The following is a 60,948-nucleotide window of genomic DNA, read 5'->3' on the forward strand; positions in this document are numbered from 1 at the left end:
CAAGAGACCACTCATGCAATTGGCAGAAGGGGATTTATTGAACCAGGATGCTGGGGCTCCGTGCCCACTCAAGAAGGGAGAGCAGTCCAGAGCCCAGAGCAGAGGTCAAGCAGAGCTTAAATACACTTTTTGGGGAGGGTGGGGGCTTTGCATACATCAGAACAAATCATCATGAGGCACGGGAAAATTGAACAACAACTCTGAGACCTGATTAGTATATTCATTGGCGGGAACAGATTGGGCAGGGGTGATTGGTCACCCCTAAGCGGGGTACACATTCAAACTGATTGGTTTGGGTCCTGCAATGCCTACGTGCCAGGCTTCACAGAACCCCAGGTTATTAGACAACCAGGGAGTCAGTGAGAATATTTACTGGGCAGTTCGGGTATTGTCTTAACAGCTACAGGGATTACAGATTTTGGGGGTAGCAGAGGAATTTAACAATACCTGGTCTTTTACTTTTTAACTCAAGCCCTGCAGCTTAGAAACTTTACAATGCCTGGTCTTTTACACTTTAACTCAGGCCTTGCAGTTTAGAAGCAGCTTAGAAATTGTACCCTTACACTCCTCTCTTTGAAATTCCAACTTTTCCATACAATATGTTCTTGCCTTGTATCATCTCGGCGAAGGCGTAGAACTAAAATTGCTTTTATGCTTATTTAGTTATATCAATTTTAAATAAAATTTGAAAAATTTATTTTACTATCTTCATCTACAGGATTTATTTTGCTGGCAGCAAATTTTCTCATGCTCTGTTTATCTGGGAGTATCTCTTTTTTTTTCTTCATTATGGAAAGGACAGATTTTCTGGTTACGGGATCTTAGGTGGTCCTCCTCGGCTTCCTTTGATCACGCCATCCCACTCCCTCCTTCCACTATTTCCGATGGGGAATCAACTGATAACCTCACTGTGGTCCCCTTGTGTGTGAGTTTTTCTCTGATGCTTCCAAGAGAGATTTAGAGAGAGAGCTTTGCCTTTTCACAGTTTGACTGTGCTGTGCTTATGAATGAATCTATTTGTTTTCACTTTACAAAGGCGAAGTATTGAATCTAGAGGTTTTATGTATATGTATAATTAAAATTTGGTAAGTTCCAAGCCCCCATTTTACAAGTGTTTCTTCCCCCTTCTCCCTCCTTTCTCTCTGGTCTCTCCTTCCACATGTGTCAGTAGCCGTGGTGATGGGGACGTCCAGGGCATGCAGCACCACTGCTGGAAGGATCTCTGCTCCATGCTGCTGTGTTGCCTCTGCTCCTTTAATACATCAATTGGCTGCACCGATGCGGGTCTGTTTCTGGTCTCTCCAATCTGTTCACCCACCTATTTGTCTATTCTTTCTCCAGTATCCCACTGTCCTGATAACCATTGCTCCACAGTAGGTCTTGAAGTCAGGTACTGTCCACCCTCCAGATTTGTTTATCCCCAGTATTGTTTTAACTCTTCCAAGATTTTTGTCTCTCCTTATAAACTTTAAAATTGGTTTTTTTAGTCTCCACAAATGAACTTGTTGGAAGTTTGTTTGGATCACATTGAATATAGAGAGCAAGTTGGCAAGAAGTGACATCTTAATAATGTTCAGTTTTTCTATCCACGTTATCAAATACCTCCCCATTCATTTGGATCTTCTTTATTCCATCACAGCTTCAAAGTTTTCCTCATATCGGTCATATAATTTTTTTTTTAGTTTCTTTCTGAATAATTAATATGGGGGCTAATAAAAATTATAATTTAAAAAATTTTATATTCTAGTTCATTGCTGGTATATGATGAAGAGACAAATTTTTCTACATTAATCTTCTCTCTTGCAATTTTGGTATAATTACTTATTCATCCAACGTGTTTTCTTGTTGATTGTGTTTGATTTTCTATGTAGACAATGCGGGCACCTGCAAAGATACTTTTATTTCTCCCTTTCAAATTTGTATAAAATAAAATCTTTAGTTTTTTTAATATGAGATCACATTGATTAATTAATTTATGAGGGTTGACACAGAGATAAATCCAAGTTGGTTTTACTATGTAATTCTTTATATTTATTGTTGAAGAATGTTTGTTTATATCTTAATCCTTTTGCATCTCTTTTTGAAAGATATTGGTCTGTAGTATTTTTATACTATTTCTGTCTCATTTTGTTATTTGAATAATAACAATAAAATGAACCCAATAGAATGAGTTAAAATATTGTTCCTCTGCTTCTACCTTCTGAAAGAGATTATATAGAACTTATACCTTAAAAATTTTTGTTAGGATTAACCAGGAAACTATCTGGGCCTGAAGATTTCTGTTTTAGAAGGTTATTTACTTTGGTCCTTGGAATTGAACTCAGGGGCACTCAACCACTGACCCACATCCCCAGCCCTATTTAATTTAGAGACAGGGTCTCACTGAATTCCTCAGTGCCTCACTTTTGCTGAGATTGGTTTTGAACCAATGATCCTCCTGCTTCAGCCTCCCAAGCTGCTGGGATTACAGGTGTGTACCACTGTGCCCAGCTTTGTAAGGTTTTTATGTATTGATTCAATTTCTTCAATAGTCATAATTCTGCTTAAATTGACTATTCTTTTGTGTGAATTTTGGCAGATTTGTCTTTAAAGAAACTAGTCTACTTCATGTTGTTTATTGAATTTGTGGGCAAAGAGTTGTTCAGAGTGTTCCTTTATTATCTGTTTGGTATCCCTAAGATTCAGTATTAATGATGATTCCTTGATTTTTGTTATTCCTGAGTTGTACTTTTTTTTGGTTTGTTAGCCTGTCTAGAGATCTATTTATTATATTGTTTTTGTTTTTCTTTTCTTTTTTATATTAAATGTTAAAATTATTGACATTCTAGGTAAGGTATAGAAATTGTGAAAATCTTAGGCTATAGCTATTAAAACCTTACATACAAGAGCTACTTCTAATTTATTACAAGACTTACTTCCCAAACAACTAGTCACAGCTGGATTGATAGAGTACTTGGGAAATGTGGCAATATGGTTTATGTAAGTATCCCACATTATAAATCTACTGGAGATGCAAAGTTATTGGACTTTGTGGGATTCAAAACAAAAAAACAAGCAGAAAAAATTATTGAGGTACATCCAGATACCAAGGGGAAAATAAATCAAAAGGTGTAACAAGAGTCACAAGTAGGAGAATTTTTTTTTTGCAATCATTTCAGTTTCTCAACAATCTACCCAAAGCAGCATCAAGAAAACTTGCCAAAACAGTGAAAAACAAGCCTATTTCAACCAGAGTGGCTGATATTTGCTTAATATTGAAATAGGTGTAACTAAACTAAAATTAATGATTTCTTGTTCAGAAGAAAACAAAAAGAAGAAAGTTTGAATGAAGAAGAAAGACAAGGGCTGGGGTTGTGGCTCAGTGGTAGAGCACTTGCCTAGCATGTGTGAGGCACTGGGTTCAATTCTCAGCACCACATATAAATAAATGAATAAAATAAAGATCCATCAACATCAAAAAAAAAAAAAAAAAGAAGAAGAAGGAAGACAATGTCCAGATCAAAGAGTTAAATATAGACACAGGCAATAAAACTGTGTGTAAAATGAAAATCAAGGATTCATGTCCCAGGACTCTGAAGCAGAAACTCCTGAACTCCAAATACAACCTGCAACAAAGAGGGAAAAAACAGGAAAAGGAAGTGTCAGCTTACCTGGAGTCAGAACAGGAACGAAGAAGAGAAGTAGTTCTGAATATGGGCATTTCCTAGCTCCTGAATCAAAAGTAAAGCAAATGGCTCACAAAGCCCACATTAAAGAAGAAGCTACTGAAGTTTCCAAAGTAAGCAGAGGTAGAACATTAAGGTTATGGTTTGATATGCTGTTGGTGTTTCAACCCCCTTAAAAAATGCCTTCAACTGTATTTTGATTTCTCTAGATTTAGAATTCTCTGCAGAAGAAGAAAAGGATACTGACAATGTGAATGACAGCTCACTACTAAAAATAAAAGGAGGCACAACATGATACCCCCTCATCCTCCTGGGGGTATCTGGCACATATAAGGGGATTGTGGTGGGCTATACAATGATGACATCCCAATGAATCACACTCTCCACAACCACCTTTAGGTGGTTTCCTGACAATGATTTCCAATTTGGCCCCATGATTTGATTTGGTCAATGGTCCATCATAGAGTGTAATGTAAGAGAGGCTATGAAAGAGTTTACACATTGGGCTTGCTCTCTCACAATACACCTATCACCCACTGAAGCTCAGTCTAGCCTAGTGGAGGATGAGTGAGCACAGGAAGCACAGGCATCCACCTTGCAGTCCCCTTTTGAGAACCCTGATATATGGGGGAAACCATTTTAAACATTCTTGGTTAAGTCGATTCATCAGCTAAATGTAGCTCCCTGAATGGCAATACTGGCTGAATAGACCAACATCAAACCAGAGAATCTCAAGCATTAAAATAGTAGTGTTTGAAGTCACTATGTTTTGAGATGGCTTCTTGTGAAGCAAGAGTTAGCTGAACCACGATGGTGGTTTCTGTGGAGGTCTGCCTCCAGCACTGATGATTTGAATAGGACTGAAAATGAAGGCGATTTTGATATTTAAATCTTTCATGATAGCTTATATTATCTCATGTTAGATTTTACTCTACTTAAATGCCCCAGCTAAGATAAAATCTATTGGGTTATTTTTATTGTCTTTTATTCCTAAATATTGGGTGTAGTTGTAAATTTGGAAGACCATTACTTTATCTTAAATCAACATTTCTGTGTTAGTGAGTTGTTCTTTTTTAAAAACCTTCCAGCTCTTTTACCCTGCTCTGGGATTGCCAGGCCTCTCAGCATTGAGACTGAGGGAGGGATGCGGAGCCCTTCGCCTTCCCTGAGGCATCACGAGAAGCCTGTTAGAGGAGGAAAAGCCACACACCCTCATTGTTGATAGTGATGCCATGAATCTGGCTGCTCTTGTACCAAGAGCCGCTTCCATGTCTCACTTAGTGAGGTAAATGGTGATATAAAAATAGAAACTCCTATATAAGAAATACTATGCACTACATGACTGTCTACTGTATATAACTACAGGATGGGACTATGTGAGCCTACCTTAGTCCATATTTGATGGTCCTCTCACGACATTTATAGAGTGACTTTAGAAAATCACTTCTAAGGACTCTGAAAAGCAATCTCTCCTTCTTTATGTTCCATGAACTCCTGAAAAATCCTTTAAGTCACTCATGATCATTGGCTTGCTTGAGTTTTCTCTGTATGTGCCTGAGTTTTCTCCTAGGTAATGTGTTGGGAGTTATACAGCATTTTAAAAAATTAATGTTGTTTGTAAATTCAACTAATCTGTTACACACCATAGCAATTTTTCACATCTGGCAGCTGCCCAGTGTATGCTTGTTAAGTGAACACAAGAAGGATTGGGTCAATTCTGCTGCAATTTATTTTCACTGAGACTAAAGTCAAAGCAAATTAAATGAATGCAAAGTCCAAGAAAGTGAATCTGCTTTGCGGAAACACAGTGCTCACTGTGAGGAAACAAACACTTTATATTTACTTTGAGTGAAACATCTTACAGCAAATATATATATATATATATATATATATATATATATATATATAGAGAGAGAGAGAGAGAGAGAGAGAGAGAGGAGAGAGAGGAGAGAGAATATATATATATATATATATATAGAGAGAGAGAGAGAGAGGAGAGAGAATATATATATATATATATATATATATATATATATATATATAGAGAGAGAGAGAGAGAGAGAGAGAGAGAGAGGAGAGAGAGGAGAGAGAATATATATATATATATATATATATATATATATATATATATATGAGAAAAGGGGCTGGAGGGAGAGAGAGAGACCCACAAATTAGAAGCACATAACTTGCCAAAACCTGCTTAGCATCAGGGTCTTTTTCTAAGTGGGCTTCTGTAATGAGGAATATGACCTATAACATAATTATTTCTGATAGTAATATTTTTTTTAAAAAATTTTTAGTTATTGATGAACCTTTATTTATATGCTGCACTGAAAATCGAACCCAGTGCCTCATACATGCTCGGCCAGCACTGTACCACTGAGCTACAACTCCATCCCCAGCTAATGGTAATATTGTGATTTGGATATGAGGTGTCACCTGAAAAACTCATGTGTTAATTCAGGAAGGTCCAAAGTGAAATCATTATGAGAGCAGAAACCTAATCAATGAGTTGATCCATTTGATGGAACAATAATTTGAATGAATTACTGGGGTAACTATAGGCAGGTCAGATGTGGCCAAAGGGAGTAGGCCACTGGTCTCTGAGGGCACCCTTAGGGTTACATCCTGTCCTTGGCTGCTTGTTCTCTATTTTCTGTCCCCCAACCTTTCTCTCTCTCTCTCTCTCCTTCCTGGCTCCATGAGCTGAGAAGTTTTTATCTGTTATTCCCCTTGGGTCCAGAACAATAGAGTCAGTTGACCAAGAATTGAACCCCTTTAACTATGATCCCTCCAAAACTCTTCCTCCTGAAGTTGTTCTTGGCAGGTATTTGGATAACAGTGATGAAAATTTGACTAACCCAATCAATCTGTGTCATTGCAATGAAAAAGTGACAGCACATCTACTCACTGGGACATTCTAAAGCCATTAAATAGCATCAAGATGCCCTCAGTTCCTGTGGGCCACGGCACATCTCGGCAGTGAGGCCCAAGTGCCTTGATACTAGGGGACCTTCCCAGGTCATACGATCAGTGAGTTGCACAAGAAGGTTTGGCACCCAGAGTTTTAACTTGTGATGATCCATAAGTCATTATCTCCTCTGACTTGGCCAAAAATAGATATTTGGAATCTAAAATAGGCCTAATATAGCTTATTAACATGTGGGCTTTGCCTTTAAAGAATCGGTAAGGGTAAGGGGACTATGAAAAGGAGGATCATGAGTAACCATGACATGATCTATGACTGAACAGACACAGTGGTACCCTTAAAATAAAGTCTGTCCAACTTTAGGAACTTCTCTTTCTGCTCTTACAGACTTCAAAGTCTATGTACCTCACAGGTTGTAGACAGGCATCGGGCCTGAGAATAGTACCTGTGTCGGTCCTGACTTCACACATAGCCTCTTCTTTAATGTGCTCTGGGTGTGTACCACATGTCAGGGCTCCTTCAGTCAAGCTCTGACATGTTTTTTGATGAAAAACCAACTTGTCCAATTATTTCACATCCTTGACTAGATTAGAGAACTTTTAGATGTACCCAAGACATGAATTTTCTTGATGTGAAAGGGAGTGGGAGGTGATCATGGCCCTTCATGTCCAGCCCTGGGACTCCTTCACACACCTCGCCCTCTGGCCCATGCAGCTGCTCTGCCTTGTGTCGCCCTCTTCACTGTGGGTCTTGGGGGCAAGCATGCAGGGGCCCAGGCTTCTGCAGAGAACTGTGGGATGACCACTAAGTGCACACTGAGGTCGAAATAGTCTGTGACCCTCAAAACCGGTGCCCTTTCAACCTATTCGTGGTCAGCACTTAACTAGAATTTCAGAGGGTCTGCTTTGAAATGTCTTCTTTCAGATTTTCCTTTATGAAATACCATTAGGTCTTGGGGCAGCTTGTGCTTACTTAGAATAGGAAAATTCATCACTAAAAAGACTGGGGGTGAGGAAGAAATGAAAAGTCAAAGAAAAATGTCAATCACCATGTTTATAAAGGAAAGGAGTTAAAAAATACTTAATGATCTTAAATGATATGGAATTGATAGTGTTTTGATACTAAAAACATGTCATAGTGGGAGTTTTGTTGAAAAATACACATAAGTAAAATGCTATTTTAATGATTTTAAGTGTACAATTCTGTCACATTAATTGCTTTCTCAGTGCTGTACAATACTTGGTATTAACCATTCCCATTTTTTTTTTCATTTTTTTCAAAGATTCTATACCATTAAAAAAAAACATCCACAGCCCTCCTGTCCTGGAACTTCTGTCAATTTCTGTTGTAGTTTATGTATTTATGAAATTTCCTATTCTATATATCTCCTTTAAGTAGAATTGTTTAATACTTGTCTTTCTATGCATGGTTAGCACTTAACATTATGTTTTCAAGTTCATTCATGTTCTGCGTACATCCGAACTTCATTCCTTTTCACAGCTGAATCATACATTACGTGTATATAAAACATATTGTTTATCCATCCACCTATCTAGGGACATTTGGGTTATTTTCACCTTCTAGCTAACATGGATAATGCCATTATGAACACTGGTGTGTGAGAGCCACTGAGCTCAGTGTTCTTGGGTATATGCCTAGAAGTGGATTTGCTGGATTACATGATAATTTTATGCTTAATATTTGAAAAGCTACCATACTGTTTTGCAGGGTGGTTACACAATTTGCATCTTTACCAGAAAACAACAGGATTCCATTTTTCCACATTCCCATGATTATTAATTTTCCACATAGTTTACAATAGCCATGTACCCTGTGGTTTTGATTTGATTTTCCCTAATGACTCGTAATGTTTTCTTGTGTTTATTGGCAGTTGTACATCTTGTCTGGAAAAATTTTTATTCAAGTTCTTTTACAGACTAAGTTGCTTCTTTGATGTTTAGTTGTAGCCATCCTTTATCAAATATAAATCGCAAATATTTTCTCCCATTCTGTATATTATCTTCATTATTTATTTAATTCTATTTTAACAGGTTTACTAAAGTACAATTATAATAAACTGTGCCTACTGTATGTATTTAAAATAAATAATTTTATTTATTTGTGTGGCCCAATAGGGCAGTGTACTGAGCCTTTTCATTGTGGATGGAATGTAGGCAAGTAGAACACAGTTGTGTACTAGTAAAGCCTCTCCGGGGAGCCATGATTAGGCAACAACATATTTGGAAAGAGCTACATGAAAGGTATGCAGTTGACTGTATATCATGAACCTACTCATATTAAGATATTTATCCCTATAAATATGGAGACAGATGCTTTGACTAAGGTGTGCATCCTGGCCCCAGTACAGGCCTTGGGCCTGGTCCTGTGGTACATGGATAGTGTACATCAAAGTGCTAAAGTAGGGAGGAACGCAGCTGGAGAGGTGGCTGCGACCCACTGGCAGGTATACTCCCACCTCCAGACCATCTTTCACCCAAGTACAGACAGGAACAGAGACGGTGAGCTTTGCAACCAGTGTGGGGCTGGTATATTGATTATACTGACACTTTGACAAACAGTCAATGACATAAATACGCCTTAGGAGCTGCTGAATTTTTCCAAGATCTCTCTGGTAAGAGAGTTAATCAAACACCACTAGCAAAGGTCTTGAGAAGTCGATGTAATGTATGGATATCCACACTGGCCTGACAGTGACTAGGATACCCACTTTGTAGGCCCTCCTTTTCATGAGCGTCCCTAAGTATCAGGTAGAAGTTAGTAATGATCACCGGAATACAAACCAGTAATGGAGCAGGGTCACAGGGTTTATTTGAGTTGCCTTTAATGAATAATCAAGTAATTTATACAAAAACAACCTGAGATTAAACGGCGGAAATAAAGGGAGCCAGTTAAGAAAGATATCAGGAAGGAACGATCAACGGAACTGACTCCTGACAGGGTCTACAGGGACCCTTGAAAGGCTGGGGTCACTGGTCATGGATTTCTTCATGTATTTCAGAAGGGAAATTTCATTAGAAGAGCAGGTGCACTAAGATAAATGTTGCCAGGTTCTTGACCCCAGCACCCACATTAACATGGGGTTGACTTGTAGATGAAGCTCCACCCCACCCCCCATGGGATGATTGCCCATGACAGTTCTGGAAAGCACCAACTAGGGTCAAAAATCTCCCGACCTAAAGTGAAGGAGAAGTTGATATCTAATTGGTAAAGAGGGCAGAAAGTGGATCCCTGTCCTCAGACATAAATTTGGAAGTATCATTAAGTTCCTTCCCTGTGTCATTCTCAGCTCAGGGGTGACCTACTGGTGCCCTGTTTAACCCTTACTTTCATTTATAATCAAATTCTCTTGTTTGGCTTTTCATGACTGACTCTAAATTGTCTTTTGCCAGCACACAAAATTGAGGGTTTAGAGTTTTGGCCCCTCATTCAACTGTGACACTAAGCACATGATGTAACATGACACTTTCATTTTTCATGTAACCTCCTTATTAAAATAATTGATATGGACCATACTAGGCAAACCCATCTTGGCCATCTGAATTGGAGTCTTTGGAGATGTGTAAATAAATTTAAGTACTCATAAGGCTGGTATGTCATCCCCTTATGAGCACCTGGAGCCCTGGCCCCGGCCCAAGCTCTGCATGTCTAATCTGTGCATCCCAATGCTATGCTGCCAGAGTGGATCACCAGGCAAAGCTGCTGTTTTATCCACTGTATTTATTAAATCCAGGATAGGGGACAATTCAACTGGGGCTCAAGGGACTTGTTTACCTGGGGATGGGTTAGCAATTTCTTGCAAGAATATAAAAAGCCACCAGCCTTCCTAACTTGATCCCTGTTGGTTCTGTTGGATTCTGGACCTGTGGTCACAGTTTATTCCCTGAGTAGACTAAAAAAAATTTAAAACATCTTGGCCCACTACAGTTGATCTCCTGGTCTGGCATACCGTTCAATTTCAGATTTAGTGATCACTCGCAGACCCTGTCTGTTGGCCAACATTAGCCCCAGTTGCTGCTGCCATGGTGTGTTACAGAGACGATACCACCAGAGCCATCTTTTTAATTTATTCATTTATTTTTGGTACCGGGAATTAAACTCAGGGGCACTCAACCACTGAGCCACATCCCCAGCTCTATTGTGTATTTTATTTAGAGACAGGGTCTCACTGAGTTGCTCAGCACCTTGCCCGTAGCTGAGGCTGGCTTCCAACCCATTGTCCTCCTGCCTCAGTCTCCCAAGGGGCTAGGATTGCAGGTGTGCACCATTGTGCCCAGCCCACCAGTGCCATCTTGCTGGATGGCAGATTTACCTTTGCAAGTCCTTATTCAACATTTACTTTTTCATCCATACTTGTAGTCTTTTGCTGTTCTTGCTTTTTTCTCTGGAACCTGTGCTGTTATCAAGACAAAGGGAGTTTGCTCCCATGATATCATGCACCTCACATCACACATGAACAACTAAATTAAGGCCTTGTCTGTTTCTGTTCCCTCTTTAAGAGAGATGATAAGTCATTTATTTGGTTCCTGGAGCTCCTAGGGGACAAAAAAAACAGGTTGTTACTATCATTTCAATAATTCTTGTTTCATTTTGTGCTTGTGCTTCTACTGCTGTATCAACTCTGCTTAGCAGCTGGCCGGATGGCCTTATAGCATGCTGTTTACACCATGCCGAAACCTCACAAAAGCTCGGGTGGCGTCACAAAAGGGAGGCACATGAGATTGTAAGAGCTGGTCATGAAAGGTGGAACTTGTACCCTTAGCTTGACATGACTGCAGTCATCTTGAGTCCTAACCACCATGATTCCCCAGGATAGCCCCAGTTATTCCTGCATAGGTTCCCAACATAGTGTAAGTGGACAGAACCATTAGAGTGATATCAATAGAGCTTTACAACCAGACCCTTGCTCCAGGAATGTGCCTGACTCTGACAAACCTCCATTTCAGCTAAGGCATTCACTTTTGTCCCAAACCCTATATACACCTCTCCTTCTCACCCAAATTGTAGGAATGCAAGTGATCTTGCTGCCGTCCAGGACCACATTTTTGTCAGAAACTCCCAATAAAATGCACTCTGTGATCCTGGATCAATCTGTGTCTCTTTCTGATTTCGTGCCACCCTGGTGCTCCTTCTCATATACGGGGACAGGGTTGATCTGAAATGATAGTTCAGAAGACAGCAGGAAGCCTCACAATGGGGGTCAGACGTGCTCTATCTTGGACTAAAATTAACAAACTGTTTCCATATAAATTCACACATTTTTTCATCAATGGAGCACATTTTTTTAAAAAATTCATACATAAAGAAATATCTTAAATTTTACAATCTTAAAATATTTGTGTAATTTATGCAAAATTCATCCTCAGATTTGTTTGATTTAATTTTCTTCTGTGTCGTGGCATAGTTTATATTTTAAATGTGATAAATCTACTCTTGTAATGCAAATTTGTTCAGACTCCTGTCACAGGATAAATAAACCCCATGAGTAGTCATCCTCCTTTCATAGCTAAAGCAAAATTTGCTCCCTGATTCTCCTTGTCTATATCTCCCATTTGCATGCCATTTACATGCCTGAGTTTTTTTTCTATTGCTCTCTTAACTTATTGAAGAAGAATACAGAAGATTTCTGATGGTTTGACTTACCATTTTTCAACGTTGAATTGGCCCCAAAGCGTACCCATACAACCATTCTGGGTTGTTGGGTTTTGTTTTTTGCTTGTTTGTTTTTTACATTCAGTATAATATAAATATTCATCCTGCCAAAGTTCAATGGGCGTGAGTTCAGTGGCAGAGGCCTCAGGTGAACCATGCTGCAGTTAAAAGAAAAAGGAAGAGTCTTAGAGTCCAAGCTCTGCAGCTGCCATCATTGACTCACCCTATGGAGACCCCATCGATCCAGAAGGTGTCCCGAGTCAGTTACCAAAGCAGTTTCCAGTTTTCCTCCACAGCAGATGTTTGAGCTAATGAGGCAGATGAAGCTCTGTGCCCAGAAGAGTCACCAAGAAGCTCCCAAACAGTTTACTTCAAAATCCACAACTGGCTTATGCACTGCAAGCAAAAGTAGTGATGCAAATCATGGATCCTGCAATTGCTTTGAAAATTCTGCATCGCAAGGTACATGTCACACCACTGATTCCAGGCAAATCTCAGTCTGAGTCCAGCCCCGGCCCTGGTCCTGACCCTGGGCTGTATCCAGGACCTAGTGTTCTACTCAACCTACAGTATCCTCCAGCTCCTTAGCCTCAATACCTGGTTGGAAGACCCATTAAGGACATTCCTCCTCTGATGCAGACTCCTATCCAGGTGGAATTCCAGCTCCAGGGCCAGTACCAACAGGAGTTCCTGGACCTGGTCCTGGTTCCTTAACTCCTGGAGGAGCAATGCAGGCACAAATTGGAATATCAGGAGTTGGCCCAGTGCCCTTAGAACAGGGACAAGTAGAGATGTCAGATCCTAGAGCTCCTGTGCCTCAGGGACCCGTGACTGGTGGAGGCCTACCTCCTCAAGGACTGTCAGGAGGTGCTCCAAATGGCCCACCTGGAGGGACTCTGCATTTAGTTTCTGGAGAAGTAGAACCTAGGGGTCATCTGAGTCCATCCCATCAGGGTCCCCACATGCACCATGCCTCTGGTCATGACACCTGTGGTCCTTCCTCTCATGATTTGAGAGCAGGGGTTATTATCAGATCCCAGATTACTAATTGGAGAGCCTACAGGACCCATGATAGATGGAAGGGCGCTACCTATGGATGGAGAGGAGGTAGAGGTTCTCAAGGGATGAGGCTTGAACCATGGAAACAGAGGTCTTGGTTACAAGAGTAATGGAGACGAGAGCAGTGGAAAGCTATGCCATGGAAGCCAGAGGGCTGGAGGCAAGAGGATTAGAGCTGAGACGCCCTGGGCCTGATTCAAGAGGCCCCAGGGCTGGTGGAAACCAGGGTCCTGGTCCCATTAATATAGGGATAAGTGGTCCTGAGGGACCTAGACAGGTCCCAAGAATTTCAGGAGTAGGAAATCCTGGAGGTGGCATGCATGGGGGCAGGCGTACAAGTGGGAGGAATGCAGGGGGCAAGCGAGCAAGGTGGAGGCCAGCCAAGAAGTTCTAGTTCTGAGCAGAGCCAGGTAACTCCAGAGGATCAGTACAAAGCATCTTTGATCATGCCGCTTCTTCAGCTGACCGCAGATCACATTGCCATGCTGCCTCCTGAGCAAAGGCAGAGCATCCTGATTCTAAAGGAGCAAATCCAGAAATCCACTGGAGCAAATTGAAAGATGTAAAAAAAATACTTGGCTGTAGTTTCCTAGAGCTCATTCTGTAGCAGAGAAAAGGGGTGCAAGAAGCTGCATCCCTACACTTGAACGATTAGGGTTTCCTCCTAGAACTGAATCACATTTCTTGTTCACTGTTGTTGTTCTTTTTAGTTATACATAATAGTAGAGTATAATTTGACATATTTAATTGAGGGTAGGGGGTAAAGGTAGTGGGTCTCTCCACTTTGTCACTGAAAATATGCAAAAATAACTCTGAAAATGATTATATCAAATAAGATTACAAAAAAGTTGCAGCAATATTATAGTCTCTACAATATGTTAACTACATTTTTACAATATTGAGTAAAACAATGTGAAAACTGCACATAAAGACTAAAAGGAGGGCTGGGGTTGTGGCTCAGTGGTAGAGCACTTGCCTAGCATTTGTGAGGCCCTGGGTTCGATCCTCAGCACCACATAAAAATAAATAAATAAAATAAAGGTATTGTGTTCATCTACAACTAAAAAAATTTTTTTTTAATTAAAAAAAAAGACTAAAAGGTGACCTGTAAATTTTAATGTACTAAGATAGTTTTAAGATTTGGGGTTATATAACACATTTACCTCAAAATTGTAAGAAATATATTTTTGGTAAACCATTCAAAATACAAAATCCTACTTTGGAGGTAATAAAGTTTTGTTCTAAACATTGTTTTAGCTTAGGAATTATTTTGAAATGTTAGAGCTAACAGGATGAGTTTAAATATGTGGTTTTAGAGGGTTTTTTTGTTTTGTTTTGTTTTAAGCTATGTTACTGAAAAATCAAGGAATCCACCTGGTTTAATGTTGCCTCATTTATACTTCTGGTTCCGAGACCGGCAGTACTCTGCTCTGGCCCTGTGGGATGATCTAAAGGGATGATTCTGTGATAAACCCGGTTACTTAAGTCTTCTCTGATGAGACCCCAGTAATTTCTAAGTATCTTCCTATTTATCGTCTTTAAGCCCTAAATCTGAATCTGAGTAATTCTCACATCCTTCCCAAAAATCAGTATCAAAGGACCATTTGGTCTGAATGAGTACGTGCAGCATTGGACTTTATTTCATAAAGACTGGAAGGTTTCTTTCAGTAAAGCTCCCGGTTCCCCGGTAACTAGCTTCCATATATTGATAGTATTCATTTGGTCAATAAGAATCAGGAGTTAAAAAATCTGAGTCTCAACATCAGCATGCCTTTTTTTCTTGTTTCATAATCTGTTTTTTCTATTTCCATTGTATCAGATAATTGAAGAAAACATAGGTAGAGATGTTATAGACTGAATATTTTTGCTCAGTTGACTTCTGACTCACTTTACTTTTGACAATGGTCTTTTAATCCTAACATACTTACCCTTAAAATATACTTAGAATCAATAGTAAGGTGGAACTCAACACGTTTCCTTAATTTACCACAGTTGAAGTAGTAATTAACAGAAGAATAAAAACCCAGATAACCAGGTGATTTTCCTCTGGACAAGGAAAACCAACATCTAGTTACAAAAGGAAAAACATATCTTTTAATACAAGGACAACGTTGAGACTTAGAACTGAAGTTATTTTCCCTTTGCTTTTACATTTTAAATGGGTGATTCATTCTCATTTTACAAAGTTTTCATTCCTATGCTACTGTCTGCTGTTTGCTTTGCTCTTTGCTGTGGTGGTTTATACCGCCAAGTTTCTGGTGTTCTCTGTTTCTCCTGTTTTAGAGGAAATAACTCACCTGTGTATTTGTGAAAGTTCTAGTTAATATTCATTTAGAGTTGATTTGGTTACTTTGAAATTGTAGTTGCTTTATCCTAAAGTTTTCACTGAAGGGCTCAAATTGTAAAAACCATTAAGTGTTATAGTCTTTGTTCTAGTAAAATCTCTGCATTTTTTAATGAAAAATAAATAAAAATATTGTACCATTAAGGCTGGAAAAAAATAAATATATACCTGGATTTATAGAAATTTAGTTATTATTTCCATGGTCAGAATATTTTATTTGCTTAATTATAAACATTGATCTAAAATGATTATTTTCTATATTTAGCTATAAACATTGATCTAAAAATGACTATGCATCTTTTTGTAAGAAAAATAAAAAATCTCTAAGTATTTACACTGGACGGAAGTTAGAATTAACACCCTTCTTCTGACATGCTTTATAAAGACGACTGCTCAGGAGCGTACTCCTCTGCATCAGTGACAGAAGTGAGCTCAGAAGCCAAGTCGTTTCCTCTTCCTTGTTGTGTTTAATCTAAAATATGTTGAGGCTGTGCTGATAAAGTACAGAGTGTGTGATTCCATCTTTTCTGTGAAGAATATTGAGACAATAAATGCTTCACCTGGGAATGCTCACTCCCCAGCCCAGATTGCAGTACCTGCATTGTCTCTTCAGGAAAATAAACTAAGGACCTTACTCAATCTGTAGATTGGAGACACAATTCTCAGGTTGGAGAAAATTTCCTGAAATAATGCTCAGGTTGATTTGGCATTATCTCTTCTCTTTCATCCATTTCTAGTAGGAATCATAAGCTCATTACCTCTATTGCCCCATCCTGAGAGAGACTCTTACTTCTTGTATTATCTTTTAAAAATTTGTTTAATTATTGTTGTTCTTTTTAGTTATACATGACAGTAGAGTACAAATTGACATATTTATACAAACATGGAGCACATCTTACTCTAATTAGGATCCCAGTCTTGTGATTTATACCTGATGTAGAAATTCACCGTGGTGTATTCATATATGAACATAAGAAACTTATGTCAGAATCATTCCACTGTCTTTCCTATTCCTGTCTCCCCTCCCTTCCCTTTCTACCTCTTGGTCTAATCCACTGAACTTCTATCCACCCCCCCCCCACCCTGTGTGTTAGCATCCACATATTGCAGTCATTAGCGTCTTTAAATCTAATCAGATTAGAGAAGCAATTCCAGAAACCCCAGAATCCATTCAAGAAACTCTTCCTTAACATCCTGCTTTTTATAGAACTATTCTTGTTAGCAAAGTAGTAGGTGCTGTACAAAACTGTATAGGCTACACCTTCATGTGACTGTTGGCACAGTGGGTTTTCTTATGCCAGCATTACCACAAACATGACTCGAGGTGCTCTGTGATGTCACTAGGCCATAGGAACCTTTCAGCTTCCTTATAATCATGTGGAGTCTCCTTCACACGTATGGTCTGTGGTTGTCAGATATGTCCTTAGGCTGTGCATGACCAAATATGAATTGGCATAATCAAGGGGTCCCTCACTCCATGCAGAGTGAAGGCCAGTGCACTTCCACATCATCGCACCTCTCTGGGTTATTTCCTGCTTCTCTTTTCATAGGAAATACAGACATGGTAGTCACTGAATTTCTGTACTGCATGCTAGTAATAAAGCAGTTACCATTAACATCTAGTTTACTCATGTTTTCCCTTTTGTAAATAATCATATATACATACATATATATATATATGTTTCATATGTATGACCTTAGTTAATTTTTATTAATTTATTTTTCCAGCTCTACTTCAATTATTTTTATTACTTAAATTTGTTTAAGTAAAAAAATGATTTTTTTTTTATTGTTTAGACTTCCTCATTTATTAACAAGTAACTTTAGGTGTTTAAATAATAGTGCAGTATTATTTAGGTCTGTCTGGTTTTGATTGTTCATATTTATCAACAGGGTTTCCAACCTAACTCATTTTGTACATGAAATCCATTTTCACTAATTTCCCAACTACTTCTAATTTTTCTTTTGATTTCAACTTTAAAACAAGTTGCTTAAAAGGAGATATACATTTTTCTTTCCATTTTGTAATTGTAGGTATTTTTTCTCATTTTTGTCTATTTCTCCATCAGAATCAGAAATTATGACTTGTAAAGAACTCATCAATATATTTCTTGGCGGTCTATTTGAGGTATGATAATTTCTAAAAATGATTTTATTAGTGCACTGTAATTATACATAATAGTGGGATTCATTTTGATATATTCATATATGCATGTAATGCAGTTTTCTCCATTTCAGTCTCCACTACTTCTACATTCCTTGCTTCCTCCCCCTTCCTGTTCTTCTTTCTCTACTTTCTCCATTTATTTATTGTTTTTTTAATTAGTGCTTTGAAAATACGGATCCAGAGCAAAAAAATATGAAACCAGTGAGCTTACAAATGCCACCTTTTAAGAAAATTAACATTTTCAAGGTTTTATTTAGCTGAATACCCTATACACAAAGGGCAGTAGGAATCATGATAGAGACAAAAAACCAAATTAGGCAAATCTTTAAATAATCCTCATGTAACATAATATTTTCCACTAGGGACTTTAGAGCCCATGAAAATATGACACAGGAAAATATGGCATTTGTCCTATAAGCTCCCAGGAGAAAATTCCAGCATAGCAATAAATGCACCGTAGGTTCATATAGCATGCACTCCATCAGAAATCTCTCTAGCAGGGCTGCTGCTTTCCTCCTGTGTCCTCACCCAGGAAAGAGTTTTTCATATAACCATGACCTTGAGGTGATTCCCTTAGTTCTGTTGGTGTAACTCCTCTATAGAAAATCTCGCAAGTCTTTGGTACTAGTGTTCTCTTTGGAACACACAGGCATAAATGCCTCTTGTTCTTGACTTAGTTGTATATTGGATATACTTGGGAAGATTCAATGGTCCTCACCTGCTGCAGACAGTCTGATTTAATTGGTCCAGAATAGATGCACACCAGGTCTTTAAAAGCTACCAGGTGATTCAAACCAACTGATCCCTACTACAGTGTGAATTTATACTATAGTCTTGAGAAGAGAAAGGCACAAACTGTCTATAAGTAGGTTAAATTTACTCCCCAACTAATTACATAGTCATTTATGGCAAGGGCTAATACACAAGTCTCACTGTGGGTTCCAACCTATCTTGTATCCTGGCTCCCTTGGCCCAGATCTACTGCCCATACTCATGCACCTGAATTCCTCAACCTGAGATCCGGAGATCAGCCCCTTGATGGAGTCCTCAGCCAGTTCATCTGCACTGACCTGGAGGGATGACTCACTGATTCAGTGAACCAGGCAGAATCACTAAAGTATGGTGGAAACCGTGTTCAGATGCCGCACCATATTGTGCTCCCTGTGAGTAAGAGCACAGATGCTTCTTAAGGTATGTACAGGGTCAGGGTACCACCAGATTCACCTGTGATATGCCATGCTCATGCTTAAAAAAAACTACTCTTTCTATGCCAGAGAAAATGAACCAATCAAACACACAAATAGAATTTTCCAAGCTAATTTCAGATAGGAATACAATGGCTATATGCAGGACCGGTAGTCAGTGACGGGTATGATCCAGTTGCAGTGGTATCAACCTAAGACAGGAGGCTGACGCCTAAAGGTCAGTTTTCCAATGACGGGTAAGAGCCATATGTTGAACTGGACAACCTACCAGGCACGGTCCTTAAGCCACATTACTTGTTGTTTAATTAATCAGAAGGGGGGAGATGCTGGGAGCCATCAGCCAAGTAGGTATGACAATTTTCTTGCCAGCGTACCCCCATGTTTCTTTAGTGGAAGGACTCGTGGAAATAGGACATTTTGCAGCGACATTGCATGTAAGGTGACCTTGCTCAAGGACCAGGGCGCATCCGTGTTTAGGGTCTTCCCGGTTTAGCATAATACAAGATTAGGGTGTTCCCCATTTAGAATAGGGCGTATCCTGCTGCCTGAGTTCCTCTTGAGTTCTTAGGGTCAGACAATATATTTGGGAGACAGAAGCCCAGTAGGTGTGGATTTGGGCAGAGAACGTGGATTTCCCCAGAACGTGTTTGTAGAAGGCCGGTGTGAGTTCGGGAATAAAGAATTGCTGTTTGAATCCACAAAGCTGTGAGTGGCTCGTGATTTGTGCCCAGCCAGACTGCGGCATCTGGTGGCTCGTACGCGGAACGCCTGAAGCTTGGGGGTAAGTGAAATTGCTCACCCCTGAGGGAAGGCAAGAGAATGGGTGACCATTTCAAAAAACTATGTGTTCTTCTTTTGATTTATTTTGTTTTTATTTCAAGTTGCCTGTTCTTAGAACTTTCTCAGGCAAACTGGGGAAAATGGTTGACTCAAGGTTTGAAGTTGTTTGCCTCCGAGGAAGAGAAATTGCTAGAGGAAGGAGGCACCCCAGTAAGACCAAGAACAGTTAGGACATATGTTGATACAATACAAAAATGTAGCCCATGGCTTTCTAAAAACGAGTTATTAAATATATCAATGGGACCATCATGGTATCCTGTAGAAGGATTTTTCTGCAACAAGAAAGAGATGGATAGTTCTGTTTACTACAATTGTCTAAGATCTTGGTTTTTACAGACATCTGATTAATTTAATCAACCACTAAATATAAAATCAAGTACTCTTTACTTATTAAGTTCCATAAGGTAATATATTTAAACATTATGTGTGTTTTCATAAATTGGTAAATGGAAAAAAATGTTTAATATTGCTTTGGTCTGTGTCTTTGCTGAAACAAGGTTACTAAGTGTTAAGATTCTATCATGTGTAATTTATATACAAAGAGTATAAGAAGTTTCAGTTGGGTTTCAATTACAGTATTATAGTACTATAAAAAACATGAAAGTATTTCATCTTATTAAAGTGGAGTGATTTGTCTAAATCAGAAATTTTATAAGAGTTGTTTCAGAATGTGAATTTATAAAAAGGGTTAATGGCTAGAAAAGAGATATAAATAGATTCAAGATGTGAAAATATATTTTAATATAAAAGGTTAAAGTAAAAAAAAGTGTTTCTAGATGAGATAATCTCTGTGTGGTAAAGTAAAACAGTTGTAAAATGCCATTTAAAAAGATTTTGAGGAAACTAGACTTACTTTAAAAGCTTGAGAAAGGAAGAAAGAAGAAAAAGATATTTGTACATGGCAGATTGAGACAAAGCTTCTTAATGGAGTAAAAAAGGCCTTTGGTTGAAGGGCAGCCATGTAAACTAACATTAAGCGATTTAAACAGAATCTAAGCCTCATTTAAAAGAGTGAAGCTGTAGGTGGTGAAAAAGTACATTTAAAAGTACAGTATAGATGATAATTGTAAGACTTTAAAAGGTTAAATTAAAGGTGGTTAAGATGCCTTCATGAAGGAGGAAAGATTGTGTCATTCGAAGCCTAGTTAATCTTAAAAGCATTACTTAAAAAAATAAATAAATAAAAACAATGAAAATGGGAAGATAATAGGATAAAAGATATTTAGATAAAGAAGATTAAAAATTTGAAGTGAAAAACTTTAAAGACAGAAGTATAGAAAGTTAAAAAGAAAAAAAGATAGAAAATATGTAAAAAAAAAAAGATGTAGGAAGACAAGAATTTGAAACCCACAAAATAAGAAACAACAACAACAACAAAAAAAAAAAAAAACTAGGAGAAAAAAAAAGCAACTAAGGGTGAATGTACAAACCTTAGAAAAAAAACCTAGAAGATAGAAATAAGATAAAAAATGGTTGAAATTGTAAAGTAAAGGTATTTCAGATAGAAAATGCAAAAAGCTAAGACAACTATTAGATACAGACATACTTATTAAAGCAAAAAGAGGGAATTGGAAAGGGGTATATATCCCCCAAAGATAAACTTAAAATAACGCTTTTTACTCTAAACTTTTTAAATTTGGATTCATCAGGACTTAGTGCTGCGGAAAGGCATATGTGTCCAAAGACATATGTATCCAAAAAATGTACATAAGCCTAAGGTACTTTGGAAGGATATTCTAACAGGACAATGGAAAGGTCCTGACCCAGTGATTGTCTGGAGTCGGGGCTCTGTTTGTTTGTTTCCACAGGGAGAACATCAACCGATTTGGATTCCAGAGAGACTAACTAAAACGATTTCTACAGATCGAAAAGAAGATGATTTGACTCAAATCCATAACAGCTGATATCCAGAACTCCAGCTTGGCCATTCTTACATCTGCGACAGTGATTAACCAGGATGCTTTTTTCAATATCTATTTTATTATTGCATTTTTCCACATCATAAGGTTCTATTTTTATTTTTGAGCTCATACAAACCTAGGTTAATGTTTTTCTGATCAGTTTTATTTTTTGACTGGAGTTTTTAAACATTGCAATGGAGATTTCACCTAGGTAAAGCTACAAGGCCTTTATTATTGTCTTATGTGTTGTACTCTTGTGTTTTGTGTTGTATGTCTGTGTGTGCGTATGTCCATATTTCATATATGAGGAGCGCTCATGAAAAATGGATCCAAATTATTATTTTTTTTATTCACGTGATTTAAATGGCTTAATTTAAATTAGGTAAACAACTGTTAAGGATTATTTTTAAAGGTGGTTAACAGATCTGTTTGTTTACTAATTTAAATCAGGTAAACAGCTGTTAAGGATTGTTTTTAAAGAAAGTTAACAGATCTGTTTGTTTACTTTCACCTTTCCTTTTCATTATATTTAATAATTCTTTTCAGGATAATGTCTCTTTAGCATCATTGCCAGAATTCCTATCTTCATCCCAGTGCCAGTGAAGACAAACTACAGCTTCTATGATAGCTATCACAGTAAACTGTATAAACTGATGCATCAATGAATATAACTCAACAAGTAATGCTCAATCAAGGAGTCAACTTACTTTGGGAGGAAACGGACTTTGGGAGGAGACAGACATATTGATAAATTCCTCCACTTTGAACTGCTTGCAGAACTTGCCTGGACTATGTAACTATTGTTTGGTGCAGCGAATTGTGATAATGCTGGCATATCTTTGCTGATGGTGTCACCAGTGATGCAATTTTTCCAAAGGAGCCGTCAATTGGCTTGGTGTCCTGGCATTTCTGTATCCTCCTCCCTTCTGCTAGTGATGGTCTAAAATTTGGGGGCCAGTGGCTATATGCTGGACCGGTAGTCAGTGATGGGTATGATCCAATTGCAGTGGTATCAACCTAAGACAGGAGGCTGACGCCTAAAGGTCAGTTTTCCGATGAAGGGTAAGAACCATATGTTGAATTGGGCAACTTACCAGGCACAGTCCTTAAGCCACATTAACCTCACTCCCCCACTGGCACCAAGGCCAAATTTGGGGGCCAACAGAGGTGAGGCAAAGAACCTCACCCCCCCACTGGTGCATAGACCTATCCACAAGTATGGCTGTATGCTGGACCGGTAGTCAGTGACGGGTATGATCCAGTTGCAGTGGTATCAACCTAAGACAGGAGGCTGACGCCTAAAGGTCAGTTTTCCGATGATGGGTAAGAGCCATATGTTGAACTGGACAACCTACCAGGCACGGTCCTTAAGCCACATTACTTGTTGTTTAATTAATCAGAAGGGGGGAGATGCTGGGAGCCATCAGCCAAGTAGGTATGACAATTTCCTTGCCAGCGTACCCCCATGTTTCTTAGTGGAAGGACTCGTGGAAATAGGACATTTTGCAGCGACATTGCATGTAAGGTTACCTTGCTCAAGGACCAGGGCGCATCCGTGTTTAGGGTCTTCCCGGTTTAGCATAATCCGAGTTTAGGGCGTTCCCCATTTAGAATAGGGTGTATCCTGCTGCCTGAGTTCCCCTTGAGTTCTCACGGGATTCAGAATATATTTGGGAGACAGAAGCCCAGTAGGTGTGGATTTGGGCAGAGAACGTGGATTTCCCCAGAACGTGTTTGTAGAAGGCCGGTGTGAGATCGGGAATAAAGAATTGCTGTTTGAATCTACAAAGCTGTGAGTGGCTCGTGATTTGTGCCCAGCCAGACTGCGGCAATTTAGACCACACCCGCCATGACTAAAATTGGATAAATCTCCCTAACTCTGTCCCCACACTCTTCCGTTTGCTGTGTTGTGGCTTTTCACAGCCTAAGCTTGTTTACTGGTGTATGTGGTCACTAGTGTGTGTGAACCCAGCGCAAGCTCCTTGAGAACCACAGATTTCCCTCAGTTAGCCTTGTGCCTCATCTCACTCTTCTGTCTTCTCTTAGTAGTTGCTGCTCCTGTTGTCAGAATAAATGATTACCGAACTGAGTTACAGTGATTTAAACTCAGTGATAAAGGTAATATAAGGTAGAAGAGAGAGGATGAAAGGAAAGAGACAAGGATCTAATGTCCTGACCTTTAAAGTCTGGACCTTGTATAGGGGGGTCTCTAAGACCACCCCCAATCTGAAGACTTACCAGGAAGACTCAGAGAACATAGTATATAGTTTTACTCATAGCTATAATTTATTACAGCAAGAGATACAAAGCAAAATCAGCAAGGAAGAGACATACTGGTAAAGTCCGCAAGAAATGGGCACAGGCTTCTGAGATTCTTCTCCCAGTGGAGTCACGCAAGGCACGCTTTACTCCCCCAGCACCGTGGAATATTGCCAACCAGGGAATCTGACCTGAGTCTAGCAGTCCAAGATTTTTATGGGGCACATGTCATGTAGGCATCCTCAGTCTAGCACGTATTCCAGTTGCAGACTCTCAGAAGGAAAGCAGGCATTCAGCAAAACCCTACTCTGTAAATACTTTAGGCAGAGCAAGCCACTATCATTATCATCAGAGTTGTGGGTATTTTTCCTCAAATCCAAGTTCTTGGATGCTAGGCAAGAGCCAAGTTTGTAAGCATGCCATTCATTCTAAGGGTGCCAAGGAGTCTCTCTATGATAACTCTTGCCCAAACAGACCTCCATCACTTTCGTGTTTATAGAATCTTGCACATTCCCTCACATCCCAGCCAATTTTGAAATAGTTTCTTACTCTGTGTGGTATGCTGGGGACACCACACAGAGTAAGAATGTAAACAAACAAAAAATTCCAGTTATCAAAGAACTTGCTGTCTGTCCAGCAGAAGAAAATGACAAAGAAAGGAATAAATAAAATACGGTGTGGTAAGTACTAAATACTTTTAATATGTCTGAGAATATACACTTGAAGCAGGATTGTAGTTCCTGATATTTATCATGTTTACAGAATAAAATCTACACACAGCATGGCAGTGTTTGTTAATTGGCTTACAAATATGTTTGATAGTTGTAGAGGAAAAAAGAGAAAGCTCTTTGAAAGCTCATACATCCCATCAGGGTGCTGTGGTTCAAACCTGTTCCAAGTTCCCAGAACTTGGGAAGCTGAGGCTCTTAAAATTTAAAAAAAAAAAAAGAAAAAGGGCTGGGGATGTAATTAGTGATCCATTGCTCCTGGGTTAATAACAACAGACAGTCCAAGGAAAACTGATTAAGATCTTAACAAATTTTACTATCAGGCAAGTTATAAATATTTTCTAATTCAATACAATTTATCAGTTTGGATGTTTCTGAAGAATCAACATGATTTTTTTGTAATATGTTTCCAATTCCCTTGTATTTATACAGCAGTAGCATCACCTTAATGCAAGTTGTAAATGCATAAATGACATCATATGCCAAGAAATAAATAATGATCACTGCCTCTAATTACTGTGATGAAGTCATCTTTTAAAGTACTTTAAGAAAAATGGGCTGGGGCAATTTTAGGCTTCATTCCAGGGAATCATAACCCATATCAATGTCTCTCCTATCTTTTGATGGACACTTGTCATTTGTGTAAAACTCACAATAACAACAATCCTCTACTTTTACACTGCAAGATGTTCATTTGGAAAAAGTCTCAGAGTAAAAACTGCCGAGCAACACCAAGTGAGAAAGGGCGATTGTGACTCCTATACCTCCATGGACCTCTCCTCCTGTTCTTGCCTACAGAGGAGCAGCCGTCCAGGTTTCTGTACCACCTCAGACCTTCCTGTTCCTCACCAGGAGACCCACATTCTCTCATCAAGCTCTGCTAGCCTGCTCCCCACTGTGGGGCATTGTTATCCTTGGTGATTTTCTGCAGGAGTAGAAGGTTCACTAGAACATATGCAGTAAATACTCCTCAAATTCCATAGGTTCTTGGACATGAGTTTATTGATGCAGGACAGCCAGGACCCCAAGCTGGCCAGCACTCCTGACCCAAGACACTGATGCCATCCTTCTGGCCTGGTTGTCACAGCCGAAGCATGCAAAGTGCAAGATGGGGGTGAGGAGAGACGGGGTGATGCTGTCAGACAGAAGACTCCAACTGAAGAGGTGGGCCAGGCACTCCAAGTCCAGGAAACAGACTTACTCTCCGGCAGAGAGGCTGGGAGTTGGCTGAACTAGGACTTTGCAACAGTCCACTTGGTCAGTCGCCCTTTCTCCCGAGGTCGGGGATGGTGGGGGAGTGGCAGCAGGAACACTGTTTGTCTCAGCAGTCTCCAAGGTACCTGTCAGGAGCCCAGCCTCTTCTGGAACTGCTCCTTCCTATCCACGCCGAGGCCCCACTGGGCCAAGTCAGCTCTTAGGAGAAGTTGTCTTCAACAAGGGACTGGACCACCGTGAAGTGTTGGTAAAAAGGCAGAGCATGGGCCATCTTGACGTCCCACATCCAGAATAGCTTGGAGAGTTCCTTCTGGGCAAAGTAAGGCAAGGTTCCATGGTAAACCAAAGGGAGTTGGGCAGGCCCTTTTGGGTTTCCATCTCATCCTGTGATGGGATCCCAAGCCACATTTTATCCATCAGATTCTCAAAACCACTGAAGGGTACGTCACTGCACAGTCGTTCCCGACGCTGGAGAGAAAACAGAATCTCCAGGCCCCGTCTGCTGGACAGTGACCAGGAGGCCCTCGGTCCCACTGTCCTTTCACTGGCTGTAAATCATGGGAGAACTCGGTCCCAGGGGGGCTTCTGCAGACGCCAGGCTGGCGGGGGAGTGGGTGGCTCAGGGTGAACTGGCTCTTGGGCTTGGGACATGTCCCGCCGCCCAGTTCAGCTCAAGGTGCCAGCCAGCTAGGGAAGGCCCCGACCCTGCGGCGACAACCGTGACCCCACCGGCCCGTGGGGACCCTCTAAAAGAGCCCCCTGGAGGATCCCCAGGGCAATTCATCCAGACCCGCCGGTTCCTCCCCAAGAAAATTGGAAAAAGCAGGAAATGGGGCGAGGAGGGCAGCGGCTCAGGGCTCCCTGCCCGGGACCCGAGGGGAAGGGACTCCCCGGCTTCCGGCTTCCGCGGACAGAAGCGGTGGCTGGCCCCACCCGGAGGCTGAGGGGTTGTAGGCTGAGGGGTTGTAGGCTAAGGGGTTGTAGGCTGAGGGGTGGAGGCTGAAGGGGTGGAGGCTGAGGGGGTGGAGCCTGAGGGGGTGGAGGCTGAAGGGGTGGAGGCTGAGGGGGTGGAGGCTGAGAGGGTGGAGCCTGAGGGGGTGGAGGCTGAAGGGGTGGAGGCTGAGGGGGTGGAGGCTGAGGGGGTGGAGGCTGAAGGGGTGGAGGCTGAGGGGGTGGAGGCTGAGGGGGTGGAGCCTGAGGGGGTGGAGGCTGAGGGGGTGGAGGCTGAGGGGGTGGAGCCTGAGGGGGTGGAGGCTGAGGGGGTGGAGGCTGAGGGGGTGGAGGCTGAGGGGGTGGAGGCTGAAGGGGTGGAGGCTGAGGGGGTGGAGGCTGAAGGGGTGGAGGCTGAGGGGGTGGAGCCTGAGGGGGTGGAGGCTGAGGGGGTGGAGGCTGAGGGGGTGGAGGCTGAAGGGGTGGAGGCTGAGGGGGTGGAGGCTGAAGGGGTGGAGGCTGAGGGGGTGGAGTCTGAAGGGGTGGAGCCTGAGGGGGTGGAGGCTGAGGGGGTGGAGGCTGAAGGGGTGGAGCCTGAGGGGGTGGAGGCTGAGGGGGTGGGGCCTGAGGGGGTGGAGGCTGAGGGGGTGGAGGCTGAGGGGTGGAGGCTGAGGGGGTGGAGGCTGAAGGGGTGGAGCCTGAGGGGGTGGAGGCTGAAGGGGTGGGGCCTGAGGGGGTGGAGGCTGAGGGGGTGGAGGCTGAGGGGTGGAGCCTGAGGGCAGCCGCGGAGCTGCTCCCCTGGTGGCCGCGCTGTCCCTGTCCGCCGCCCGGGTTCCTGACTGTCCATGCTGACAGCTCCGTGTGGAGCCGGACAGTTCTGGCAGGACGGAAGCCGCCACAGAGGCTCCGAGTCCGAGATGGGGAAACACCGAGAGCCCTTGTCCTCCCTGCTCCTGTCTGACCCTGTCTCATCACAGATAGAGTCACCCCTGGGAGGAGTGGGAGTCGGGACCTGTCCACCCGACACTGACCTTGACTCTGGTGGGAGACGCACCTGTGAGGCTGGGCGCCGGGGAGCCCGGGACCCAGGTCGTGTCTTCAGCCTGCAGCTCCTCGGAGCTCAGCAATGTGAAAGGCAACGCGGTGGGTTTCTCCAGCCGAGTCCGCTGAAGAGGCTCTACCCGCAGCCCCCATACTCCCCATCCGTTGGAATCACCGACAAAGGAAATATGCCCAGAAAAGAGATGGGCAGAGCCAGCTCTCCCCGCAGCCCCTGTGCCAGCTTCCCACGACTGTGACAGGCGCCTGAGACGACCGACTTATAAAGAGAGAAGGTTTATTTCAGATGAGAGTTTTGGGTATTCTAGTCCGTGCTCGATCGGCCTTTTTGTTTTTGAGGCTGTGGCCAAGTAGCACATCGTGACCGGAGTGGGCAGTGGAGAAAAACTGCTCACCTCATGCCCAAGAGCAGAGGAGACAGAAGTTGGATCCAAGGTCCCAGTAGTCCCTTCAAGGGCACACCCCCAATGACCTATTGTTTCAGTCACCTTTTTATTGCTGTGACCAAGATACCCAATAGGAACGGCACAGAGAGAGGTTTCAGCCCATAGATGATCAACTCCGTGATTCTGGGCTCGAGGTGAGGCAGAATGTCATGGAGGAAGGACCCTTTCGGAGCCACTCTTCCTCCCTCTGCCTCTCCTCCACTAAGCAGCCTCAGGCCCTCACTTTCTGCACTGATTCAAGTGTTGAACCCGCTGTGTCCCAGACACCTGTCTGAACTGGGTTGGGCTGTCTTGGGTGCCTACAGTCACACTGGACCCTCTCAGGAGGGCACAGGTGTGAAAAGCACTGTTTTAGTTCATATTGTACCACGTCCTGGCCCCAAACTTGTAATAAAATACTTGGTGCTGAATTGTATTTTTAAGTATATTGAAGATTTGAAATGAGTGGATGAGGAAAAGCCATTTCAGTCAAGGGGATTAGCCAAGCCTAGAAAGAGGGGCAGGAAGGGATGGTGCTCACAGTGACTTTGGCAGCTTCTAGTGGATGTTAAATTGCTGGGTTGACATGTAGTGTGGGGTCCAAGATGGTTGTAGGGGAGTAGATGGATACAAGGTTGAAGAATTGTACTGGCCAGTCTTCCATCAGCATAAACAAAATCCCTGAAGCTGGGCACTTAAGTAAAAATCAGGTTTGTTCATCTCACAGTTTTGGAGGCTGAAAGTCCATGACCAGACAGTTCCTAGTTCAGTCTCTGGTGAGGGCCTTTCAGTAGATGGCACCATGATAGGTGCCTGTGAGAAAGAGAAATCTCATGCCAAGACAGGGGGTCAGAGGGAACAGTCTTGCGTTTTTCTTCTTCTTTTTTTCCCCCTTCAAATTGTTTTAAATAGCTACTCTATCTTGAGATCTAACCAAGATTCCCATGAAAATGGCCTTAATCTTTTCTAGGGCACTGTCCTAATTGCTTTCGCTAGATCCCACCCCCCAGCACCTCAGCACCACCCCAGTGAAGACTAGCCCCCAACACTGAACCTTTGGGAAACAAACCACATCCAAACTAGAGCTGCAGTGGTGGGCGTTAGAGAAGGGAGTCCTTCAGTTTGAGCTAAAGCTCTGGGGGTTCATTTTCTAGGAAAGGGAGTCAGGTTTTTTTTTTTTTTTTATGAATGATACCATGATATAACTGTGATTGAGGACCACACATCAACCGTCATGTGTAATAGCAACTGAGAGGGGAGCAGATGCATGAGACAGGATGCGGAGGTGAGACACCACTCAGAAATGGCTCTGGTGCTGGAACACAGGGAACCAGAGGGTGCTCCATCAGCTGCAGCAAGTGCAGACCAGAAAGAAGTGATGGAATATAAAGTTTGTGTCACACAGCTCTGTGTTAGCTGATGCCACACTCAGGGCGTGATGCCATGAAACATTCCTACATTTTCTTAAGGTTGAGTGTCCAAGTTAGGTAGCAATGAATTTTTTTTAATTGGCAAAATCAAAATTCCATTCTTAAGATTTTTAAAAAATATAAATTTTTAAATATTTATTTTTTTAGTTGTAGTTGGACACAATACCTTTATTTTATTTATTTTTATGTGATGCTGAGGATCGAACCCAGGGCCTTGCACATGCTAGGCAAGCACTCTACCGATGAGCCACCACCCCAGCCCTCTTAAGATTTTTAATGGAAAACATTTCCATTCTTACTCTTCAATGCAGCATCACCTGTGGGTACATTTTGAATAAATGTGCTAAGTTTTCTAATTTATTTTTAATTTCCAGGATCTAATTTATTATAAATTTCTGAAGGCTTTGCAGTCCTTGATTAAACTATATCAGCATAACTGAGTCAGGAACTTAGATGTACTTTTTTTTCTGTGTGGTGCTGGGCATTGAACCCAGGGCCTTGTGCATGCAAAGTAAGCACTCTGCCAACTGAGCTATATCCCCAGCCCTTAGACGGACTTTTAATTTAAGGTCCTATCTGTAATGTTCCTACCTTGTCTTCCATGATTTCTATTTACCTCTAGCATTTCTTACCTTTAACGTTGCCCTGTACTCACACTGAATTCAAGAAAATCTAGCCTGAATTAACTTCTGGGACAGTATGTGGTATTTTGAGGAGGCAAGATAAATTTTCAACAAGAGTTTCTCCAAAAGGGAGAAATAAAATAAATAAATAAAAGTTTGAACAAGACATTCCAGCAGCCCAGCTCTCCCAGGCACCTTCGAGAGTTATTCCCTGGGTTTCTGTACCCTTTCTGCACCCACCTTAGCCGGATGCTCTTTATGAAGAAGAATCCCACTACCATGTTGTAATTCGGCCTTCAGTGTGTGAGTGATTTTAATGAAAACCCCTTATTTCTCTCTCTCCAGCTTCCCGGGGAACATTGGCTTTTACTCTTGGGGAAAGGAAACATGGAAGGTCAAGTCACATTTCTCTTTGTCTTCTTTTAAGCAGAGATTTCTGGTAGCCAAAAGAACCCCATGGTGAAAGTGGAGGTAAATAAGCTTCCCATAAATTTTATTCTGTGTATTAATAAATGTTACTGGTTCTCAGCATTCTATATCATTTACCAGAGTGGAAACAATCCAGATATCCTTGGAAAGGAAAATGAATTTAAAAATTGTGCTACACCCATAGAATGAAATACTCATTAGTGGAAAGAATAAACTATCGATTTATGCAACATGGATAATTCATAAATCCATTTAACTATAAAAGCAAAATCCAGATACTGAATGTGATCTATTCCATGATTCTGCTTATTCCATTCTGAATATGGAGATACTACAGGCAGGAAGGGCAGACTGGGGCCCGGGAGGAGCTGTTCAAGGGAGCAGAGCACAGTGGGCGTCTGGGGTGACGGAACCATCATGTACCACGGCTTGGCAGTCACGTATGTGGCCCTGTACCGTGTCAAAATCCAGAGCTGTGCAACATTAAGTGCACAGATGGTCTATGCTAACTCCTAAATGATCTGTGTTAATTCTAAATACAGATCCATGAGATAGAGGAATGACCAAAAAGGCATATAAACAATCACAAATGAACCTAGTTCTATCCCTGATGAACCACCTAACCACACTGACAGGTGGGGAAGAAAACAAATTAACCTAAGTCCCTTAAAAAAACAACGATCTTGCCTGAATATCATAAGACCAAAGACAAAAGGAACTGAGAACAAATACCGTGCTCTTACCTAGTTGGTAAACTGGTCACTAAGTTAATTCTGAAATTATGTTATGTCAATATTAAGGTTGGAGAAAAGAACATACAAAATATGTTTCACGTAAGAACATGAGTCCTCTAGAGAGAATCCACATTGAGTGGTGGCTTGGCCTTTGCCTGAGGTAGAAATCCTGAAGACGTGGCTCCAGCCCATCTTAGAACAAGGGAGTCACACAGATAATGTGAATTTCTTAGATTCTTTTTCCTCTCATTACAGTCCTCTGTTACTCTTCCCTTATCGACTTTTAATGGGATGGACCTCCCGCATGTGACGTCTTTCCACACCTCCATCTCCTCATGATATTCCTAAGCAACACAGAAGCACGTATCTTGGAATGTAAAAACCTCAGCAATTTTGGCTCCAAGTATGTGGTTACCAAGGCTCTGAAATGTAGACTGTGGCCGAGTGGGACTGTTTCCACAACAGTGATCAAAATCCTCAAGTGATAAAAATGTGAAAGTGATGAAGCTTGGTGTAGCTTATCCTGGGGAACAGGAATGCAAACCTCATTGAATGAAAAGAACCTAAAGAAACAACACTGCTAATTGCTAAGGAAAAACAAATGAATTTCAAATAGGTTTGTGGGGGTGGAACTGTGGTTTCTTTAGACTTTATTAAATGTAATTCAACCTAAAATATAATCTTTATATTGTGAAAATAGCTGAATAGATTATGGTGGTGTTTATGATCAAATGAGAAGTCTGCACTCCTGAAAATTTTGTTTTTGTTTCATGCAATAATTCCCTAGATTGTCTGGAGTTTTCAGATCAAGAAAATACACCTTCGGAGCAGGGATTGTGGCTCAGAGGTAGAGCACTCGTCTAGCTTGGGCGAGGCCCTGGGTTTGATCTCAGCACCACATTAAAATAAAGGTATTGTAGTTGGCTACTTCTAAAAAATAAATGTTAAAAGAAAATACACCTTCTATGGGAGACAATGCTGAAGAGTTCCACGCAGTAGCTTGCCACACCTCTAATGGCCAGATCACAGTTGCAGGGTCTTGACTCAATTGATCATTGAATCATATGCTGCCAGTCAGAATGGATGTGTTTAACATGAAAACTACATATGACTTCCCCCACCCCAACATTCAGGCTCACTTCTATGTATGCAAACACCTTTTCTGCCGTTGAGTCATATAGCTTCAACCATGAAGAATGAAGCTCTCAGAATCTGGTGATTTTCACACTCATGCCACTCTCCCCCATGGCCACCTGCAAGCCCTCGGCCATTGATTCTCCACCCATTGAGGGAATGAAGTCTTAGGCTCCTGCCCGAGATGGTCCTGTTGCTCCCTTTTCTTTTCACAACTAGGTTTGTTTGTCAAGTAATTTAGAACCATTGCCTGAACCCAAAGGAAGGTGACTTATTTGGAAAGCAACACTATGCCTAACACATCTCTACTTGAAATAAAACTTTGTTATTCATCATAAGTGAAATTTTGCCTTAAAGAGGAAAAGTAAAGTGAATCTCATGTGTCTGTGAATCAGCTGGTTCATGTCAACTCTGTGTTCTTATTAGCTATTTTGTCCCAAGCTCACACTCTGAACAACATTGTTCAGAAGGCTGGAGCTTAGACGGTGGATATCCCGACTCGTGGTGGAACTGGACTGTGCCTTTCCCTCAGGAAGATTTTCCATCCCTGCTCTGCTCAGTGTGGCTCTGCCCTCGCTGTGGCCAATTACATGAGAGAAGTGATGAGTGTTTATTCTAATAAGCATGTAGTTCTCCATATTTATCTTTCCTTAGTCTCTGTGGTCCTGGAACACCCACTAAAGTGGAGCTTCTGTTAGCCTGAGTCCCTGAGGGCCTAGGACAATCAACCCCCTGTCTTCCAGAAGCCTATTTTTGCCATGCAATGACTAAGAAAGAAGTTCATTTTGTCACTACAGCAAAACGTTACCCATACTGACATAAGCATATTAATTTACCTTTTATATCTTGTACTTTTATTACATAAATCTTGCTTTATTGCTATGAAACAGAAAACTACATAATACCTTCTATTATATAACTATTCAAAATAAAATTAAGTTTATGACTAAAATCTCTATACTATTACTTTATTTGGTATAGTATTTAAAATGATGTTCTGGTATACTCTTCATGGAGAATAAAAAATAATTACATTGTGACTTCATAAATTATGAACTTGAAAAATTGTTCTGGGAAGGAAGCAAGTATAGAAATGAGTCATTGATATCTACATTTATTTCAGAACACTGATAGTCAAAATCCAATTAGAAGCCAGGCACGGTGGCACATGCCTGTAATCTCAGCAACTTGGGAGGCTGAGGCAGAAGAATGGCAAGTTCAAGGCCATCCTCAGCAACTTAGTGAGACCCTGTTTCAAAATTTAAAAAAATATATAAAAAGGGCTGGAGACGTGGCTCAGTGCTTAAGCACCCTGAGTTCAATCCTTAGTACCAAAAAGTCTTTAAAAATCCAATTAGATATTAGTTTTTCTATTAGAAACATATTTGTTTCCTATTGTGCTTATAATAAATCATAATCCCCTTGGGACATAAAAGATGGCAAATCTGCTTAGCTTTGTTCCGGAGGCCCTGGGAGACAAACTCCTTGCCTTTATTTTTCTTCTGGAGGCCTCTGACATTCCTTACATAGCCCCTAGGCCCTCCATTTTAAAAAGCCACTCCTAAATGTAGGACAACAGGCAAATAGATTAAGGGGTGACAGAACATAAATTTGACAGCTAATTTGTGCCCTGTTGTATTTCATTTTAAAATGCGTTTTCAATAGGAAAGATGGTGGAATGAGGTGGACATTATTACCCTAGGTACATGTATGAAGACACAAATGGTGTAACTCTACTTTGTGTTCAACCAGAGACATGAAAAATTGTGCTCCATTTGTACACTATGAACTGAAATGCATTCTGATATCATGTATAAAAAATTAGAACAAATACATATTTTTTAAAAAAAATACATTTTCAGAAAAATGTTGAAGGGTAAAGAATAAGGGGGAGGTCTTGTTTCCCAGAGTTGACTCTAGACTCATGACTTTGAGTAGGTATTTTTGCACATGATCTTACATCCAAGAAACAAACACAGAGCCTATAATACACAGCATGGATGTGGACAGTGGCTGTAGAAACTACTTGGCTCTGTGAATCCCTCTCATGAGAGAGAATTTATGACAGGCCCTAGGTGGCATGTCTAGACCTCTGTTTTTTTCTATTTGCAGTGCTAAGGGTTGAACCCAGGGTCTCCCACATCTAGGCAAGGGCTTTTCCACTGAGCAACTCCCCAAGCCCTATCAATCATTGTCTTTAATGTTGACACGAAGAGCTTCAGGCCACAGTCCTGCAATTTCCTTTGCCTTCCACTCTTATTTTCCTCCCTGATGAGTTATGATTTCCAAGTTGGGAGGCACTGCTTTTAGGCCTTGGCAATGAGGACCAGATCAGAAGTGGTTTATATAGATTGGAGGATGGCCTATGCCATAGTCAGCATGGATTGCCATAGGGAGTACCGAGTCTGGGTGGCTTAAGCAAATGAAGATTGATTTTCTCACAGTTTGAGATGTACAGCCTGGTTGTGTTCTGGTGAGGGCTTCCTTCCTGGCTAACAATAGCCACTTTCTCTCTGTGTCTTCGTGTGACACAGAACAAGCTGTCTGCTGTCTCTTCTTATAAGGACATTAATCCCTTTGTGGGAACCCCGCTCCTGACCTCCGCTCAACCTGGCTACCTCCCAAAAGCTCCATCTAAATACTGTACATCTGCATATTAGCTACGCGCGTTGATATTGCTGGTTGTTCTCAATAAATGTCATTTCTTCATTACAAGAATAACGATTCTTTCTTGGAAAGAAGAAAATGCAATGCAGAAACATAAAAAGGTTCTTGTAAATTTTTTTTTCAGCCTCAAGACAATTTTATCACCTCTAGTCTACCAGGTTTTTCAATGTACTTGTTGAAAAAACACAATATTTAAATAAGAATTAAGTTCATAAAAGTTTACAAAACATAGCCTATGTACCCTAACTTGTAATTTTATCTTAAATATGTCAACTTTACTTTTGTAGCATGGTCAGACATTTAAAAATATATTCACATCATTTTAAGATATAAAACAGTGGCAATTCACTAAGTTCTCCATTATAAAAATTAATATAGCAATTCTCAAAATACTGAAAAAATTGTTTTATGAAAATCAGACCCACATCACAATAATGTATATCCTTTATTTTAGATACATCTACAAAAGGCACATTTTAATTACTAGTATTTACCAAAAGGTAGTACTTTGACTTTTGATTTTTTTTTTTTTTTTAGTCATTTTTCCTTTTTTCTCAAAACTGAGCAAATGGAAGGTTGTAGAACACAGGAGGACACAGGTTTCCAATTAGCTCCTCAAAGGCAGCAGTGTGCTCATTCATCACACCTGTGAACATCAAGACAATGATTCAAGGAAGAGAGACTGCTAATTTGTCCTACAGCCTAGAATAACCACCTGAATATGCTTTTTACAGTTTTACACAAAATGACTCTTTTTTTTTTTTTTTTTTTAATCATGAAACAGTGAACCTAAAAAACAAAAGACCAAGACTACCAATTGCCTGTTTTAGTCCAAGTCTTGATGTTACTAGCTTTGGGACTGAAGAAGAAATTAAACTTTTCTCCTCTGGAATCACATCTTTATATCACACTCATTTCAATTTAAATCACTCATTGACTTAATACTGTTACAAATTCCAAGAATGTGAGACATACTGATATTCAAAATAAAATATAAAAGTAAACTCAAAATTAAATATAAATGACTTGTGGTTTACTCTCATGTTTCCCTCTAATTTAGGCTAATAATCTAAAATCAACTATAATTATAACAACATCTATGACTTCAAGCACCACTATTATTTTTAAGAACTTATTATTAAGAACTCCAAAATGCAGGCTGGGTACAGCACTTGCCTAGCATGTGTGAGGCACTGGGTTCAATTCTCAGCACCACATATAAATAAAATAAAGGTCCACTGACTATATATATATATATATATATATATATTCCAAAATGCAATCCAATATACACTTTGGGGTATGGTTTTCTTTTCATACTTTTAATAGTAATTGAAGTACTAAAATGAACAATACCAGTGCTCTTGATCCCATGTAAGAAACAAAAGGGAATTTTAAAGGTTATTTTAGATACATCTACAAAAAATTTTAAAATACTAGAGATCTACCTTATATTTATATTATTCCCCTCAATTCTCATTTAAGTGTATATTTGTTTTTTAAATGGGGAATGTCTTTAGATGTTTTTCCTTACTAAAACAAAATAATTCTTCAAAAATGTTCTAAGGTGCCAGGTGTGGGGCACACACCTGTGATCCCAGTGACTGGGGAGGCTGAGGCAAGAGGGTCTTAAGTTCAAAGCCAGCTTAGTGAGGTCATAAAGAACTTAGCAAGACCCTGCCTCAAAATAAAAAAGGGTTGGGAATATGACTTAGTGGTTAAGTGACCGTGGGTTCGATTCCTGGTACATCTCCCACACACACATACAAAAATTCTAAGATATAAAACAGAAAATGGCCATCTGTCACTTCAACAAAATATTTAGTTTTTAGGTCCCCCAAATGACCACCTCAGCAGCACTTATTCAAGTTCCAAAATAGCAGCTTCTAAAATTAAGGCAGCATTGCTTTATTCTTACCTATTTTTCTACTGACTACTCTGTTAAAGTTCACAAGGGTGGTTTCAGACTTACCAACCCTCAAAGGCTTTTTGTAATGCGATTTAAGAAGAGTTAACAAGAACATTTTTCTCAATGCTTAAAAAAATATAGAAAATGTTATTGTATTAAAAGTCAACAAATATCTAATTTTTCTACTTGAAGTTTTACAGTAATTATTGTCATTGTAGCTGTGTAAACCACGAATTTACCTCTTAAACTAACAAACACAAAATACAAATTTTCCACAAAAAATACAATGTACAAGACTTATCACTTTGAAACCGCTGTTGACCGGTGACGAGTCCTTGCTTCCCCAATGTTGAAGAATAACACCAGAAAGCACACACCGAGGCAAGGTCAGAGTAGAAATTAGAAATTTATTAAAGGACAGCAGAAAAGACTTCTCCCGGAGGAAGAAGGGGACCCAAAAGGTGGGAATCCGTGGAAGGGCTGTTCTTTCCCCTTTTTATAGTTCTTTCAGTGATGGAATGTAGGTTGGAGGCCTACAGGTGGGCTTAATTATCACCTTTTGGGATGGGTTATCTCCAAGTCTGTTGGGGCTGTTTTCCTGGGCTCCATTAACATTTCTTTGAGGTGGATGGACTTTGGCCTAGGGCCTTTAGGACTTCATTAACATTCCATGAGTTGTCCTGCGTTTTCCCTGAGTCATTCCCAGCGTGGCCTCCATTTTAGATTTCACTCGATATTAGACCCGATTTACCTAACTACACTGACTACCTAACTTTAAATCTGGCTTCATTCCCCCCTCTAATTTGGGAACTCCTTACTGCTGTAAGGAAGGGGGGCGAAGAAAATCTCTCTGGCTTCTTCAGGCTGACAAAAGGGGCGATGTTGGGCAAGCAGTTTGGAGTCCCCCTTTAAAAATCGGGTCTATCGAGTGGGTCCATGATAGAAGTCTGATTGAGAAGTAATAGACTGGAGGGCCATTTGAGTGATGGGTGGTCTATAAGAGAAACAAGAATTCATTAGTACTGGAACCAGATTGATGCAGCAATAAATCCCATAGCACAGGAATATGCCAATGAGTATGATCCCAAAGACAGAGACTAACAATGTTTTCCACCAGGAAGTACCAAGAACCAGGAGCCAAGATATTGTTTCCATGACAAGGTTGCTGAGGACATGGCTTCTATCTGAGCATGTAAATCTTTAAGGATATTCGTCACATTGCCAGAATTGTCAGGGATGTAAACACAACATTTAACTTTTAGGGTTATAGATGTCCTTTCCTTAAGATACAGTTTAATAACTTAATGTCATCTGAGCTTGCAAAATCCTTTTACTAGTATGACCTCTGTGTCTAATAGAGAAATCTTTAATTCTGCTACTTAGGGCTGGATAACCATACTAGCAAACACCATGCCTACTTGTGTAGGTTAGAAATAAAGGCCTTGAACTAAAAACTACTCTGGCAGTTCCTTTTGATAGTTATCAGGCATTCCTGTCTGAGAATCTCTTTTGAAGCCTCCAGCTTACTTATTTATGGAAGTTACATTTAACTATTATTTCATTTAAAATGTCCAGGAATAGCTGTGTTTTGGCTTTGACTGTCTTTGCTAAGTGTTTAAGATGAAGCAAGTCAAACTGACTTTTGTTTCCATCTATTGTTAACAGTCAGCTGAGTTTCCCTGGGAGTCCTCGGGAACTTTACAGCAGCTTCTCAGATCTGCTAGTGCCATTTGCGCTAGGATGGGTCTAGGCCTTGCTTGACCATGTGGCTTCCCTCGGAAGCATCAGGCATGTCTCCCTTTTCTGATGACCCTCCTCTTCACAGCAAATGCACTGATTGGCTTGCTGTCCTCCACTGGTCTCATTAATCTCCCTGATCGGGAGGTTATGTGGCCTAGAGTTGCAAAGCTCTTTGGAAAAGTCCCCTATCCCCTGACTCAGACTGACTCAGAGGGCAACAGCCAAAATTTTAATTTTTTTAAAACTTAATCTTAAACATCCAGCAAATAAGTTTTAACAGCCTTATATTAAGAGCACTGGGCTTTAATGTCTATCTCTCTATCCTGTAGGTGATAACTCCTTATCTTACATTAACCCAGGTTGTGAGTTCTTAAATCAGTACCTCTGCAAAACATTAACAGGCAATCTTTAAGCCATTTTGAAAACTACAAGATAAAATTATCAAGAGTAAAAACATATTTAGTTCATGTAATAGCTACCTTGAATTTTGGTGGAGTTATACATTATATCCCCTGTTTGAGATCCTAGTAATCTTGACAAAAAACAACTTTTGGGCTGAAATCTAGCCTACTTCTTTCATAGTCACTTTCACATGCATAGAGCCTTATCTCAAGTAAGGTGGGGCTCTTCATAGATCTTAAATACTATAGTTCTGAAACTGATCTTTGCTTTTTAAACATTATTTTACAAAGCCTACATAAATTGTTGTGAACTTGAGCAAACACAACATAATATCACATCTAAAACATGAATTAAAGAAAGGTTGAAAACTTTTAACCTTTTGTAGAAAAGTAGTAAAGTACTTTTGTGTTTTACAATAAAACCTTTACACAGATTTAGCCCTCATTAACTTAAAAATACACTTGTTGTATCTCAGTGTAAAAAGGTAACATAGAACTGTACATATCTTATTGATAACAAGCCCAGTTATAGAACACAAATGATTTAATTATATCTCCAACATGTCTTTCTTTTAAGCCTAAAATTACCATACAACTTTAGAACACCAGCTTGATATAATGCTCTTTCTAAAGCTTCTACCTAACAGACTTGTATACCTGGAAGATGTGAACACATTAATAGCACCAATTACATTGATGTTTATATTAACCAAGTTTAGCTTTTAAAGAGATAACATAGCACAATTCTCTAAAACAATAGCACTTGTTTAACCAGCTGTTTAATTTCTTTAAGATTACTTGCTCAACACTTGTAAGCAACTTACACAGACCTTCTTTATATCATTTACTTAAACTCTTTTAATTACTTAATCATATAGACTCTTATCCAGAAACACATTTTCCCTCTATGAAATCCATACCTAGAACCTTCTAGTTTCTTTTTATCTGTTAACCTCCTTCTGTTCACATTTTGAAACAATACTTGTAAATTTTGAATTTAATCAGATTATTTTATACACATCAACATTTTGTTAGGTTTTATTTTTGAACACCTAGAAAAACTTATAATAAGCTTAATTTTAAAGACATCTTTACTTTCATCTGTTTACCTAATTTAAATTGAGCCATTTGAATCACGTGAATCAAAGATATTTGGATCCATTTTTAAAATTTTTCATGAGCGCTCCTCATCTGTCAATTGGCATATCACTGCATGATATATGAACATACATACACACATACAGACATACTGACATACAACATGTAACACAATAGTAAAAGCCTTGTTGCTTTCTCAGGTGATATCTCATTGCAATGTTTAAAAACTCCATAGTTGATCAAAAATAGAACTTATCAGAAAAACATTAACTTGTCTGCAGGATCAAAATCATGAGCTCAAAAAATAATACAAAAATCTAAGAAAAAGCAAAAGTCCTAGAAAAAAAATTGACCGGCCTGTAATTACTCTTTGGTTTAATCTAGTTTGAGTTCCCATAAAAAGACACTTTTACCCTTTTTTTTTTTTCTTGGGCCTCAGACCTGTCTCCTACTGAGTGCTCCAGGCTTCTTCTATTTGCATATCAGCTTAAGTCCTGGCTGAGGTCTGGGAAAACTGGAATTCTGAGCACAAACCTCATGCCTAAGGCATTTTAACCATAAGTCACAATTTTCAGGTTTGGATGTTGAAAATTATGATACAAGATACAATTTATAAAATTTCATACCTTTACATCTTTCTACACTAGAAAAACTTGCTCACACAAAACTGAAAATAGGATCTTGCTTAATAATATAAAGCTACCATCAGAAGAGATCCCTTCAGGATCATTAAGCCACTTTCTTTGTTCTGAAGTTTCTAAAGTACTATTAAGTTACATTAAATCACCTGAAAAAATTTTAAAAGAGAACTACACACTACCACGTATATCCAAAATTAAGCTTTAAAAATTTCCAAGACTGTTGCTATTCAATGTTATTTCAATAAGCCAGAACAACGTCCCAATCCAACATTTTCTTTTCCTGAATCTTACACACTAAGGGGAACAGATACCAAATCATAATTTATTATCCTTGCCCAAATTAATGCACTGGTACACCTAGTGAAATCTTTTCAGGCTACCCAGTTCAAAATTGATGAAAAAATAAGACTGAATGATTGGGAGTTACTTGCCAACTTGGAAGTAGAGTTCTTTTAATTTTCTATCCTAAGTATCTAAGTTCTCTGGCATGAATTATCTGAAATCACAAACTAAACAATTACCTAACCCTAACTTTTAACTGCAAGATTGTGCAATGCTTCAAACTCATTTAGATACCAGATGTTACAATGAAACATCATCTTTTAGACACACATTTAGCCTAGATTATCCCCAAGAAACAATCAGACAACTAGATAAGAAAATATCTCTCCAGGTTTTGAACTTCCATTTAATTATGACTCCTATCAGTGGCACCATAGATTTCCCCATGAGTGGACCAGATGTTTTCACATAGGGGCAACTATAGGTGTAAAATTAAGGGCCTCAGTGTGACTGACTTTACTGCATTCAGGTGGAGTAATCCTTGCAGTGCAGGGAAAGAATGAGGAAATTCCCCAGAGCAAAAATGGCTCTGGCAGCTGCTGAGAAATCCTCAGTTTCCCCTTTACTTATAGGATTAGCACCTTTGGATAGACCCAATCCCAGGCAATCTGGCATATCTCCTAACTTTTCCAGTAGAGTCAGTTTTTATCTGCCTTAGGTCTTGAAGGGGGAAGAGGGTATGTACTTTGATCGGCTGAAATTTCTCTCTTGATTTTTTTCTCAGTGAGTCCAAGATTTTTTTCTCTTCATAGCAGATATCATAGCTAAGTCTACTTTACACTGTTGGCATAATTTAGGATTTTCCCTTAGAGCAACGAAAATCTGAACATACAGCACCTCACACCATTTCCTTTTTGTAAATTTTATCAAACTGTCCCAATTTTTCAATACGCAGGCTAGTGGTGCACCTGGCGTATTGGAGAGAGAGAAGCTCCCGTCTGAGTGAGAAGAAAACAGGACTCAGGCGCCCGCGCTGCGCCAGAGAAAACTGTTCTCATTAGGGACGTCTCCCTAGGTTTGAGCTTCCTAAACGGTCCAGAAAACCCGTCTCTCACCTTGCTTTGCCAAGGGGTTTCTGGTCCCCTTTAGCAAAGTGCTAGGGTCTCAGTTTGCCCTGTGCCAGAGACCCTGGGAGGATTCAGACTTAAGGGCATTACTGTATCCTCCTGGCCACTAAAAACCCATTGGAAAAGAGAAACATGTTCTCTTTTGTTGCCTTTGCTCTGTAGACTAGCAGATTACCTGAGGAGTTGATTCTAAAAATGCCTCTCTAGCAGCTTAAAGAGAACACAGCCCATTTTAAACATTGGGCGGTAAAACAGACTATTGAAAGTTACCTATGCACCTTAGGGAACCTGGGCAGATTTTACTAATTATCTCATGCCTTTCTCAGTCTCAACCCGAATTGCTAGCATTTCTGACCTGCAAAGGAAGGGGAGCATCCAGGAGGGATTGGATGCGGGGTTTGGAGTGTTGCGTAGCCCATACGGAGGCAAATGTGATTGGGGCTTTCCCTCAGTGCCATTCATCTACCGATCACCCTAGATACCCCTGGGGGCTGTCGGGAGGAGGCTCAAGAGAAAGGAACCTTAAGAATCGTCTGAGAGTAGCCCAGACCGGAATTCCGCAGTTGTTCCAAACTCCTTCCCCCACCTCCACGCATCCAAGGCAGATCGGGATTCGGGACACCGTGTACTCACGCCAATTGCTCTCCGGGCCCAGACAGAAAAGTTGGAAGCGACTTTGGCAGAACCCAACATGCCTGCTCTGTATTGAACAGGTGATTGAGAGCTGCCTAGGCCGAGAAACCTCTCACCCGAGTCTTGAAGAGTGGCGGCTGCACTAGTTGCGTTTAAGTAGCCGACGGGTGCCCACCTTACCCTCCAGAGAGAAAGAGAGAGAAAGATGCACCTCAAACAGACATGGGGTGCGTGCACTTACCTCGGTGTAGAATCTCGGTATGGGACCTCCAATATGAAACCGCTGTTGACCGGTGACGAGTCCTTGCTTCCCCAATGTTGAAGAATAACACCAGAAAGCACACACCGAGGCAAGGTCAGAGTAGAAATTAGAAATTTATTAAAGGACAGCAGAAAAGACTTCTCCCGGAGGAAGAAGGGGACCCAAAAGGTGGGAATCCGTGGAAGGGCTGTTCTTTCCCCTTTTTATAGTTCTTTCAGTGATGGAATGTAGGTTGGAGGCCTACAGGTGGGCTTAATTATCACCTTTTGGGATGGGTTATCTCCAAGTCTGTTGGGGCTGTTTTCCTGGGCTCCATTAACATTTCTTTGAGGTGGATGGACTTTGGCCTAGGGCCTTTAGGACTTCATTAACATTCCATGAGTTGTCCTGCGTTTTCCCTGAGTCATTCCCAGCGTGGCCTCCATTTTAGATTTCACTCGATATTAGACCCGATTTACCTAACTACACTGACTACCTAACTTTAAATCTGGCTTCAACTTCTTTCCTGATATAGACATTTAATATTTGGTCAAAAACTAAACTTTTGATTACATAAAATGTAACCTTTTAAAGACTTAAATTATTCAAAGTTTTGGCATCTGGAACTCTTAACAGCAGATTTACATCACTGCCATGTTTTAATGATGCAATATGCCCACCTGCTACCAGGAGGGAAAAAATGTGGCTTCCTGCAACGGATGGTCTGGGTAAAGGAGCTGCCAGGCTGTATAACTCCACCCTGACTCCCCCTTTACTGCCTTCCACAATCACACAAGGCATCTGTACCAGCTGGACAGGACTCTTCCCATATCTCAACGCCTGAATACGTTTTTAAGATCTGACTACTCATCACAGACATCTTTTCAAAAGTAGCTTTGTTAAAACTCTGTCATACTAAAAAAGTTCATAAAGATCATCACATAAATCTTGCACAAAGCTCGTGTCAGAAATCCATGTCAAAACCAAGTTCTTATTTCTTCAGAAAAAGAAACTTTTTCTTGAGGAAGTCATGCCCAGTGACATGGATATGTTCTCCTTTCATCAGGACGTTTAAAGGGAAATGCTAGGCCATTATCAATTGCAGCTAGTTTTGTTAGGTGCAGGACAGGCTGAGTAAGCTGTCTGCAGGGCATGGCAAACAAAGTTAGCTTATCACCTGTTTGCTTCAAGCCCAAACGCCCAAGCCCCCCCCTCAAGGCTGAGCGCTTCGCCCCCCCTGCTCAAGGCGGAGCACTTAACCCCCTTGTGTGCCAAAAAGGCAGCTTTCAAACCCAGAGACCCTGTTGGATTTAGGCAGCACAGCAGAAGGGCTATAAAAGCCTTCCCCAGCTGCCCCCCTCCCACTTCTTTCCTTCTTTCTTTTCTCTTTGTTGCACTGCTGCAATGAAGATCTCTTGGTTGCTCCAAGTGTTGTGGTCACTTTTCTTTCGATTTTAATAAGCGATTCTTTTTCAGCGATCCAGTTTGAGTCCTTGCAGTCAATTTCCTTTTTACATTTCTCCTTTTCATAGCTGGCTAACCAATTATTGTTTCCCATGTCTGTATTTCTGGTGATGAAATCCAAAACAACTCATCTTTCAGGTTATGACTGAAATTGTTTTCTAATATTCTCAGGCTAAGGATCAGCTTCAAATTTCCTAAGCCAGTATTCAGCCTCCTTGAAACCTTCAACAAATAATTGAAAGGAACCGATCTTAGAAGGGAATCCTATTCAATGAAACTTTCTACCTACTTTTGGCACTTTCTGTAAGGCACACTTTTTGCCTCTTGCTTTTGCACGGTCAATTGGATTGTGGTGAATGTCTCACTGAGAAGCCAAACCACCTTTGCTTTTGGCACAAGGTCCAGAAGAAGGTTCTCATCCGCGAGGTAGGCCCCAGCCTCAGAAAGGTCAGGAAGGTCGGGGTCAGGAAGCAGGCAGGCTCCGGCCAAGCAGCAAGGGCAACAGACTTGGTGGACATATTTGATCCGTTTTGGATTCAGTTGACCACAAGGCTCTTCTAATTTCGGTTTAAACACACCAATAATTTTCCTCTTAGGATCCTTTACAAAGTAACTTCCACTTGACCCTTGGAGATTCTTTCTGGGAAAAACTCCCACTTCTGTTGCTTGTTCTGCTCTCAACATAACATCAGCAAATTCTGGATCATGCAAGAATGCTTTCACCTCTGAAGTTCCAGTCGTCAGTCACTTGGCTGTGTTGTCCTCTTCAGTGTCTGACTGCAGCTTGGACTCGCTTTGGGGGGAAGCCTGAGCCCGACGGATGGTGCGGGCTCAGGTCGGTAGGCAAGGTGGGGCGTGCGCGGCGGGGCGCGGCGGGGGGCGCGGCGGGGGGCGCGGCGGGGGGCGCGGCGGGGGGCGCGGCGGGGGGCGCGGCGGGGGGCGCGGCGGGGGGGGCGCGGCGGGGGGCGCGGCGGGGCGCGGCGGGGCGCGTGGTTTTTAAATGCTTATTCTAAGTAGTAGATTAAGTATGTATCGCATTTTTTAAAAAAATAAACAATAGGAAGAAGACCAGTTGAGAAAGAGGAGTAAGTGGAGGAGAAGGGGATGGAAAGAGGAAGTACTAGGGACTGAAATGGAGTAAATTATATTTCATGCCTGCGTGACTATGTCAAAATGAAGCCTGCTATTATACACAATATAATGTACACATATATAATACTTTAAAACGTGACCCAAGCAACATTTAAAAAGGAGAAACTGTACTAATAAAACTTTTTTTTTTTAATTCAGCAAAGCATTAATCAATGATTGAATTTATTGCTCTGAATTGAAGTTTCTCCATTTTAGGAAAACTTACCTAAATGAGGAAGCGCCTTTGAATCTGACTCTGTATAATTGCTAATAAGTCAACAAAAGTAGAATCTGGCTTCTGTAAAATGTCATTCCAGATTCTGCTAACTGGTAAGATTAACAGAATACATACACTCCACATCTGTGCTACTCACTGACCACCTGTGACTATTTAAATTCAAATTTAACTTACCTAAAACTCAAAGATTTAAAAAATCTCAGTTCTTTCCTTGAGTTTAAAGAAGGTATATGGTGAAAGTTTAAAATTGAATTCCTGCCTATAATATGCTCATTGTTGATAAAAGGCTAAATATATTGGGAAGTATAAGGACTCTTTATTAAATAAGAAATATAGTAAATTTCATACATGTCAGGCACTGTGTGATATGTATGGCATGGTTGCAACCCTCTGTTTATGTTTCTAGGAAGCTTTGTATTTAATATGGCATCCTAATTCCAGCTTTGCAATTGAGTCTGTGGCTTTCAGACAATAGGGATGTGCCCATGATCAACTCAGAGAAGAACGGGACAAAACCCAGTAATCCTGGAATTGGGCTGATGGCTTTGGTCAATATTTTTAATTTTCAAAACAAAATTGCATTGGGCTAATCATTTCTGCATCTCTAAGTGTGTGCAAGGGCGTGTGTTAATTTTGTGAGCCATGACAGTGGTGCTTTGACTGAAACTGGGACATGATTTGAGCCTTCTTGTGTCATGCTGTGTGCCCTTACAAGTTTCAAACCCAGCTCTGTGCAGTGATGCACAACTGTAGTTCCAGAGACTTAGGAGTGAGCCTGAGGCAGAAGGATTGCAATTTGGAGGTCAAATTTAGCAACTTAGCAAGATTGTCCAAGAAAAGAAAAAGGAGGAGGAGGGAGGAGGGGAGGGAGGGAGGAGGGGGAGGAGGGGAGGGAGGAGGGAAGGGAGAGTAGGAGGGGGAGAGGAGGGGGAGGAGGAGGGGAGGGAAGTGGGGAGGAGGGGAGGGCGAAGGAGGGGGGAGGGGGAAGAGGAAGGAGGAGGGGGGGGAGGGGGGAAGAGGAAGGAGGAGGGGGAGGGGAAGGAGGGGGAAGGGAGTAGGGGGAGGAGGAGAAAAGAAAAACAGAAAAAGAAGACTGGAAGTGTATCTTAGTGGTAGAGTGCACATAGGTTCAATCCTCAGTACAGCCAATGCCAAAATAAAAATTAAGAAATTTAAAAAAGAAAAATTGAAACCTAGAGTCAGACAATGATGTGCAACAAAGAAGAGTTTTATTCTTATGAAGTTTGATAAATGCCTTAAGAAACGTAAGGACATCAGAGAGATACAGAAATTTAGATACTGCCCCGACGACGACTTGTTCATACATCCTAAATTGAAATGTTGACAAAGCAGTCATACTATTATTTTGTGTTCATATTAGCAAAACAGAGGTCTTCCTGAACTTTCAGACCCTGAAATTCCATCCTCAGGGACCTACGGCTTTTTTCATGGATCCCAAAATACTTTCCATGGAAGGTTTGTGTGTGGAACCTGAGGCTCCTGGGATCCATCTGGTGCCGCCTTGGATGTCTCATCTGTTCACCATTTTAATTGCTGCAATACAAACCTTCAAACGTTGCTTATGATACTGGAACTCCAATTAATCAAATCGAGTGAATATATGGAGTATTTTTATTTTGTTTTTTATGCTGGGGATAGACCCAATCCCTAGGTCCCCACACATACTAAACACCGCTCTACCACTATGCTACATCCTTAGCCCACGTTTTTTATAAACTTTAAGAAAACATAAGCTTTCAAGGTATGAAAAAAAACTGGAACAATGGTTTGTCTCCCTACAATTGCTTTTGAAAGAAAGATACATACGTAAATCTAATTGTTCATCCAGGCTCTTATTTCTTTGACCTTGAAAATTTTGTGACGATTTTCAATCAATTTCTCCAGAAAATAATTTAAAGTTCTTTTCAAAAAACTTTAAAAGTATCTCCATGATTTTACTTTTGAAGTTTTGAAATTTTAACTTTACTAAATATGAGTGTGTAAAACAGATCATATTTGAGAGTGGAAACAAAATGATTCAGAAAAGAGGGGTGTTTAGAGGAATTGAGGCGCCCCACCTTCCTGAGGCGATTAATAGTAATGGTTGAAGGTGCACACTGTTCACTAGGGCAAGCCTGGTGCCAAGACTCTCAGGCACTAACTCATTTAATCCTCACATTACTGTGTGGGTTACACGTACTTTTATTGTCATTTTACAGATGGGGAAACTGAAGCACATTGAGGTTAAATGACTTGTCCAGGTCACAAAGTTGCTGTGGAAGGTTGAATTCCCAAGAAAACCTTTCAGTGCTATTTGACTTTTGACACTATGACCTGTATTATTTTCATGATCCGACTTTAAAGATTTCAATAGTGCAGACATTTTTTTTCTTTTGTTATATCTTTTCTGTAAAAAATTACCACCAACGCTGTCCCCAAATATAATTAAGTCATTAAGTTGCAATATCCTGCTTTCAAAACTTAATGCAGAATTTAGCTCTTAAAAAATACAATACTTGGGCTGGGGATGTGGCTCAGGCGGTGGCACGCTCACCTGGCATGCGTGCGGCCCGGGTTCGATCCTCAGCACCACATGCAGGCGGAGATGTTTTGCCCGCCGATAACTAAAAAATAAATATTAAAAAAGAAAAATTCTCTCTCTCTCTACCTCTTTATACCTCTCTCTCTCTTAAAAAAAAAAAAGAAAGAAAAAAAATACAATACTTAAAATTAGTTATTGTGATATTAGATACAAACTTTTAGAAGTGACCCTTTTGCTATCCAGCTTGCTTTTTTAAAAAATATTTTTCAGTTGTTGATAGAACTTTATTTTATTTATTTATATGCTGAGAATCGAACCCAGTGCCTCACACATGCCAGGCAAGTGCACTACCACTGAGCCACAGCCCTAGCCCCTCAAGCCCTCTTTTAACAAACTAGGTTTTATTCTGAAATCTCAGTCTATTATTTAAATACATCTTTAAATGGAATTACCAGGGAGCATCCTTGTTCTCTAAGTAAATATAGTCATTTATCAGTATCCTCAGAAGACTAGTTCCAGGACCTCTCTCCCCTTCAGACACCAGAATCCACAGATGCTGGAGTCTGTTGTGTAAAATGGTACAGCACCTTGTGTATAACCGGTGCCTCACGCATGCTAGGTAAGCACACTACCACTGAGCCACAACCCCAGCCCCTGCACATGCAATTTTTAAAACTATTTCCTGAGGCTGGGGTTGTGGCTCAACGGTAGAGCACTTGCCTGGCATGTGTGAGGCACTGGGTCCGATTCTCAGCACCACATATAAATAAATAAAATAAAAGGTCTATCAACAACTAAAAAATATTTTTTAAAAAATATTTCCTATGGGATTAACCTTATTCTTTAGGAACCCATTCTCATCGGTGGGCATGATGGTGTACACTTAGGTATTTTCATATGTCTACGTAGGAAAATTATGTTAGATTTATTCCACTGTCTTTCTGTTCCTATTCCTTCTCCCTTCCTTTTGTTCCCCTTTGCCTACTCTACTGAACTTCTCTTCTCCTTTTCCTCCCCTCTCCCTTTACTGTGGTTTAGCTTCCCCACATCAGCAATATGTTCCATGCTTATATAATTTTTTTAAAATGGGTTCTATTGTCATGTGTAACTAAAAATAAACAATAAAATAAAATTTTGAAAAACCTATGTCCACTTGAGAAGCTTGCTGAGGACAAAAGACATAAGTAATGGACAATAGAAGATAGTTATAAATATCAATTATAACCATGTAATCAATAGAGAAATGAGGACTGTAATTGTCTTCAATATTTCTTCTTTCCTTTGTCATGATATGTTTGAGTGTGCTCATGTGTATCTTGAATATCTTTGTTTTATCCTCTATCCTATACCTTCCTCATATAACATGAGCTGATATGCTAACTTTATATAGTAGTATAAATATTGTTAAATTTACATCATTATATTGAAGTTAGAGGACACCAAGAAGAGTGAACATGATAAAGACTTTCAAGGACCATACATCTTTGGGGGTAAGTCAGTGCATTTTTGGTTGTGTACAGGAGAGTCACATTATGTTAGGCAGAAGCATGGCTTTATTATTGCCTCTACTTGTAGACCAAACATGGTTTAGGGAGACATTTTAGGCAGCTTTGTTACTATGATGAATAAATGAGATAACCAACTTAAAAAAGAGTAAGTTATAGATAAGATGTTCTTTTGTCTCAAAATATCTTAATGTATATTTTTTTTTATCAACAATGACTTTCTTATATTTCCATTAAATAATTACTCAAGTCAGAAAATTTAAAAAACAATTTCTGTGAACTGTAGGTAGAATACAGAACACAAAATCTGCTGATCTAGAGAGCCATCTGGTCAGTGGGAGTACTTCCAGAGCCCTGAATGAGGAAACTCACTCCATACCGACCAAGGCAAGGATTTTTGAGCAAAGGAAAGGCTACACCAACTGAGATCTAATGAAGGACACTTATAAAGTTAGCTAGTTATGTGGTTTCCTTCACCTGAACTTCATAATAAAAGATCTTAATAAAGAAAATTCAGCCCACATTCATGGATAGGAAGGTTTAATATTTTTAACCCATCAATTTTAAATTCATCTGCAAATGTGAGCCAACGTCAACAAAAGACACACAGGTTTTTCCAAGATGCTAGAATATATGAGGTCTGGGGATGGATCTCAGTGACAGAGCGCTTACCTAGTAGGCTCAAGGTCCTGGGTTCAATCTGCAACGCCACAAAAATAAATCAATAAATAAGTTTAAGAAAATAAAATGTGTTTGAAAAAGAAGAAAACAAAGTACTTAAGAAAGTGCTGAAGAAAAGGAAAAGTGAATAGAGAGACTCTCTATACATACAAAACCCACAAAGAGATGGTGATTGAGTATTGACAGAGAAAAGAGAGAGACCAAAGGCACAAAGGAAAGCTTAGAGTCTGATAAAACACACCCACGAGGTTATATGGCAAAATGTCATGGTGGAAGAGTGGGAAAGAGGGAAATCTGTGATATGTCGAACTAGAAACTGGGCCATAAATAGAAAAACAGGTGAAATTTTCTAATTCACACCATATAAAAAAATCAGTACCAACTATTGCTTACGCGTGCTTGTGGCCAACCTGAAGAGCAGGACGGTTTCCACCCAAAACATCAACTGGGCTGTAAACGCTGATCATTCTACCCACAAATGGAGAGTTATGAAAAGTTTATTTCTTCTATAATGAAGCTTTCTGGGAAGAGCAAGACCATTTCATCAAAACAGTGAAGCCTGATTCTTCCTTGAAATAGGTGAAGCTCCACTAAGTAATTTTGAACTCATTTGAATGAGCTCCATTCCAGGTGGCTCTAGGGAGCCTGAGACCTGAGACTGGTGGAGGAGGTGCAACTCCACTGGACACCTTGTTGAAGAACTGAGCATTTGAGGGCTCTGAGGAGTGAAATGGTGTCTTGGCCACTCAGTGATGCCTGAATCCTCAAAAGGCATAAGCATTTTCTCTCTGAGGCCTCACATTTTGTGACTAGTGTGTGTGGAAACGTGTGTGATGGTCATTATATTTGGAATGTTTGTGAGTGTGTTGGTCAGATTTCTGTCTCTGTTCCAAAATACCTGAGATGACCAATTTTAAAGAAGGGAGGTTCACTTTGACTCATGGACTCAGAAGTCTCAGTGCATGGTTGTTTGGACCTGTTGCTTGGGGACAGTGGCCACACAGTTCATCATGGCCCAGAGTGTGCGTCAGAGGACAGTCCACTTCATGGCAGCTGGAAGCAACGGGAGAGAAAGAAGAGTTTGAGAGCAGGTCCCCCGGGACTTACCGTCTTCCGGCTGGGCCTTACTTCTTTTCTTTTCTTTTAATATTTATTTTCAATTGTGAGGACCGTGGAAAGTATCTCCCTCTAAGGCAGCAGTGCACAGTCTTCAGTTTTTTTCTGCTTCTTGATCTCAAAACCTGTTTTCTGTCAATCCAGAGACAACTAGTAGAGTGCCTCCAGCTAGTTCTCCTGCTGAAACCCACCATCTTTCCCACCCCATCACGGTTTCCATCTTCTTTCCTCCTGCCTTCTTCCTCCCTTCTGATCTCTGAGAAGTGGACTGTCTGCCGAGCCCAGGGCCCGGGCATGGTGCAGGTTCACAGCAGATCTGCTGCTCCTCATACCACGCAGGCGTCCACACTGACCCAAGGGCAGTCCGCCTCCTGTCTCCGCCCTTCAGGGCTGAGCTGCCCACGCCCTGTGCACACTCTGCAGGACTCAGCAGGAGACCCGCCCTGGAAAAACGCTTAAAGCCAGGTGTGAGGTCAGTAGCCAGGGATGCCAGCCGGACCCCAGGGATCCTTTAGGGCCCAGCTGCCCCAACAGGCTCTTGGGACCAAGGACCCTGACCGCGACCCGTATGCCCAGCACCACTGCGTGGCCCCTCCAGGATGGCCACTGCACTTGAATGGGAGCCCGGCCCAGGTTTGGTGTACGCCTTAGCAAAAGGTCTTGTTGTCTGGACTATGGGCCACTGAGAAAGGAGAGTCGCAGATCAGGGGCTGAGAGATGCCCGGTTCCACGGGAGTCCAGAATGGGCCAGAAATGGCTGCTCTAATGGTGTGCAGCATGGCCCAGGAGGGTGGCTTCTTACATGAGCAGCTCACAGACGATTCTCTGCCATCAGATGGTCCAGAGAGTCCAGAGTGCACAAGAGGCTTCTGGAGCTCTGCACCGAAGGACTCTGGGGGCACCAGCAGGTGCTCCGTGGAGGAAGCCCCACTCCAGGTGGGCCTAGGTCACCATCCAGCATGTGTGTGTGCTTAAGCAGAATTTGTGACCGAGCAGTGTTTGCCTGGGAACCTGAACAAAGGCCTAAGAGATGCCACTGCTTTTTCACAATGTGAGGGATGGAGAGGCCTGGGTTTACCAGATCCCTTCAGGAAGCTAACCAAGGAGGCAGGCAGGTGCTGCGTGCGAAGCGAGGATCCCCTCTCTTTTCCTGAGCTCCTTTTTGAGTATTTATCTGTCCTGAATCCCTGTGAGGAGGAGGTCACCTCGGTGATGTAAGAGCAGTGCCCTTTGGGAGACCTCAATGCCGTTAAGGTCTCTCTTGGCCAAGGTGGTGTCGATCCCAAGGCAGCTGAGGGACCAGGGATGAGTAGGTTAAGTAAGGAATGCTGTGTCCCTGTAGCACCAGGGCACAGGGTGGCTGAGGGGCTGTTGAAATAGGATGGAGCAGGACGTATTCACCAAAACCATAGCAGCAAAATAATTATTAGTTGTTGATTGATGGGGGAATGATTTTCCTAATTTTGTGTATAAGGGACTTAATGGGTAAAATCATTGCAATATGGCTCCAGTAGCCTTTCCAAGTATAGGAACAGAACAAACTGAACGGTGGGGATCATCCTTAAAGACTAAGTTTTATTTACATTGGACAGGATCAACCGTTTTGAGTGGGAGAAATGATGTTCAAGTCCATTTATACATGCCAAAATTATAATTTGATTTTGATTTATTGCTCTTTGACATACTTCAGGAAAAGGGATGTGCTGAAGGTGGGGAATTTGGATAAGGCAATACTTCTGACGATTAAGATGCAAGATACCTGCTCTTCTCTATTTTATGCTCAAGCGATTTTCTCTAAGATTATAGGTGCAACCTTTTTTAGCTTAGTGGGATCCCCATACATAACCCTTCTACTCAAGCCCCAGTATTGACTATCATGAAGGTTGGTGCATTTCAACAGATGGTGCAGTTGATTCAGAGTCTGTGTTGTGGACACTCAAAAGCCAATCAGTTCCCTTTCTCTTTTTGGTACAAAAATTCTTTTAATAAAGATCAGATTTCCAGTGGTGTTCAATTGTAGGTCACCTTTTCCATTTTTTAAAATTTCTTCCTTCTGTTTCCAGGTCTCTCTCCTTATCTCTTCCTCCCATCCTTCCTTCACAGTTCCTTCTTACGCTGAGAAGCATTGATGGGCTCACATTGACACATCTCTTCTTCCAGGGCTCCTCACAGCATGGCTAGTGGCTTCCTGCTTGATTGGGGTTGAATTAACTCCCAGGCCATATCACAGGGTGCCATGAATGTTTTTTCTTGTGACCTTGAGGATCAGGAACTTTTTCTGTCAGAGGCACAGATATTTGGAAGATTCCTACTGAGCAACCTGCTTTTGGCATTCCTTCAGGCACTTCACAGTGGGCTTGAAAGAATTACTGCTGCCCTCACCGACACCTTAATGTTGTCCTGTTAACATGCTAAGGAAATGCAGGCCCATAGACAAAAATGTTCTAGGTGAGTTTTAGGACCCTGGACAGCGTGGGAAAGTAAAGGAGGGTGCTTTGAACTGTGGTCCTGTTCTTCACTCTTCGTAGCTGGGCCTGCTTTCAACTGTGAGCAGAATGAGTCATCTCATCCTTTTAAAAGTAGTTCAGGGTTTTGCTTTTTGTTTTTATAGCAAAGAAGACAACTGGGCATTTTTTCACCGGAAAAAAATATACCCTTTAAGAAGATTCCTTTGGGAATTCAAACTCAGATAAAACAATAGTGTTCATCAGCTAATATTTTTATTTTTCTCATTGTGCTGGGGATCTGATTCAGGGACTTTTGCATGCTAAGAGGGCTCTCTACCACTGAGCCACAACACAGCCCTACATATTTTGTAAGATGTATTTCTTTTTCAATAGCTCTATTGAGGTGTAGTTGACAGGCAATAACTTACATGCATCACAAGTGTATAATTTGAAAAGTTTTCAAGTACAGCATATTGAGCATATATTATACAGCATATGTATATAATATCACCAGCAGCCCAATAACCCAATAGAGATACTCAATATTTCTTCTTCCATGAAGATTTTTCCCTGCCACTTTTAATCTTTTCCTTTCATTCTTCTACACCCTTCCCATAAAGTCATCATCACTGATCAACTTTTATCATGGTAGTTTTCATTGCATATAGTTTAAATAAATAGGAATGTATGGCAGCTAAATCAGGCAACCGGCCTGGATCCCTGATGGCCGTGTTGTTCAGCCCTCTGGCCCACATAAGAAATAAGCAAACAATGTAAAAAGGAAAATTGAATTCTGTGCAGTTTGATCAAATTGAGGAAAAGCAGCTAGGTTGCTTCTCTGCTGTTCCCATAAGAGTGGGTACAATTTATAGAAACTAAAGCCAGGTGATGTATATACTTACACTGAGCAGGCTGTGCTTAGCCAGAGAGTATGTCAGCTTTGGTCTCCTTGGTGCCTGGCCAGGACAGGAGTTAGGTAGTTTTTATAGCTTCCATTCTTAGCATAAGTAAATGTGAGATGCATAAAATGCAGTTTTCAGAAGTTGGAATGAAACCACCATTTGACCCAGCTATCCCCCTCCTCAGTCTATACCCAAAGGACTTAAAAACAGCATACTACAGTGACACAGCCACATCAATGTTTATAGCAGCACAATTCACAATAACTAAACTGTGGAGCCGACCTAAATGCCCTTCAGTAGATGAATGGATTAAAAAATGTGGCATATATACACAATGGAATATTACTCAACAATAAAAGAGAATAAAATCATGGCATTTGCAGGTAAATGGATGCAGTTGGAGAAGATAATGCTAAGTGAAGTTAGCCAATCTCCCCAAAAAAACAAATGGCAAAGTTTTCTCTGATATAAGGTGACTTACTCATAGTAGGGTAGGGAGAGGGAGCATGGGAGGAATAGATGAACTCTAGATAGGGCAGAGGGGTGGGAGGGGCAGGGAGGGGCAGGGAGTTCGCAATGAGTTAGGAATGTGATGGACATCATTATCCAAAGTACATGTATGATGGGCTGGGGATGTGGCTCAAGCAGTAGCGCGCTCGCCTGGCGTGCGTGTGGCCCGGGTTCGATCCTCAGCACCACATACAAACAAAGATGTTGTGTCCGCCAAGAACTAAAAAATAAATATTAAAATTCTAAAAAAAAAAAAAAAGAGGAAAAAAAAAAAACAAAGTACATGTATGAAGACATATGAAAAATTATATGAGAGATATGAAAAAATTATGTTCTATATATGTAATAAGAATTGTGATGCATTCTGCTGTCATGTATTTAAAAAACAAAAGCAATTTAAAAAGCAAAATTATATAAATATAAATATTTAAAAATGCAGTGTTTCTTTGGGCTGGGGATGTGGCTCAAGTGGTAGTGCACTCGCCTGGCACGCACGGGGTGCTGGGTTCAATCCTCAGCACCACATAAAAATAAAAAATGAAGATGTTGTGTCCACTGAAAACTAATATATATATATATATATTAAAAAATTATCTCTCTCTTTCCTTTAAAATATATAAATAAATAAATAAATAAAATGCAGTTTTCAGAATGTTGTTATTAATTTTAAAGGGGCTTTGTTTCAGAATCATACAATATGCATTATTTATTATTTTGGCCTGGTTTCCTTCACCCTGAATGATTATTTTGTGATTCATCCATGTTCTTGCACTTAATTCGAATGCATCTTTTTTCATGGGAAAGTTATTTTGATCCACTGTATAGATAGTTCACATTTTTGCTTATTTCTAGTTCAGGGTTATTACAAATAAACGCTTGCAATCATCTGTCCTTTGAAGTGCAGTCATTATAGTAGGTGTGTAGTGGAATCTCATTATGAATGTTGTTTGCATTTTTCTAGTGACTCTGAGTTGCCAAGCATCTTTTCAATGCTTATTTGCATTTTATTTCTCATCTTTGGTTAGGTATCTTATTCCAGTCCTTTGGCAACTTTTTAAAAAATGGATTGTTTGATTTTTAATATTGGATTCTGAGTTCTTCATAGATCCTTCTGTTGTTGGCAAATATTTTCTACTGTTTTACTCTGTTAACTGTATACGCTTCTGTCAAAGACCAGAGCCTTTAGCCTTTATTTCCTTCCTTTCTTCCCTCCCTCCCTCCCTCCTTTCTTTCTTTCTTTCTGAAATCCAGCTTATTGATTTCCTTTCTTTTATGTATTGTGGTTTTGGAGTCCTGTGTAAGAAATATGTGTCTCATCCAAGAGGAGAAAGATCTTCCCCATGTTTCCTCTAGAAATAATAGAGTTTCAGCTTTAAGATTTAGAACTGTGATCCATTTTGAGGCAATTTTTGTAGAAAGTTTGAGGTATGAATCAAAGTTTTGTGGTTTTGTGTGTGGTTTTTTTTTTAAGAGAGAGAGAGAAGAGAGAGAGAATTTTTTTAATATTTATTTTTCAGTTTTTGGTGGACACAACATCTTTATTTTATTTTTATGTGGTGCTGAGGATCGAACCCAGCACCCCGCACATGCCAGGTGAGCACATTACCACTTGAGCCACATCCCTAGCCCCATTGTTGGTTTTTTTAAGGTGAAATGTATTCTTCCAGCAGTATTTGTTGAAAGGACTGTTCTTTCTCTGAATGCATTTTACTGAAATTCATTTGTGCCTTATTGTAAGCTTCAAAATCAATTAGTGTAGTCCTTTAATATAGTTCTTTTTTCATAGTTACTTTGAGTATTCTAGGCTTCTACATCTCTAAGAGAATTATAGATCAGCTTGTCAAATTCTGCAAAATAGTCTGTTATGCTTTCAATGGAATTGATTAAATCTGTGGAATAACTAAGGGTCAACTGATATCTTAATACAGAGTCTTTTGATAATCCTGGTTTATTTTTCTATTTGTTTAGACTTTCAAATTCCCTCAATCATGTTTTGTTGTTTTCATTGCACAGATATTGTAAGTTTTATAAGATTTATCCCTAAGCCTGTCATATTATTGATGCTATTTTGAATAACATCATTTTTATTTCTGTTTCCAAATGTTCACTATTATCATATACAAATACAGTTGATTTTATTGTATTTTGATCTTGAATCTGCAACTTTGCTAAACTCACTTATTACTTCTAGAAGTTTTTACTAGATTACTTCTAGAAGATTTTACTAGTTTTTTCTGATTTTTTAAATAATTGATCATGTCTTTTGCAAATAAACTTAGTTTTATTTTTTCTTTCCCATTTGAATGCTTTTTAGTTTAGCTTAGTCTGATTTTTGTTTTTGTTTTTCTTCACATAACGTACTTACCAGAACCTTTAGTAACAAGCTGAGTAGAAACGGTGTGTACATAGGGTCCTTCCTGTCTCTGGAGTCGGGGCTAAGGAATGAGTAGCCTGACTAGGGCTGGATATCTGCCCCTAAGTATTATGCTACGGGTAAGTTTTTAATAGTCAGGTTGAAGAATTTCCCTTTCATTCCTGGTTTGCCAAGACTATTTAAATGTTTAATTGAGACATATTTTCCTACATCTATTGAGGTGGTTTTATGAATAAGCACACATATACATATATAAAAATATGTTTATTTTTACATATATAATTTTAGATTATATATGTAAAAATAAATATTATTAAATAAATATATTAATGTATACTACATATATAATTTTAGATTATTAATATGGGAAATTACATTGATGAATTTTGGAATGTTAAAGCAACTTTGCATTTCTGTAGAAAACTTTGTAATGATACATTATCCAGGTTTTTTAAAATTTAATTTGCCAAATTGTGTTTATGATTTTAGCATCAAAAATCATTAGGGGTCTTAGGTTGTCTTATTCTCCTGCAATGTTCTTTTTAAAAAAAAAAATGAGACTAATATTGGACTTATTAAACGAGTTGATAAACATTCCTTCCCCTTCATCTTCTTTGAAGATTTTGTGTAGAATTGCTTGCTTCTTTCTCCAAATTGTAATTCAAAATTGGATTTCAATATTGTTGCCACTTGATATTGGATTGTTACGAGTGAAAGGTTTTTAAACTCTAATTGCAATTTACTTTATAGATACAGGCTACTTCTTCTTTCATGAGCTTTGGTTGTGTGTATCTTTCAAAGGATGTGTTCATTTCATCATAGTTTTCAGATTTATCGGCATAAAATGATTCATAGTATTTTCCTATTTTTCTTTTGATATCTATTGGATACTAGTGATATAATGTCTCTCATTGGTGATATGTGCCCATGCTTAAGTTTTCCTTGTCATTCTTGTAGAGCTTTAGGAAGGTTATTGTATTTCTTCAAGAGATAGCTTTTGTTTTTATAGATTTCCCCCGTTTTTGGAAGTGTTTAATTTAATTGATTTCCATTCTGATTTTTATGTTTTTTCTTTAAATTCATTAAAATATTGTTTGCTTTTATTTTCTGGGGTGATAAGGTGGAAACTAAGAACATGCTCAGAGCACCTCTTTGCTGACAGGTGTCGACAGTCCTATAAACTTCTACTGAGTACTGCACTAGTGGCACCTCACAATTTTTGACTGATGTATTTTCTTTTTCATGATTTGAAAATGCTTTCTAATTTCCTTTTGACTCATGGAGTATTTGGATGTCTGTTATTTACTTCCAAATATTTGTATATTTTCTAATGATCTTTCTGTTACTGGCTGAAAAATGATTAGCAGAAAATTTCCATTATAGTTTTAGAGATACAAACTAATTGGACAGATAATACAAGCAGTTACATCTTTCCACACCACACTATCCTCTACTACCACACATAATTTCCCCTATAATTTCCATCTTGCATTAATATGATATATTTGCTACATCTAATAATGTGGTGCCACCATATTATTAGACGTACTCTATCAGTTTTAATAAGTTTCATTCTTTGAGTCACACAGTCAGTGTTTTTGAAAAAATTTTTTTAGGTCGGGTCTGGACGGCGGCGGTGGCCCTGTCCGCGCCGCCCGCGTTGCAGATTCGCGGGGCCAAGGCACACCTGCTGCGGTTCACCGCGCGGCGGAGCTGGGGGGCGGCTAGAGGCCGCGGAGCGCACGGTGACGCCCAAGCAGAGCGCCTGACCCTCCAAGATCAGCAGTTTCGCGCGGCCCTGGACGAGCTGGGCCACGCCAAAGACCGTGAGATTGCCGCTCTCCAGGAGCAGCTGACCTCCGAGGCCGCCATCCACAGCCTGCAGGCTGCTGTGCGCCAGAGGGATGAACTCATCCAGCAGTTGCAGCCAGGGGCCAAGCTGCTACAGGACATTTGTCGCCGGCGGCCACCCCTGGTCGCACTGCTGGCTGACCTGGCTGAGGCCGAGCGACTGGGGCCCTTGCCAGCCAGTGACCCAGGCCATCTGCTCCCCAGTGGGCCTGGCCCACCCCTGGCCAACAGCACTGGCGAGAAGGCGGACCAGGACCACCCCGAGCCGACGATGTTTGGGACCACAGTGTGAGCCTCAGAGCAGATTCCAGAATGAAAGCAGAAGGCTCCTTTGGGGATTTCCACCTGTGTCAAGGGGCAGAGCCACGACCCTTTCCAAACATCAGAGCCATCTAAAAGGCCAAGTTTCCAATTGGGCCCAGAGGCCAAATACACATGTTTAATCTGACAAGTTAAAACAAAAGACAAAACTTTGAATCCATCCTCTTGTTGAACAACTGGTGATGCTTCCAGAGAAGCTGGATATCTGGCTTCAGACCTGGCTGGTCTCCTCTGGCCCTGAGTCCAGGGCACCCTTTTATCCAGGGTGAGTTCTAGCTGGTGCCCTCACCTCTGAGGCTGTTGACCTGGCTCTGGAAGCATCTGAATTTGAGACCTCTGTCTGGTGGAGGCAGATGGCATCAAGTTCCACAGGATTTGTTG

General features: G+C 40.5%; 3 pseudogenes; 2 read left to right on the forward strand and 1 right to left on the reverse strand.

Moving 5' to 3' along the window:
• Window positions 1-8,914: 8,914 nt before the first annotated feature.
• On the forward strand, window positions 8,915-13,880 carry LOC143382728 (cleavage stimulation factor subunit 2 tau variant-like; annotated as a pseudogene).
• A 12,301-nt stretch (window positions 13,881-26,181) lies between these two features.
• On the reverse strand, window positions 26,182-52,458 carry LOC143382729 (phosphatidylinositol 4-kinase type 2-beta-like; annotated as a pseudogene).
• Window positions 52,459-52,648: 190 nt separating this feature from the next.
• On the forward strand, window positions 52,649-60,538 carry LOC143382730 (vimentin-type intermediate filament-associated coiled-coil protein pseudogene; annotated as a pseudogene).
• Window positions 60,539-60,948: the final 410 nt, after the last annotated feature.

Source organism: Callospermophilus lateralis, chromosome 17 (assembly GCF_048772815.1).
Source record: "Callospermophilus lateralis isolate mCalLat2 chromosome 17, mCalLat2.hap1, whole genome shotgun sequence".
Classification (NCBI taxonomy): Eukaryota; Metazoa; Chordata; class Mammalia; order Rodentia; family Sciuridae; genus Callospermophilus; species Callospermophilus lateralis.